The 72,089-nt window shown below is 40.9% G+C and overlaps 1 pseudogene; it reads right to left on the reverse strand.

Moving 5' to 3' along the window:
• Positions 1 to 15,943: 15,943 nt before the first annotated feature.
• On the reverse strand, positions 15,944 to 50,607 carry LOC109114171 (uncharacterized; annotated as a pseudogene).
• Positions 50,608 to 72,089: the final 21,482 nt, after the last annotated feature.

A 72,089-nucleotide genomic window follows, 5' to 3' on the forward strand; every position in this document is an offset into this window, starting at 1 on the left:
ACATTCAGATCTGGACTCTCTGAATGGATAGGGTTAAGACCCTATCCTATCTGCTAATCCATCTCAGAATTCGTCCCATATTTAACTAATTAAATAGCCTAGTTCGAAATGGGCTTTAGGCCCATTAAGCTTATGTGCTCACTTAACCTTCCTAACTGCTGCCCAGTTGGGCTTCCTTGTATGGCGTGGGACCCAAGCATTGATCTATACATCAGCCACATGGGTTCGGCATAGCCTTTGTTACAAGGCCTGGCCAAATACACTGTTATGGACAGTGCTCCCCCTGAAACCCATCAAATGGGCTCTATGGGCCAACACTTACCCTAAGTGGTCCCTGGGCCAAGCCACCTTGTAACACCCAGGGACTGTGGGTAGATGCAAGATTAGCCCATCAAGAATTATCCTCAATGGTCTTACACTTAACCTCTCAGCCAATAATGATCATACACTGCCCGACAAAAGAGGACCTCTCCCTCGGCTGCAAGGAACAGTGTTGCACTCTTTACTTATATGGATCCCGGGAATTAAAACCTTTTTGCAAACCTTTTAGAAACCATAATATATATACTTTTATATCTTATATAAAAAATACTTTGCAAAACAAATCTCAACGATTGAAATCGGCTGCCGGCAGTCTTGGTTTCCATCAGTGAGTGCATCCCCGATCATTACCTTTGTCCGACAAAGGGGTTGATCCTGTCACTATGATCATCACCCACTCAGATGAATTCTCAGACTGTCCCAACATACCCCTGTTTTGACCCCCACTAAGGATCTCACTGATTGGTACATCAAAGACAGCCCAATCTGACACCTAGTGCAGTATCATAATTGAGTCTAGGGGTCGGGTGTAACTTTCCAGTTTTGCCCATCAATCTCCAAGGTCCAGGGCAATACTGGAAATTTGGTCCAGTTCAATGATTCAATTAATCCTACACTGTATGTGCCTAGGGTCTCACCCTGGCAACTAAGACAGGCCACCCCAACCGACTTGGTGGCACAACAGTGTCAGCCTTATCAGGATAGGTCTCCCTAGACCGACCCACTGGCTATGAACATTCTAAACTGAAACGAGTCTGATTAAGTGTCCAGTTTAAGGGTATTACACAGAAACATACTAAGGGAACATGAATCAAAGATGCACTTTTATTCATTTACAATAAACTCATAAAGTACATCATTCTGATTGAAGCTAAGGGCATACAAAACTGTCCAACATGTATTAGATCAAGCGTGCCTGTACATCTTTCAAGCTTACCGTTAAATGGCCGTTTTGTCATCTTACCCTGAAGGCAAGGCTCACTGGTGGGAAGATCTTCTACAGTTAGAAAATCCAAAGGACCATCCTTTACCAACCTTGTGATACAATCAATACTGATATGGCCAAGTCGATAATGCCACAGGCATGTGGGATTAAATGTATCACGGATTCTTTTCTTGAGGATATCAGCCGATGTAGTTTCAGCTATGTTAGTTTCTTGAGAAGGATGGAGAACATAGAGACCATTCTCAAGTTCTCCGTATGCGATGAATTTGTTGTTTCTTTTAATAGTAATCGTATTACTAAAGAAAACAGAATTTTCATTCACACACAGTTTTGAAACAGAAATTAGATTTCTTCTCAAATTTTGTACATAGAGACAATCTTTCAATACAATTGATCCTTCTCTAAAAATTAATTCTATGGTTCCTATAGCCGTAGCTGCAACACTTGCAGAAGTCCCTAAGTAAAGTGTTACCTCTCCTTCACTCAGCCTTCTGCTTATCTTGTAGAAGTCCCTAAGTGTTACCTTCCCTTCACTCAGCCTTCTGCTTATCTTGAACCCCTGCAGTGAGTTACACGCATGGGTTAAAGGCCCAGAGTCAATACACCAGGATGCAGAAGTTACCAACAAATTGGTTTCTATGACATAGGATTCAAAATTACCTTGCTTGGATTCCATGTATTGAGAACAGTTCCTCTTCCAGTGGCCGATCTGCTTGCAAAAATGATAGGCTCCAATTTCTTGTCTTTCTTCTACTTCTTGGGTTTGGTGGCCTTCTTCTGGGGCTTTCTCTTTGCCCTCCTCTTCTTGCCCTTCTTGCTAGATTCAACAAGCATAGCTAGGGGTTCATCATTCTTTATCAGTTCTTCGGCCCTCTGCAACATATTGCTAAGTTTCTAAACTGGCATTCAGCTTATTCATGTTGTAATTCATGATGAACGGATTAAAGGAAGGGGGCAAAGAATTCAGGATGGCATCTATCTGGGTTACGTGGTCCAGCCCCGATCCAAGAGCCTCAAGCTCATTGATGTAGCTCATCATCCGAAGACAATGGTCATGAACTTGCTGCCCCTTGGACATCTGTGCGGTCATGAACTGCTTCAAGACTTTTTGCCGAGTAGAATGATTATGCTCTTCGTACATTATCTTTAGACTGTCCAATATGTCCTTGGCAAGTTCGATCTGATCAATCTGCCTCTGTATCGGATTGTCTAGGGAGACAATGATATAGCACCGGGACAAGGAGTTTTTCTCTTCCCAATCCAAATAGTCCCTCCTACGGGCCTCAGAAGCCCTATCACCCAGACGCTCTGGGGTAGGGTTTTCAGCCACCTTGTCCAACTTCTCAGAAGTCAAGACCAGCATAAGGTAATGGTACCAGTCAACATAGTTTGGACCCTTAAGCTTGTTGTCATCAAGAAGCTTTACAAATTGTCCGTTTGCCATTTTCTGATAAAAGAGCAAACATCAGTCCACAACCTAATTTGATTCATGTTATCTACATAGATATGGCTTTTAATCTATGTTCCATTCCATACATCACATGCAAGGATAGAATTGATCCAATCAATTAATTTCTATAAAGCTCATTAATTAAAGCCCATTTTAATCCATAATACTACTAATTAATATTATCTAGGTATATGGGCTGAATAACAATTAGCAGTTCGGCCCATATATCTTTCCTACAGATAGTGGGCTTTTGCAGTTTTAACACCTTAAAACTGGGCTTTACAGGTGTGGGCCGAATTAAATCTCTTAATTAACCATCAATCCCTTGACCCAAAAGTGGGAAATTAGGGCTGACATCAGCCTCCATCGAACCACAAATTTGGTCCAACCAGTTTGAACCAATCTGGTTCGAATGGGTCTAGGGTTTGATTTTAATTAAAGAAATAATTCAAGAAAACGATCTGAAATTAAATTTACTGATTAAAGAACAATCAAGAATTAGTCATAGGACAGTTCGCACACCTCCATCTTGCAAAACAAAAGTCAGAACCTAGCTTGCAGTTTCACAAACTGCAAATCGCAGATAGCGATTTTGATATCTGCGAAATCTCCTTCTGCGCCGCCATCTTCGATCAAGAAAATAAAATAAATAGAAAACCAAATTTCTATTAATATTACATCCCGAATCCTATACATTCAGTCTAGAAAATAAAAATAATTATTTACAGACCAGAATGTAAAAACAAAAACTACAAATCGCAGGTTCACTGTGCCAATCAAGATTTCGATCTCCAGTTGTACGAACAACCCATAAATCAAGAAAACAACAAAGAACAGTTCTAAATATAATCCAGATTTATAAAAATTAATTTCAGATCATTCACCCTTTAACTGGGAACCGATTTCCCAGAAAAAAACCCTAATCTGCGCAAATCGAGTAGAACGCCTTCTCCCCATTTGCGCAGGTTCAGATCTGATTTAATTTGGTTCAAGATTTGAACTCTGGCTCTGATACGACTGAAGGGATGAGAGATCCATCATATGGATGACCGAACCCTGTAGGAAGGTTAGGCAAATTTTCAAAAATTTCTATCTCTCCCATGTGGGAATCGCATTCCCTGTTTTAGAAAAACTGCATTTTTCAAGGATCAATCTTGAACCAAGAACCAAACCAGATCTGAACCAAAATGGTAGGAGAGGAATATACCTGATACGAAGATGCAATATCTCCCAATGAAGGTGTTCACGCCCAAAGAAATACTCCAAAGACTGCTCCCACTGAAAATGACACAGTGTAGGGTGGAGCAGAATCAGCAGTGTTCTTCCCAACAACCGAACCCGTCACAAGAATTCGATGGAGGCAGTGAGCACAACTTCAAATCAGTCTTTCTCCAAAGACTGATATCAAGAACCGATCTTGATCACTCCTATAAAATTGGAGAACGAACTGGCAGTATGGCGGCGGTAGGAGGAGAACGCAAGGAGAAGGTGCAATCACACTGTATTCGACTTCTCTCTGTGCTCTGAGATCTTGTATCTCTAGAAGGCTGGAGTATTTGGGATGATCTGAATGGTTTGCCCCCTTCCTCCTTTTATAGGCTTAAAGAGAGCTCCTAATCTCATTAGGAGTTTCCTAGTCCAAATCTGTATTTGGATTAGGAGTTCTCTTTAAGAGATACTAGAAATCTGGTCTGGTTCAGGGTTTCAAGTAAACCTACACTGCATGTACCTCGGGTCTCACCCTGGCAGCTGAGACAGGCTACCCCAACACTTGGCGGCACATCAGTGTCAGCCTTAGCAGGATAAATCTCCCTAGATTTATCCAATGGCTGTGAACATTCTAAATTAACACGAGTCTCATAAATGTCCAGTTTAAGGGTATTACACAGAAACACACCACTATAACATGAATCAAATATTTACTTTATTCATTTACAATAAATGTCATAATGTACATCAATCTGATTGGAGCTAAGGGCATACACTGTCTAATAATGATAGGGTGTGATGCCATACAAAGAGAGCCAAGCTAGCCATCATTAAAAGGAAGTGAGCCTGAAAGCTTAATGGGCCAAAAGCTCATTACGAACTAAGTTAATTGGATTAATTAAATAGGGGTGAATATGGATATGGATGATAGCTATAAACATATAACCCTAGCAAGTGCACTAGTTATCAAGTAGTATAAAAATATCGTTCCCACGGGGATTTAACAAAATAAGTATTAGACCCACAGTCTTCCCTAATTATTTGGACAATCGAAATTCAGATTTGAGAAAGAACTACCGGAAATAAAAACTAGAAAAAGAAAATAAAAGCAAGGGTGATTACTAACCGAATATGCAATGGATGAAATCGCTAGGACTTTTAGGTCCACCTAACCAATGTAATGAATATTAATGGATTCGATTTACCAAGATTGTTTTCCATTCCCATAAGCTGAGGTCTTTCCAATTTTATTTAATATTCTCTCTCGAAATAAAAGCAAGCTGAGGTCTTCTTGCCGCCACCTTCTTCTTGAGATTTCTTGAATTCTTGATCTCCTTTCCTCTCTTTCTTGACTTCTTTTCTCCTCTCTTGACTGATTTCTCAATGCAATTCGTGATCCCCTCTAGAGATTGAGTGATGCCTCCAGCTAGTCCACCCCCCCCCCCCCCCCCCTTTATATAGCTTAAAGGGGAGGGGGTGGTCTCCTACTTCCTCTTGAAGTTTATCTTACAAGAATAGAAAGTCCTATTCTAATCCTACTCTTTTCTCTTTATCTAATGAACTCAATCCCTTTATCTTTCTAAGATTACATCAAGAATATAGATCTGGAAGGACTCCTCTCAGTTTCTTGTTCTTGGATTCGTATTAAACCTTCTCTGCGAATTGGGCTCCAGCCAGGCTTTTCTGCAAGTTGGGCTTCAGCTGCGGATTGAAACTTCCTACGAATTTGCCCCGACTTTGGGCCCGGATTTGACTTCGATGCAGGCCGAATCAATGAAAGCCCAAAACACGAAAGTTGTAGCCTTTTCTCTTATCTTTCCTATGGGTCTTCAATCAGCCCAATCAGAGTTCAGATACGCGAGTTAGGCTCAGATTACTGAACGGTGCCGAAACTATGAAAAATCATCCAATTTTTCTTTGCTCTTGATGTCTTCTTTCATGCCCTGAACCGAAATACAAGAAATATGAGTCTAATTAAGTACTAATTCAGTATAAAAGATAGAATATTAGGGGATAAATATGATAGATTTTATTCTCATCAAATCCCCCCACACTTAAATTCTTGCTCGTCTTCAGGCAAGACAAAACACAAGCAAGAAAAAACTAACTTTCCTACCGATTTTTAAACTCAACTCTCCTTCCTCTTTCTCCACAAATATTCTAGGTTAACTATTGCAAACCATTAAATCAATGCAACCAAGTTATACTCAACTCATCTATCAGCCAATCCAATTCTTACTACTACAAACCAGGTAGTAAATTAGGGAAAACCTCTCTCTCTCTCTCTTTTTTTTTTTTTTGGGAAGTGAGTGCATTTTATGCTCCGTCTCACTTTTGGATCACTCGGCTAGTAGGTGCATTTTATGCTCTGTCCTACTGTTGAATTTGCTGGATAGTAGGTGCATTTTATGCTCCATCCTACTATTGAATTGCTTGGTTGGTAGGTGCATTTTATGCTCCATCCTACCTTTGAATTACTTGGTTGGTAGGTGCATTTTATGTTCCATCCTACCAATTGTAGCAATGGTAAAACAACTATCCCATTTACTTAAACCTGAATTTAGGACTACCTTAACTGGAAATGACTTTAGATAAGTCACGTACCCCTTGATCGTACCTCATTATTAGGTTCACAAGAGTTTTCCTAGAACATTGTTTCAATTGATTTCAAAAGAGTTGGGGTTTTGGTTTTTTTTTTTTTGTATGAATCATAAAAAAAATGACTTAAATCAAAAAATTCTAACCTAAATCCTAAATCCTAAATCCCCTCCCCCACACTTAAAACTTACATTGTCCCCAATGTGAGGTTAAATGCAAAGAAAGGGCAGCAAAACTAAACTAGAAATGTAAAAAAGAAAAAGGAAAAAAATAAACTTCCCTATCACAAATCAGATCCTCTAACTCTCGTGGTTTCAACTTTCGGTGTGCTCCCCTTCCATCCATCATGGGTGGGTTTAAATATGGAACAGGGGCCTGCAAAACAGAGGGTAACGGTCTCTTATTAGAAATCGTCAACATATTATAATGAGCATTACCTTATCCTTCTTGACTGTCCTCCAAATAGTTTAAAATCTTCTTAACTTCATCATCCAAGTTATCTTTCAAAACAATTTCAGGGTAAGGGAGAGGAAGTTGTTAGACAGTCTTGTATGCCCTTAGCTTCAATCCGATTTGATGTACTTTTGACATTTAGTGTAAATAAATGAAGTGCATGTTTGATTCATGTTGTTTGGTATAATTTTGTGTAAGACCCTAAAACTGGACACTTATAGAGATTCGTGTTAGTTTTAAATGTTCACAGCCATTGGATAAGTCTGGGGAGATTTATCCTGCCAAGGCTGATACTGGTATGCCACCAAGTGTTGGGATGGCCTGTCTCGGCCACCAGGGTAAGACCCAAGGCACATGTAGTGTGGGATTACTTGAATCCTTGAACCGGACCAGATTTCCAGTATTGCCCTGGACCTTGGAGACAGATGGGCAAAACTCGAAAGTTACACCTGCCCCCTAGACTCGATTATGACATTTCACAAGGTGTCGAATCGGGCTGTCTTTGATATGTCAATCAGTGAGATCCTTAGCGGGGGTCAAAACCTGGGCATGTTGGGGCAGTCTGAGAATTCATCTGAGTGAGTGAACATAGTGACAGGATCAACCCATTTGTCGGACAATGGTAATGATCGGGAATGTACTCTCTCTGATGGAAACCAAACTGCTGGCAGTTGATTTCAATCATTGGAATTTTGTTTTGCAAAATTAATATATATATGTATTTGTACGGTTTCAAAATGTTTGCAAATGGTTATAATTCCCGTGATCCATGTGAGTAGAGAGTGCGGCACTGTTCCTTGCAACCGAGGGAGAGGTCCTCTCTTGTCAGGCTGTGCTAGATCATTAAGATGGCTTGTCCCAGGGACCACTTAATGTAAGTGTTGGGCCCATAGGGTCCATGTGATGGGCTCAGGGGTTCACTGAGTTTTTCAGTGAATTTGACTGGACCTTGTAATAAAAGCTTGGCCGAACCCATGTGGCTGGTGTGTAGATCAATACTTGGGTCCCACGCCATACAAAGAAGCCCAACTAGGCAGCAGATTGGAAACTAGTTAAACACTGAACATTTAATGGGCCAAAAGCCCATTTCGAGCTGGGCTGATATGATCACCCATCTATGGGGCGAATCTAAGATTAATGTTAGTAAAAGGATTGGGCCTTTAACCTTATCCACTCCAGGAGACCAAATTCTAATTAGATTTGAATCTGGTAACCTCCTGATAAAATCAGGAGTAAGCTAACTTAATCTGCAGATAGGATTAAGATAATCCCCTATTCAAATACTGATTTGGATTTGGATAAGTCCTAATTAGGAAGTTTTCTTAATCAAGAAGAAAGGAGGACAACCCAAGAGGAAACATCAGATTTCGAACCAAGTTTTTTGGCAAGAAAACTCCCTGCGAATTGAGATTAGATCTCATACAGACTCCAGAGAGAAGAGAAGCAGTTCAGCCATCTTCATCCTAGGAGTTCTCCTCCAGTCGCCGCCATTCCCTCTTGCAAGATTTGATCTTTGCAGCAATAGGAAGTCAAGAAAATCAGTTCTTGACATCAGTCTTGCAGGAAAGATTGAAAAAGATTTAGTGTTCAGAGTTTCCAGAGGGTTATTGCGAAGGATCCAGTGTGTAGGACGCACCCTTCCGGTTCCGTTCCACCCACAGCTGTGTCATCTTCAGCAGGATCGGTTCTTGGTGTCTTCTTTGGGCGTGAACACCAAGGAGATACTGTTTCTCCGGATCATGTATAATCCTCCCTTTTTCCTTCTGGTTCAGATCTGGTTTGATTATGGTTCAAGTAGAATCCTTGAATATTGTATTCTAAATTTAGGGAATGCGATTCCCAGTTGGGAGAAGGTAGGAAAATATTTGAAATTCGGCCACCCATTCCGCAACCTTTATGGCGTCCATTAGGTGGATCCTACCATTCTTTTAGTGGTATCAGAGCCACAGGTTCGAATCTTGAACCAAAAGAAAATCAGATCTGAACTTGCGCAGATGGACAGAAGATGTTCTGCCAAGATTTGCGCATATTGTTTTCTTTATTTCAAGAAACTGTTTCTTGTTAAGGACGATTGATCTGAAATTAATTTTTGTTAAATCCAAAATTTATTTAGAACTGTTCTTCATTTATTTTGATTTAATGGACTCTTCGAACCTGGACCCTTCGATCTCTCGAGTATAGCTCTCTAGATGGAAATGCATTAAGTCCAAGAAAAACCATTAAATTCAGATGAATCATATATATATATATATATATATATATATATATATATATATATATCTATATACCATTCAATTCACACTATGAATTATTCAGTCGATTATGTGAATTCCTCTCTCGATTCATTCACATAACACAAATCAATTAATAGGTGGCTAAGCTCTTAATTGCATTAAGCACAATAATTCATAGACTATATGGAAATCACAATCTTGAATAAATCATAAAGATAAAAATATATTCATTAACATGGTTAGGCTTTCCTCAACCCTAGCAAGAAACAAATCAGTTCATGATAAGAGAATTAAAGCAAACAAAGGGAAAGAAAGAACTCTTGAATTCGCCCACGGTGCTGAGATCTCCTCTTCTTGTCCGCCACCTTCTTCTTGAGATTTCTTGAATTCTTGATCTCCTTTCCTCTCTTTCTTGACTTCTTTTCTCCTCTCTTAACTGATTTCTCAATGCAATTCGTGATCCCCTCCAGAGATTGAGTGATGCCTCCAACTAGTCCATCCCCCCCTTTATATAGCTTAAAGGGGAGGGGGTGGTCTCCTACTTCCTCTTGAAGTTTATCTTACAAGAATAGAAAGTCCTATTCTAATCCTACTCTTATCTCTTTATCTAATGAACTCAATCCCTTTATCTTTCTAAGATTACATCATGAATTTAGATCTTGAAGGACTCCTCTCAATTTCTTGTTCTTGGATTCATATTAAACCTCCTCTGTGAATTGAACTTCAGCCAGGCTTTTCTGCAAGTTGGGCTTCAGCTACGGATTGAAACTTCCTGCGAGCTTGCCCCGACTTCGGGCCTGGATTTGACTTCGATGCAGGCCGAATCAGCGAAAGCTCGAAACACGAAATCTCTGCAATCACAGAAGGAGGGGGCGGCAGCCTTTGGAAGCATCACACAATCACATTCTCTTCAGAGTTGAAATCACAGAAGAAAGATTTCTGCAATCCCTGCAAAGATCTTTCTTGCCGCTTCCTTCCTGCAGCCGCTAGACATCCAGTTCCATCTCCAGTTGTGGGAGAAGTCAAGATTCGATCTTGACATCAGTTCTTTGAGAAAGAATTGATAGGAAGCTGTGCTCACATGCCATCCTACTGTTTCTTGCGAAGGACAGAATTCTTGGAGAAGAATACTGCTGATTCTGCTCCATCCTGCACTGCGCCATCTTCAGTGGGAGCAGTCTTTGGATCCTTCCTTGGGCGTGAACACCTTCGTTGGGAGATACTTTTTCTCTGTATCAAGTATAATCTTCTCCTACTTCTTTTGATTCAGATCTGGTTCAGTTTATGGTTCAAGATTGATCCTTGAAAATATGATTCTCTAAATAGGGAATGCGAATCCCAGTTGAAAGGGAGAGAAAAATTTTTGAAATTCGCCCCTTTATTCTGCATGATTTGGGCATCTATACGATGGATCTCTCATCCCTTCAGGCCATCCATATGATGGATCTTCCTTCCCTTCGTGTGCAAGTGTGGGCTAACAAGATTGGCTGAAACGAAATCTTTTTAGATGAAAAGGTAAATGAGGGTATGTTTGGCTGAAATTTCCCAAGGTGGGGTTTTCAGACATTCTGAGTTGATTGGTGGGGTTAGAATGGCCCAACTAGATCTGGATTATTCAAATCTGGAAAGTGTTCGATTCGGTAAATCTGGGACCTTGAAACAAAATCTTTTTATGATCAAGGGGCAAACAAGGTCTATTTTTGATGAAATTTCATAGGTGACTTGGAATTTGGTATTTTAAGATCTGTTTGGGTAGTTTAAGGTGATTGGAAAGGTTAGATTAGGTTAATTAGCCCTGGATCGAGCGGACTTGGAATTTGGTTAATCTGAAGCCTTGAAACAAATTCTTTTTTTGAAGAAGGGGCAAACGGAGGTATTTTGGGCTAAGATTTCATAGATGGGTATTTAGGGTGTCTGGGATCTGATGATGAGGTCTGATCTATCTTTGGAGGGTCAAGGTCATAAGAATTTTGTCAATAAGATGTTTTAGAATGGAATCTTAGTTTGATGAAAAGGCAAATGGGGGAATTTGGGGTTCAAACTTTATGGGTGGGTGTTTTGATGTATTTGGAGTTCAATGGTGTGGTTTGATCATTTTGAATGTATCAAGATTAAGGGAATCTGGGCTCCGAGTGTTTAGGGTAACGAAAAAGGTCAAAACCGAATCTGTTTTTGATGAGTGGGTAAACGAGGGAATCTAGGGATGAAATCTCATGGGTAGGTGTTTTAGAAGGTCCTGGGTCTGATGGTTATGTCTGATCTAATGGTTAAGGTGTAAGTGGGGGTTGATCGGGGCCATTGGATAGGTATTTGGCAGGTTTAACAATGGATCTGAGGGCTCTATGGTGAAATTCTAGATTTTTGGATTTTTGGGTGTTTCAGAGAGGTATGGGTCTGATCAGGTATTTAAGGTAAATTGGAGGTTCAAGCGGTGGACCAAGCAAAAATCAGGTGCTGACACTCGGAAACCTCGAGGACAATGGAAGACATCGATAAATAGAAAAGACAACAAACACCACAAACACTTAGTATTTTGAGTAGCGATAGCATAACCAAGTAAAGCTACAACAATCCAAAGGGACTTCGTATGCGATAGCACACCCCATATCACTAGACAATTCAAATAAATGATCCGTGATATTATCATGAGAATATCGGTATGTTGCTTAAATCACATCAATGTTAGCATGTTCCAAAATCTTGCATAATAAATGGGGACTTTCCTTCGTACCATATTTTCCCTACTCGATGCTTTATGACGGGTTTGTCGAAGCCCTCAAAATTAGTACTAGTCTCACAATAAAATATTTGTAGTAAAAGTGGTACTAGGTCAAATCCCACAGGGAGCAAATCAGTAATCTCTTAGCCGAATGGATAAAGTAATTGTGTGGGAAAATTTAATAACTAAAATTAAAAGAATAACAAACCAAATAAACAAGAGAAAATTAGTCTTACCAAATTCTGGTTCAAGGGTTCGGGTTGAATCGATTGGCCATCGATCCTAGGTACATTTCAGCATTCTTGCAATTCAAGCATTTAACCTTAGATTTATTAGGATAGCCATAATAAACCTTGTGTTTTCCTAATTCAGTTGACCAAACCCAGCATTCGATCAACACTTATCACCACTCAACTGGGTACGATAGCGTTCCATGTTAAACAATGATAGCATTAAGATTTGTGAAAACAGTTAAACCAAAATAACAATAATTGAGATAGCTGCAATTACTGAATTTTGTTCCATCGATTCCTTTAGGTTGAACCATGTTAAAACATTGGTCAAAGGCTGTCACGAACAATTGACCAAAAAAGATATCAACCTAATTGCTACTTGTACCATTATTCGTGACAATTACGGATCACCGAAATCATGGTTAGCAATAGGAAAATCAACATTAATTCAGTTTGTCAAACTAATTAACATCAACATCCAATAAAAATATGCACAAGAATCAATGAATACTTGAATTAAAAAGCAAGAAAGTAAATTAACTACAGAACCTCACAATGACACAATCGAACCTCCCCCATTGAACCAAAAAAAGAAGCTTAGTTGCTCATGATCTACGCAATCTCCATGCTTTTCTTCTCCATAGCCGAACTACCTTCTTGAGCTTCTTGGTCTTCTTGATGATCTCTTGGATCTGAGAGTGAGTGATGCTAGAGCTGGTTCACCCCCCTCTTTATATAGCCAAAGGAGAGGGCTATTTTCCAACTCCTTCTAGGAGATCATCTTATCTTTAGGGAGTCTTGATCTTCTTTGAACTAATCATATCCTATCTCTTATCTAATCCCCAACCTTCTTATCCTAATAGGATTACATTCAAAGTTTAGATCTAATAAGACTCTCTCCCTCTTGGGAGGTTACATTCGAATTAGGACTCTAGACTCTTGTATCCGAGTTGGGCTTCTCTGCTACTTGGACTGCTTCCAGGTTCTTCTACGAGTTGGGCTTCAACTGTTAAATGGGCCTGGCTGTGAACTTGCTCCAACTTTGGGCACGGTTTCGTACTCGCTTTGGACTAGATCAGTCAAACCCCAAAACATAAAAGTTATGGGCCTTTCTTTCTTGTTTCTAATGCTTCTTGAATTGCCCAATTCGGAGTCCAGAATTGTGAGTTAGGCCCAGATCACTGACTATCGCCAAAACTGTGCAAAATCATCCGAATTGGCCTATTTCTTTCCAATTGCCTTCTTTATTGCCCTGAATTGAAATACAAGAGTAATGAGTCCATTTAAGTGCTAAATAAATGTAAAAGAGTGAATATTAGGGGATAAAAATAGGGTTATTTTTTGTCTCATCAAATCCCCCCACACTTAAACTTTGCCCATCCTCGGGCAAGGAAAAAAACTCAAGTAACCCAAAAGAAACCAACTACTGATTTTCAATCTTTCTTTTTCTCTACATGAGGCCTGGTTCATTGCATGCTTTAGTCTAGACTTGGTAACCTTTCCCTTTTCATCTCTTTCTCCCCTTTTCTTGTCTTAGAGTGATCGCAAATCACCATTCCTCATTGTCCCAAGTTAAATCGATAGTCAAGGAGACAAGCCTTCTAGGGCTGAAACTCCTTGGACTGCACGGGTGCTCATTGCTTTTAACAAACCAATTCAGCCAGATGCAATTACTTTTCTTTGAATCAAAACAAGGTGTGCTTATTGCCATAAGCTTGCTATGTATCACATCTCCACCACTTAGTGTGAATTCCTAGGATCTGAAGGTGAGAATGGGGTTGGAGTTCTAGGGTGAGTGCATTTTATGCTCCATCTCACCCTTGCCTTCTTTTCAAGATGTGAGTGCATTTTATGCTCCATCTCACACTTGCTTTCATTTCTAGATGTGAGTGCATTTTATGCTCCATCTCACACTTGTTTTTGTTTCTAGATGTGAGTGTATTTTATGCTCCATCTCACATTAGTCACGATTTTATTTTCAAACTCCTTTTTTTTTTTGCACAAGAATCATAGGTTTTCACTGCCTGATCCATGAATTCATTGATCGTGGTCTCTATATGCCTAACACAACAAGTTCTAGAATAATCAACCCATGTTTGACAGATAAATATGTGAAAATCAATCAAACCCTTATGCATCTAGCCTATTGATCGATTAAAATCATGAGGTACCATATGCAGCCAAGAAAGATTTAGTTAGTCATGCTTGCATCCTTTCAAATCTATTCAGCCTAAGCGCATGATTCCTGATAAGTTGAAATCATTCAAGGATAAGTTTCCAAGAGCAGAAATTTCAAGAAGGTAAGGTATCCCAAATTTCCATCAAATTTCCCTAATCCCCCCACACTTAAGTTATACATTATCCCCAATGTATGTGATTATGCATAAAGTAGAAGGATTTGGGGGTACTTCCCTGTTTGTCTTGTTGGGTTCCTGTTAAACATAAAAATAAAAACCAAACAAAATAACAAAATTAACTAAACATAATGGGTTGCCTCCCAGAAGCGCAATTGTTTAACGTCGTTATGCTCGACGTCCTCTTTTTGCTCCTTTAATCCAATGAATACTGAGGAATGTCCAACGAGATGTCTACCGTAAAGGGGACATTTGCACCCTCGTGGAACAACTTCAATCGATGTCCATTCACCTCGAAGATCTTACCTGTGTCGAGACTTTTGATCTTTACTGCACCATAGGGAAAAACATTAGTCACAGTAAACGGACCCATCCACCTGGAACGCAACTTACCTGGCAGGAGTTGAAGTCGAGAATTATACAATAAGACCTTTTGTCCAATTTTAAATTGTTTTCTTAAGAGTGCATTGTCATGGAACGATTTGGTCTTTTCTTTGTAGATTTTTGAATTCTCGTATGCCTCTAAACTCAATTCTTCCAGCTCTTGCAACTGGAGCTTCCTTTCCTTCCATGCTTCTTCAATATTCATGTTGCATTGCTTGATTGCCCAATAGGCCCTATGTTCAATTTCCACTGGCAAGTGGCAAAATTTGCCAAAAATTAACCTGTAAGGGGACATACTTATTGGGGTCTTGTAAGCTGTTCGATATGCCCAGAGAGCATCATCTAGACATAGGTTCCAATCCTTCCTTCCTGGATTCACCATCTTTTCCAAGATGGACTTTACCTCTCTATTGGAAATTTCAGCTTGCCCGTTAGTCTGGGGGTGATAAGCAGTGGCAATTCGATGATGCACCCCATATCTTCTCAACAAGGCTTCAACTATTCTATTGCAAAAATGGGTCCCTTGATCGCTTATGATGGCTCGAGGAATGCCAAACCTACTGAAGATGTTAGACTTTATAAACCCTACAACACATTTAGAATCATCAGTTTTGGTGGCTTTGGCTTCCACCCATTTTGAGACATAATCGACTGCCAAAAGTATGTAAGAAAAACCACAAGAGGGGGGAAAGGGTCCCATGAAATCAATGCCCCAAACATCAAATATTTCACATATAAGAATGGGGCTTTGGGGCACCTCATTCCTGCGAGATAGTGTACCTGTTTGTTGTCATCTTTCACAGTTTTTACAAAACAAGTAGGCATCTCTAAATAGGGTGGCCCAATACAGCCCACTATCCAAGACTTTTCGAGCAGTCCTCTTTGGCCCAAAATGGCCCCCACAAGCATAATTATGACAAAACCTTAGAATCGACATCTACTCCTCCTCAGGGACACATCTTCTAATCATTTGGTCAGAACAAAATTTCCATAGGTAGGGTTCGTCCCATACATAATATTTCACCTCATACCTGATTTTATTCTATATGGGTCTACTAAGGTCATTAGGCAAAATTCCCGTGACCAAGTAATTCACAATGTCAGCATACCATGGAGTCATACCTCTCATGTGGAACAACTGCTCATCAGGAAACAACTCACAAATGGGAGAGGAGTCCTCGTCTTTCACCAACCTACTTAGGTGATCAGCCACCGAATATTCAGCTCCCCTTCGATCCTTGATTTCTAGATCAAACTCTTGGAGAAAGAGTATCCACCTTACCAGCCTCGGTTTCGACTCCTTCTTTGCTAGTAGGTATCTCAAAGCTGCATGGTCAGAAAAAACAATCACTTTAGAGCCAAGCACATATGACCTAAATTTGTCTAAAGCAAACACAATAGTTAATAGCTCTTTTTCAGTGGTTGTGTAATTGCTCTGTGCAGCATTCAACGTTTTGGAAGCATAGTTAATGACATGGCTCTTCCCATTTATTCGCTGCCCTAGAACAGCCCCTACTGCATAATTGCTTGCATCCGTCATGATCTCAAAAGGCAAGTTCTATTCGGGTGGTTGAATGATGGGTGCAATGGTTAATAAAGTTTTAAGCTTGTTAAATGCTTCCTTGCACTCATCATCAAAATCGAAAGGCACATCTTTTTGCAGCAAACTGGACAATGACAGGGCAATTTTTGAAAAATCTTTGATGAACCTGCGATAAAAGCCTGCATGTCCAAGAAAAGAACGAACCTCCCTAACATTTGTAGGGTAAGGTAAACTCACAATTAAATCAATTTTTGCCTTGTCGACTTCTATTCCTCTGGCTAAAACTACATGTCCCAACACAATACCCTCCTTCACCATAAAATGACATTTTTCATAGTTTAAGACAAGATTTGTTTCCACACACCTATTCAGAATTTTACTTAAACTATTCAAGCAGTCATCAAACGAATCACCATAAACAGTAAAATCATCCATGAACACTTCAATGCATTTTTCAATAAAATCAGAAAATATGCTCATCATGCATCTTTGAAAAGTGCCCGGAGTGTTACACAAACCAAAGGGCATTCGTTTGTAGGTGAAGGTGCCGAATGGACAAGTGAATGTCGTTTTCTCTTGGTCCTCCTGCGCAATAACAATCTAATAATACCCGGAGAATCCATCGAGAAAATAGAAGAAAGCCTTACCTGCCAGCCTCTGTAGCATCTGATCAATGAAGGGTAGGGGAAAATGGTCATTTTGAGTGGCCAAGTTGAGTTTTCGAAAATCTATTACCATTTGCCAGCCACCTTGTACCCTCATGGGAATTAGTTCATTATTTTTATTTTTTACTACAGTCATCCCAGTTTTCTTAGGCACAACATGAATAGGACTTACCCATTTGCTGTCTGAAATTGGATAAATTATCCCTTCATATAACAGTTTAAGCACCTCTTTCATTACTACCTCTTTCATTACCGGGTTGAGTTTCCTTTGTGGTTCTCTAACCGGTTTGGCATCATCTTCCAAGAGGATCCTATGCATGCAAATCGAGGGGCTGACCCCTTTTATGTCAGCTAGGGTCCAGCCAATCGCCTCCTTATGGTCCTTTAGGACTTTGATGAGCCTCTCCTCTTGCTCCTCAGTCAACCCTTTTGCAATGATCACAGGCAGTGTCTCTTTTTCGCCCAAGTAGGCATATTTTAAGTGATCAGGTAGGGTCTTTAGTTCCAGCTCCGGAGCCTGCAAAATAGAGGGCAGTAGCCTTGTGTGAGAAACCATCGATTGAACATCAGAAGTACTTACCTCCTGTTCAGGTTCCGGAGTATCATAGGATGCATCGATCTCCTCCTCCCTGTCCAATTGTGCCTTATATTTCAACTCATTGTCCATGTCCTCCTCTCCAAAGACTTCCTACACAATCGAATCGATAGTATCAATAGAGCAGATCGAATGACACTCACTAGGATATTTCATTGCATCAAAAATATTAAATTTTACAATCTCTTCGTCAAACTCGACGGAGAGGGTACCCTCGTCCACATCTATTTTGGTCTTGGCCGTTTTCATGAATGGCCGACCTAATAGAAGTGGGGCTGAACTCGTGGCTGTGTCTTCTTCCATCTTCAGGATGTAAAAATCAGCTGGAAAGATCAAATCGTTAACATGCACTAATACATCCTCAACAATCCCTTCTGGGTATGCATTAGAACGATCAGCCAATTGAATAACAACTCTAGTCTCTTTTAAAGGACCTAGTCTCAATGCACAGTAAATCGAGTATGGCATGACATTAATAGATGCACCTAAGTTCTACATGGCACGCTCGATTCGTTTATTGCCAATCACACAGGGTAGGGTAAACATACCTGGAGCAGCACGCTTTTCTGGCAAAGTCCTCTTGATCACGGCTGAAACGTTCTCTCCCACTCTTACCTTTTCATCAATTCGCAGCCTCCTCTTGTTAGTGCATAACTCTTTCAAAAGTTTTGCATAATTAGGGATTTATTTTATTGCATCTAGCAAGGGAATGTTGATCTCCACCTTCCTGAAGGTTTCTAACACTTCTTGTTCATATTCCTCTTTCTTTGAACTTGCCAACCTGCTAGGAAAAGGTGGTACAACATTAGTAATCTTAGGGAGAGGGGGGTCCGATTTTACCTCAATGGGGCTGTTGTTTGACCCTTGTCCTTCCTCTTCTTTGGCTGCCTTCGATGGTGAACTTGGTTGGGACTGCAACTCTCTTCTGCTTCTCAACACCACCGCACTTGCATTCTCTTTCGGATTAACTATCGTTTGTGAGGGTAGTTTCCCGGAGTTCTGCGCCTCCAACATGCTGATGGAAGTGGCAAGTTGGCTAATTTGGTTCCCCAAATTCTGAATGTTAGCTCTCGTTTCCTGCTGAAATTGCTGAGTATTAGTAGCGAGAGCCTTAACTATATCATCCAAAGACATACCTGAATTCGGGGGTTGGCCTTGCGCTGTGATGGGTGTTGAAAACTGGGGCTGTCGATTGAAAAATTGGGGCTGATATTTCTGTTGTCCTCCTTGGGTCCCGTAGCTTAAGTTTGGATGATCTCTCCACCCTAGATTGTAATGATTGGAGTAAGGATCATACTTTCGTTGGGGCTGGCCCGGGAATCCTCCCACGGCATTGACTTGCTGCATCGGGCCATCTTGTAATGATGGACATATGTCCATAGGATGTCCAAGGATCGAACAGATACCATACACCCTGGCAGTTTGTAACTGTCCTGCTGCGAGCTGCTTAACCAAAGCAGTTAAATCAGAAATCTGGTTTTCTAAATTTGCATGGCTTACCTCGTTAACTCTTCTAATGGTACCTTCTGTCCTTGTACCGAATTGCTGAGAATTTTCGGCCATATTGGAGATTAATTCCCTGGCCGCTTCAGGTGTCTTGTTCACTAGAGCTCCTCCACTGGCTGCATCGACCATACTTCTATCCATGGGCTGAAGCCCTTCATAGAAGTATTGGATTAACAATTGTTCAGGAATTTGGTGGTGGGGACAACTAGCAACAAGTTGCTTAAACTTTTCCCAATATTCATATAATGTCTCACCACCAAACTGCCGAACTCCACATATTTCTTTTCTTATATTCGCAGCCTGGGACGCAGGAAAATATTTATCTAAAAATATCCTATTCATTTCATCCCATGTGCGTATAGAACCGGGAGGGAGAATATACAACCAATCCTTTGCTTTATCTCTTAAAGTAAATGGAAAGGCTATGAGTTTTACCTGGTCCTCGGTCATACTGTGGGGTTTCATGCTTGAACAGACGACATGAAATTCCTTTAGATGTTTGTGAGGGTCCTCACCTGGGAAACCATGAAACAGAGGTAATAATTGAATCAAACCAGATTTGAGTTCAAAGGCTACCTCAAGAGTGGGGTACGTGATGCATAAGGGCTGTTGGTTCATAATTGGTGCAGCCAACTCCCTTAATGTCCTCTCTCTGTCAGCCATTCTTTCTACTTCTTCGAAGATGGGAAAATCACAAGTGGGTAGATCGATATCTGAATTCACCCTTTTAAGTGAACGATCATTCCTTTGCTTCGCCTCCTTTCTTAAACGATGGGTGGTCCTCTCAATTTTGGGGTTGTACTGAAGTTCACCTTGTTGAGAAGCACGAGTCATAAACAAGATGATTAACAAAAGAAGGTAATAGCTAAGAAATTAACGTTGCTCTCCGGCAACGGCACCAAAATTTTGACGGGTTTGTCGAAGCCCTGAAAATTAGTATTAGTCCCACAATAAAATATTTGTAGTAAAAGTGGTACTAGGTCGAATCCCACAAGGAGCAAATCAATAATCTCTTAGCCGAATGGGTAATGTAATTGAGTGAGAGAAAAGAAAAGAAAATAAATAGCAACTTAGACAAGAGAAAATCAGTCTTACCGAATTCTGGTTCAAGGGTTCGGGTTGAATCGATTGGCCATCGATCCTTGGTACATTTCAGCATTCTTGCAATTCAAGCATTTAACCTTAGATTTATTAGGATAGCCATAATAAACCTTGTGTTTTCCTAATTCAGTTGACCAAACCCTGCATTCAATCAACACTTATCACCACTAAACTGGGCACGATAGCGTCCAAATAAAATAGTGATAGCATTAAGATTTGTGAAAACAGTTAAACCAAAATAACAATAATTGAGATAGTTGCAATTACTGAATCTTGTTCCATCGATTCCTTTAAATTGAACCATGTTAAAACATTGGTCAAAAGCTGTCACAAACAATTGACTCAAAAAGAAATCAACCTAATTGCTACTTGCACCATTATTCGTGACAATTACGGATCACTGAAATCATGGATAGCAGTAGGAAGATCAACATTAATTCAGTTTGTCAAACTAATTAACATCAACATCCAATAAAAATATGCACAAGAATCAATGAATACTTGAATTAGAAAGCAAGAAAATAAAGTAACTACAGAACCTCACAATTACACAATCGAACCTCCCCCCTTGAACCAGAAAAAAGAAGCTTAGCTGCTCATGATCTGCGAAATCTCCATGCTTTTCTTCTCCATAGCCGAACTGCCTTTTTGAGCTTCTTAGTTTTCTTGATGATCTATTGGATCTGAGAGTGAGTGATGCTAGAGCTGGTAAGCCCCCCTCTTTATATAGCCAAAGGAGAGGGCTATTTTCCAACTCCTTCTAGGAGATCATCTTATCTTTAGGGAGTCTTGATCTTCTTTGAACTAATCCTATCCTATCTCTTATCTAATCCCCAACCTTCTTATCCTTATAGGATTACATTCAAAGTTTAGATCTAATAAGACTCTCTCCCTCTTGGGAGATTACATTCGAATTAGGACTCTAGACTCGTGTATCCGAGTTGGGCTTCTCTGCTACTTGGGCTGCTTCCAGGTTCTTCTACGAGTTGGGCTTCAGCTGTTAAATGGGCCTGGCTGCGAACTTGCTCCGACTTTGGGCTCGGTTTCGTACTCGATGCGGACCGGATCAGTCAAAACCCAAAACATAAAAGTTGTGGGCCTTTCTTTCTTCTTTCTAATGCTTCTTGAATTTCCCAATCGGAGTCCGGAATTGTGAGTTAGGCCCAGATCACTGACTGTCGCCAAAACTGTGCAAAATCATCCGAATTGGGCTGTTTCCTTCCAATTGCCTTCTTTATTGCCCTGCATCGAAATACAAGAGTAATGAGTCCATTTAAGTTCTAAATAAATGTAAAAGAGTGAATATTAGGGGATAAAAGTAGGGTTCTTTTTGGTCTCATCAACGTGGGATTAACTATATTATGGATTCTTTTCATGGGGATATCAGCCGATGTAGTTTCAGCTATGTTCATTTCTAGAGAAGGATGTAGAACATAGAGACCATTCTCCAGTTCCTCGTATGCAATGAATCTATTGTTTCTTTTAATAGTAATCGTATTACTAAAGAAGACAGAATAACCATCAGCACACAGTTTTGAGGCAGAAATCAAATTTCTTCTTAAATTCTGTACAAAAAGACAATCTTTGAGTACAATTATTCCTTCTCTAAAAATTAACTCTACGGATCCTATGGCCACAGCTACAACACTTGCAGAAGTCCCCAAGTAAAGCGTTACTTCTCCTTCACTCAGCCTTCTACTTACCTTGAACCCCTACAGTGAGTTATACGCATGAGTTGAAGCCCCGGAGTCAAAACACCAGGACGCAGAACCAACCAACAAATTGGTTTCTATGACACAAGATTCGAGATTACCTTTCTTGGATTCCAGGTATTGAGGATAGCTCCTCTTCCAGTGGCCGGTCTGCTTGCAATAGTGACAGGCATCTGATGCCTTGTCCTTCCTCTGCTTCTTGGGTTTGGTGGTCTTCTTCTAGGGCTTTCTCTTTGCCCTCCTCTTCTTGCCCGATTTGCTTGCTTCAACAAGCATGGCAATGGGCTCATCCTTCTTAATCAATTCTTTGGCCCTCTGCAACATATTGCTGAGTTCCTGCAAGCTGACATTCAACTTGTTCATGTTGTAATTCATGATGAATGGATTGAAGGACGGAGGCAAAGAGTTGAGACTAGCATCGATCTGGGTTACCAGATCCAGCCCGGATCCAAGAGCCTCCAGTTCGTTGATATAACCCATCATCCGAATTGGCCTTTGGACATCTGTGTGGTCATGAACTGTTTGAAGACCTTCTGTCGAGTAGAACATTTCTGCTCTTCGTATAGTGTCTTGAGACTGTCAAATATGTCTTTGGCAAGTTCGATCTGATCGAACTGCCTCTGTATTGGATTATCCAATGAGGCAATAATATAGCAGCGGGCAAGGGAGTTTTTCTCCTCCCATTCTTGGTATTCTCTCCTTCGGACCTCAGAAGCCCTATCTCTCGGACGATCTGGGGCAGGCTTCTTGGCCACCTTATTCCAGTTTCTCAGAGGTCATGACCAGCATAAGGTTTCGGTACCATTCGACATAGTTTCGGCCCTTAAGCTTGTTGTCGTCAAGAAGCTTTGCAAATTGTCCATTTTTCATTTCCTAATAAAAGAGTAACATCAGTCCACAATCTAATTTGATTCAAGTTCATTACATAGATATGGCTATTAACCTATGTTCCATTCCCATTTGAGTGGGTGATCATAGTGACAGGATCAGCCCCTTTGTCGGACAAAGGTAATGATTGGGGATGCACTCTCTCTGATGGAAAGCAAAACTGCTGGCAGTTGATTTCAATCATTGAAATTTGTTTTGCAAAATATATTTATATACGGATATACATATTATATTATGATTTCAAAATGTTTGCAAAAGGTTTTAATTCCCGGGATCCATGTGAGTAGAGAGTGCAACACTGTTCCTTGCAGCCGAGGGAGAGGTCCTCTCTTGTCGGGCTGTGTTTGATCATTATGGGCTGAGAGGTTAAGTGTAAGATCATTGAGGGTAATACCTGATGGGCTAATCTTGCATCTGCCCGCATTCCTTGGGTTTTTATAAGGTGGCTTGGCCCAGGGACCACTTAGTGTAAGTGTTGGGCCCATTAAGAGCCCATGGTGTTGGGCTTAGGGGTTCACTATTTCTTACAGTGAATTCAGCCAGGCCTTGTAATAGAGGCTATGCTGAACCCATGTGGCTGTTGTGTAGATCAATGTTTGGGTCCCACGCCATACGAGGATACCCAACTGGGCAGTAGTTTGGAGGTTGAATGATCACATGGACTTAATGGGCTTAAAGCCCAATTCGAACTGGTTTAATTTGATTAACTAAAGAGGGGCGGTTCTGGGATTTAGATCAGCAGATAAGATAATGAATTAACCCTATCCACTCAGAGAGTCCAGATCCAAATAGAGATTTGGATCAGGAAGCTCCTAATGAGTTTAGGAGGGTTGATCTTGATCTGCATATAAGATAAGGGATTATCCTTATCTCTTAAAGAGTGTCCAGATCCAAATAAGGATTTGGATTAAGAAACTCCTAATAAGATTAGGAGGACCTCTCTTTAAGGCTATAAAAGGAGGAAGGGGGCGAACCCCAATTCACTCAATTCTGATTTCAGATACAAGAGAGAGAAGACAACTCCAGTAAAATTGACGCCATCTTCTGCTCTTGCCTCCTTCTATTGTTGTTGTCATTGCCAATTCATTCTCCACCTGTAGGAGCGATCAAAAAGCGTTCTTCATATCAATTTTTGGTGAAAAACTGATCTGAAGTCATGCTCACTCACCCGCCATCAAATTCTTGCTGAAGAGTTTGGTTCTTGCTAAAGAACCACCAGCTGATTCTGCTCCACCCTATGCTGTGTCATCTTCATTGGGAGCAGTCTTTGGCATTTTCCTTGGGTGTGAACACCTTCGTTGGGAGTTACTGCTACTCCGTATCGGGTTTATCCCTCTCCTACCTTTTGATTTCAGATCTGGTCCGGTTTAGGTTCAAGATTGATCATTGAAAATGCAGATTTTCTAACACAGGGAATGTGATTCCCACATGGGAGAGAGAGAAATTTTTTGAAATTTTGCCCTATCTACCTGCAGGGTTCAGCTATCCATATGATGGATCTCTCATCCCTTCTGCGAGTATCTCTCTGACGAATTCAGGGACTACTTAAAGGTCAATGGGATATCACATTTAGCTGCTCCTGCCACTCCACAATTAAATGGTGTTTCAGAGAGGAGGAATAGGACCTTATTGGATATGGTCTGGTCACTTCTCGTACACTCAGAGTTACCCACATCCTTTTGGGGTTATGCATTGGTGACTGCGATATACGTGTTGAACCGGGTTCCAACCAAATCAGTTCTGAAGACTCCCTATGAGCTTTGGACCAGAAAGAAACCAAGTGTAAGACACTTGAAGATTTGGGGTTATCCGGCACATGTTAAAAGAACGAGTGCGGACAAATTGGAATCCAAGACCAGTCATTGCCTATTCGTAGGCTACCCCCAAAGGCTCTGTGGGTTATCTATTCTATGACCCAGGAGAACAAAAGGTGTTCTTTAGTCGAAATGCCCATTTCTTGGAGGATGATTACATCTTGAACAATCATTGTTAGGAAGTTGTTCTTGATGAGGAGAGCTCAGTGGTAGTGGGAGGTGTCCCACAATTTCCAGGTAATGACCAAACTAGAAGATCTACCCGGGTTTTCAGGCCTCCAGTTCATTTCGGTTATGACCAAGATAGTTTACTTGGTGGAACCTACGACCAGTGAGGAGGATCCCATGCATTATACGGAAGCTATGTTGGACATAGATTCCTTGAAGTGGGTAGATGCCATAAAATTTGAGATGGACTCAATGGAGACCAATGGAGTCTAGACTCTAGTAGATCTGCCCCCTGGGGTAAAAGCAATTGGTTGCAAATGGATCTATAAGAGGAAGAAGGGCCCCAATGGTAAAGTTGAGACCTACAAAGCTCATCTTGTGGCGAAAGGGTATACTCAGAAAAAGAGCATCGATTATAAGGAAACCTTTTCGCCGGTCGCCATGCTTAAATCCATTAGGATCCTGTTAGCTATAGCAGCATACCATGACTATGAAATTTAGCAAATGGATGTCAAAACTGCATTCCTGAATGGAGATCTTAGTGAAGATATCTACATGCAGCAACCATAAGGTTTTATAGCTGCATGTTAGGAACACATGGTATGTAAATTGAATAGATCCATATATTGACTTAAGCAAGCTTCTAGGAGTTGGAACATCCGGTTTGACTCTATCGTAAAAAAGTCTGACTTTGAGCAGAACCCGGATGAGCCCTGCGCTTATAGGAAATCCAGTGGTGATAAGATTATGTTTCTGGTTCAGTATGTAGATGACATTCTACTCATTGGAAATGATGTAGGAATGTTGACTACGGTGAAAGTATGGCTTTCACAGCAATTCTCCATGAAAGATCTTGGAGAAGCCTCCTATATACTACGTCTTTGACTCTATAGAGATAGATCGAAGAGGATAATAGGATTATCCCAATATGCTTATGTGGACAAGATAGTCAAAAGATACAGCATGGAGAACTCTAAGAAAGGAAAAGTTCCTTTCAGGCATGGAGTCACTCTCTCCAAGGGCAAGTCTTCCAAGACTCCCGAGGAGATTGAGGGCATGAAGGACATTTCCTATGCCTCAGCCGTAGGGAGCATCATGTATGTCATGCTATGCACTCGTCCTGACATCGCTCAGGCAGTGAGTGTAGTAAGGAGATTTCAGGCCAACCCAGGGCAGGAGCATTGGACTGATATGAAAAACATACTTAAGTACCTTCGAATGACAAAAGAGTTTTGCCTAGTATTCGATGGTAGTTCACTACAGATCCAGGGGTATTTTGATGTCGACTTCCAGTCAGATCCAGATGATAGAAAGTCTACATCTGGGTATGTCTTCATGATAGGATCATGTGTTGTTTGCTGGAAAAGCAACAAACAAGGGTCCTGAGTAGTAAGAATAACAGTCCACAACCCAAGCCGAACACATTGTCGTGAGTGAGGCTACCTAATGAATGAAGGCGTTCATTCCTGAATTTGGAATTCAGCACATCACACATTCAAGTGTTGTTTGACAACACTGGATCTTCGGGAGATTGATGTTAACAGGTAGCATCAGCGGAGAACGTGGTAGACCCATTGACTAAGCCACTGACACAGAAAGTGTTTGAGAAACACGTGGAAAGTATGGGACTGCGGCTTATACCAGATTGGACCTAAGTGCAAGTGGGAGCTGTTGGACCACTTATGGAAATATTATGTATGGCTCCAATCAGAATGATGTACATTATGACATTTATTGTAAATGAATAAAGTACATATTTGATTCATGTTATTGTGGTGTGTTTCTGTGCAATACCCTTAAAATGGACACATATGAGACTCGTGTTAGTTTAGAATGTTCACAGCCGTTGGATAGATCTAGGGAGATTTATCCTGCCAAGGCTGATATTGATGTGCTGCCAAGTTGGTTGGGGTGGCATGTCTCAGCTGCTAGGGTGAGACCTGAGGTGCATGTAGTGTGGGTTTTCTTGAAACCCTGAACCGGACCAGAATTCCAATATTGCCCTGGACCATGGAGATTGATGGGCAAAACTGGAATGTTACACCTGACCCCTAGACTCGATTATGATACTACACTAGGTGTCGGATTGGGCTGTGTTTGATATATCAATCAGTGAGATCCTTAGAAGGGGTCAAAACCTAGGTATGTTGTGACAGTCCGAGAATTCATCTGAGTGGGTGATCATAGTGACAGGATCAGCCCCTTTGTCGGACAAAGTGAATGGTCGGGGATGCACTCTTTCTGATGGAAACCAAAGCTTCTGGCAACCGATTTCAACCGTTGAAATTTGTTTTGCAAAATATATTTATATAGAGATATACATATATATATATATATTATGGTTTCAAAATGTTTGCAAAATATTTTAATTCCCAAGATCCATGTGAGTAGAGAGTGCAACACTGTTCCTTGCAGCCGAGGGAGAGGTCCTCTCTTGTCTGGTAGTGATTGATCATTATGGGTTGAGAGGTTATGTGTAAGACCATTGAGGGTAATACCTGATGGGCTAATCTTGCATCCGCCCACAGTCCTTGGGTTTTTATAAGGTGGCTTGACCCAAGGACCACTTAGTGTAAGTGTTGGGCCCATTAAGAGGCCATGGGGATGGGCTCAGGGGTTCACTGTCTCTTACAGTGAATTCGGCCAGGCCTTGTAACAAAGGCTAGGCTGAACCCATGTGACTGATGTGTAGATCAATGTTTGGATCCCACGCCATACAAGGATACTCAACTTGGTAGCAGTTTGGAGGCTGAACGAGCACATGGACTAAATGGGCCTAAAGCCCAATTCGAACTGGTTTAATTTGATTAATTAAAGAGGGGTGGTTCTGGGATTTAGATCAGTAGAAAGGATAGTGAGCTATCCCTATCCACTCAGAGAGTTCAGATGCAAATAAAGATTTGGATTAGGAAACTCCAAATAAGATTAGGAGGGCTAATCTTTATCTACAGATAAAATAAGGGATTATCCTTATCTCTTAAAGAGAGTCCAGATCCAAATACAATATTTGGATTAGGAAACTCCTAATGGGATTAGGAGGACCTCTCATTAAGGCTATAAAAGGAGGAGGAGGGCGAACCCTAGTTCACTCAATTCTGATTGCAGATACAAGAGAGAAGACAGCCCCAGTGAGACTCACGCCATCTTCTGCTCTTGCCTTCTCCTCCTGCTGCCGCCATTGCTAGTTTGTTCTCCACCTGCAGGAGTGATCAAGAAGTGTTCATGATATCAATTTTTTGTGAAAAACTGATCTGAAGTCATGCTCACTCACCCTCCATCAAATTCTTGCTGAAGAGTGAGGTTCTTGCTGAAGAACCACCTGCTGATTCTGCTCCACCCTACGCTGTGTCATCTTCAGTGGGAGCAGTCTTTGGCATTTTCCTTGGGCGTGAACACCTTCGTTGGGAGTTACTGTAACTCCATATCAGGTATATCCCTCTCCTACATTTTGGTTTCAGATATGGTCAGGTTTAGGTTCAAGATTGATCCTTGAAAATGTAAATTTTCTAAAACAAGGAATGTGATTCCCACCTGGGAGAGAGAGAAATTTTTGAAAATTTTCCCTGCCTGACAGGGTTGACGCATTTTCGAAGCCCTCAAAATTAATGCTAGTCCCACAATAAAATTTTTGTAGTAATAATGGTACTAGGTCGAATCCCATAGGGAGCTAGGGAATAATTTCTTAATCGAATGCGCAATATAATAGAGTGGGAAAATTAAATAATTAAAACAAGGAATGTGATTCCCACCTTGAAATTCTTGCCTGTATTGAGACTTTTGATCTCTACTGCACCATAAGGAAACACGTTAGTAACAACAAATGGACCCATCCACCTGGAACGCAACTTACCTGGCATGAGTTGGAGTCGAGAATTGTATAATTAAACCTTTTGTCCAATTATAAATTGTTTTCTCAAAAGCAAATTATCATGGAAAAATTTGGTCTTCTCCTTGTAGATTCTCGAATTCTCATATGCTTCTAACCGCAACTTCTCCAATTCTTGCAATTGGAGCTTTCTTGCCTCGCTAGTTTCTTCCATGTTCATATTGCAGCGTTTGATTGCCCAATAGGCCCTATGCTCAATTTCGACTGGCAAGTGACAAGATTTTCGAAAAATCAACCTGTAAAGAGACATCCCTATTGGTGTTTTATATGTTGTTCGATATGCCCAGAGTGCATCATCTAGACATAGGCTCCAGTTCTTTCTTCCTGGATTCACCGTCTTCTCAAAAATGGATTTGACCTCTCTATTGGAAATTTCAGCTTGGCCATTTGTCTGGGGGTGATAAGCAGTGGCGATTTGGTGATGCACCCCATACATTTTCAGTAAGACTTCAACGGTTCTATTGTAGAAGTGGGTCTCTTGATCACTTATGATAGCTCGAGGAATGCCAAATCTACTGAAGATGTTAGATTTGATAAACCCTACAACACACTTAGAATCATCAGTCCTAGTGGCCTTTGCTTCCACCCATTTTGAGACATAATCAACTGCCAAAAGTATGTAAACAAAACCACAAGAGGGAGGGAAGGGTCCTATAAAATCAATACCCCAAATATCAAAGATTTCGCAGATAAGAATGGGGGTTTGGGGCATCTCATTCCTACGAGATAATGCTCTATTTATTGGCATCTTTCACAAGTTTTGAAAAACAGGTATGCATCTCTAAATAGGGTTGCCCAATACAGCCCACTACCTAAAACCTTTCGAGCAGTTCTATTTGGTCCAAAATGACCACCACAAGCATAATTATGACAAAAATTTAAAATCGATATATGCTCATTCTCAGGGACAAACCTCCTAATCACTTGATCAGAGCAGAATTTCCATAGATAGGGTTCGTCCCAAACGTAATATTTTGCCTCATACCTGATTTTATTCTTCATGGACGTGCTAAGGTAATTAGGCAAAATTCCAGTAGCCAAGTAGTTCACAATATCAACATACTAAGGGACCATACCTTTTATGTGAAACAGTTGCTCATCAAGAAACAACTCAGAGATGGGTGAGGAGTCCTCATCTTTTACCAACCTACATAGATGATCCGCCATCGAGTTTTCAGCTCCCCTTCGATCCTTAATCTCCAAATCAAACTCTTAGAGCAAGAGTATCCACCTTATCAACCTCGGTTTTGACTCCTTTTTCGCTAGTAGGTATTTCAAAGCTGCATGATCAGAAAATATAATCACTTTAGAGCCAAGCAAATATGATCAAAATTTATCTAAAGAAAACACAATTGCTAATAGCTCATTTTCGGTGGTTGCATAGTTGCATTGTGCAGCATTCAACGTTCTTGAAACATACTAGATGATGTGGCTCCTCCCATCAATTTGTTGACCTAAAACAGCCCCTACCAAATAGTTGCTTGCATCGCTCATGATCTCAAAGGGCAAGTTCCTGTTAGGTGGGTGAATAATGGGTGCAATTGTTAATAAATTCTTGAGCTTGTCAAATGCTTCCTTGCACTCATCCTCAAAGTCGAAAGGCACATCCTTCTGCAGCAATTTGGACAATGGCAGGTTGATTTTTGAAAAGTCTTTGATAAACCTGTGATAGAAACCTGCATGTCCAAGAAAGACACGTACCTCCCTAACATTTGTAGGGTAAGGTAAGCTCACAATTAAATCAACTTTGGCCTTATTGACCTCTATTCCTCTAGCCGAGATAACCTATCCCAACACAATGCCTTCCGTTACCATAAAGTGGCATTTTTCATAATTCAAAACAAGATTAGTCTCAACACATCGATTCAAAATTTTACTCAAATTATTTAAACAATCATCAAACGAATCACCATAAACAGTAAAATTGTCCATGAACACTTCAATGCACTTCTCAATAAAATCAGAAAATATACTAATCATGCATCTTTGAAAAGTGTCTGGAGCATTGCACAGACCAAAAAGCATCCATCTGTAAGCAAAAGTACCGAATGGGCAAGTGAAAGTTGTTTTCTCTTGGTCCTCCTGAGCAATAACAATCTGATAATAACCTGAAAACCCATCAAGAAAACAAAAGAAGGCCTTACCTGCTAATCTTTCTAACATCTGATCTATGAAGGGTAAGGGAAAGTGGTCCTTTCGAGTGGCCAAATTAAGTTTTCGAAAATCATTTACCATACACTAGCAACTTTGTACCATCATTGGGACTAGTTCATTATTTTGATTTCTTACCACAGTTATCCCAGTTTTCTTGGGTACAACAACATGTATAGGACTTACCCATTTACTGTCCGAAATTGGATAGATTATCCCTTCATCCAGCAACTTAAGTATTTCTTTCATCACCATCTTTCATTACCAGGTTGAGCTTTCTTTGTGATTCTCTAACAGGTTTGGCGCCGTCATCCAAACGAATCCTGTGCATGCAAATTGAGGGGCTGACCCCTTTTATGTCAGCTAAGGTCCAACTAATTGCCGCCTTATGTTCTTTCAGAACTTTGATGAGCCATTCCTCTTGTTCTTCAGTCAACCCTTTCGCAATGATCACGGGCAATGTTTCTTTGTTGCCCAAGTATGCATACTTAAGGTGAGCTAGTAAGGTCTTTAATTCCAACTTCGGAGCCTGCGAAACAGAAGGCAACAATTTCTTGTTAGAAAATGACAATGTGGTGGGTGCCGAACCCAACCAAAGATAAATAGTCTTGCTCTGGGTTAATAATTTGTAGATAGTGATGAGCAAGGTCGTTCTCCACAGGGATTGGGTGGATTTATTTCCAACTAGATGGATTAAGGGGGGTTGTAAAGCTAAGGAAAATAAGAAAATAGCAGAAAATAACAGAAAACAAAGATTAAATCGATGGGAGATGGCTTCCGGTTGAAGAGACAAGTTCAGCTTTGATTCGTAGCATTGATCCTTGATGCAAAGATAGATTCATATGCTTATGAATAAATTGGTTATAGTTATTAACAAGCTCTAACGGCCAGCCTCTACTCTTATTATTCAACAACCAAAACAAGCTCTTTGATTGCTTCCCTTATTAATAGGCAGTCCTAAACAAGTTCTTAGAATTTGACCTATTAATAGCATTAAGAGGGGAGAGACCCAATTCTGGTCAGCGATCTCACAAGCTCGGATCGTTTAAACCAGATCATATATTTTTCTAACATAGATCGAAAACATTTTTGCAATCAATTTATGTTAGTTGCCACCATGATCGAACCTACAATTCATAATACGAAACAGGAGGTTCAATCGCCCATGGATTATTTCCATTGAATGAGCAAGGGGCCCTTCTTGCTTAATCAACAAAAATAATTCTCACAGTTAATTCGCAGAAAATATATGAATACACATAAACAATGAACTGAAATAAAAATCAATTAGATCTCACAATGCTACGAATCAAAGCTGAACTTGTCCCTTCAACCGGAAGCCATCTCCCATTGATTTAATCTTTGTTTTCTGTTATTTTCTGCTATTTTCTTATTTTCCTTAGCTTTACAACCCCCCTTAATCCATCTACTTGGAAATAAATCCACCCAATCCCTGTGGAGAACGACCTTGCTCATCACTATCAAGAAATTATTAACCCAGAGCAAGAATATTTATCTTCGGCACCCACCAAAGATAAATATTCTTGCTTTGGGTTAATAATTTGCAGATAGTGATGAGCAAGGTCGTTCTCCACAGGGATTGGGTGGATTTATTTCCAAGTAGATGGATGAACGGGGGTTGTAAAGCTAAGGAAAATAAGAAAATAACAGAAAATAACAGAAACCAAAGATTAAATCGATGGGAGATGGCTTCCAGTTGAAGGGACAAGTTCAGCTTTGATTCGTAGCATTGTTCCTTGATGCAAAGATAGGATAGATTCATATGTTTATGAATAAATTGGTTATAGTTGTTAACAAGCTCTAATATCCAGCCTCTACTCTTATTATTCGACAACCAAAACAAGCTCTTTAATTGCTTCCCTTATTAATAGGCAATCCTAAACAAACTCTTAGGATTTAACCTATTAATAGCATTAAGAGGGGAGCGACCCAATTCTGGTTAGTGATCTCACAAGCTCGGACCGTTTAAACCAGATCATACATTTTCCTAACATAGATCGAAAACTTTTTTGCAATCAATTTATGTTACTTGCCACCATGATCGAACCTACCAATCATATACGAAACTGGAGGTTCAATCAGCCATGGAGCCCTTCTTGCTTTATCAAAGAAAATAATCCTCACAGTTAATTCACAGAAAACATACGAATACCCATAAACAATGAACTGAAATAAAAATCAATTAGATCTCACAATGCGTACAGAATCAAGGCTTCCCTAACCCTTCAACCAGAAATAAAAACTTATAGACACTTCATGATGAAAACGCAGCTTCTAGATGAGAAAGGGGGGCGAATTCTTGCTTCTTCCTCCTTGGTTGCTGATTTCCCTCTCTGAAGACTGAAGCTCTCTTGGAGGAAATTGATGCCTTGGGTGCTGGTCAGCCCCCCTTTATATAGGTTTGGGGAGAGGGTTGCTCTCCAACCCCCTTAAGGAGATTATCCTCAAACTGGAAAGTCTTAATCTAATTTGAACTTATCATATCTAACTCTTATCTCTTATCTTTCTAGGATTACAATTTGAGAATTTAAATCTGATAATACTCTTTTATTGAGATTACATTCAACTTCTATTCTAATGGGACTCTTGGATTTTGAATTCGAGCTGGGCTTCTTTAACAATTCGGGCTTGCTTCAAGACTCTTCTACGAAATGGGCTTCAGCTTATGAAATGGGCTTTGCTACGAAATTACTCTGACATTGGACCCGAATTCGTCTTCGATGCATACCGATTCTCCGAAAACCCAAAACATGAAAGTTGTGGGTCTTTTCCTTATCTTTCCAGTGCTTCTTGAATTGTCCAAATCAGAGTCTAGAATTGAGAGTTATGCCCATATCACCGATCGGTGCCGAAACTGTGCAAAATCATCTGATTTGCCTTGTTTTCTTCCAATCGCCTTCTTGCTTGCCCTGAATCGAAATACAAGAGTAATGAGTCCAATTAGGTACCAATTAAGTGTAAAATACTGAATATTAAGGGATAAAGATATGACAAATTTTATTCTCATCAAATCCCCCCACACTTAAAACTTTGCCCATCCTCTGGCAAGTCAAAATTCAAGTAAAAAAAAGAACAAGAATAAACTAGCTATCCTACAATTTTTTTTTTTTTTAAACTCAACTCTCCTTCATCTTTCTCTACAAATATTCTAGGTTAGTTGTTGCGAACCTTTAAATGAGCACAACCAAGTTATGCACAACTCATTCATCAGTCAATCCAATTTTTGCCACTACAAACCAGGTAGTAAATTAGGGAAAACATCTTTCTCTTCTCTCTCTTTTTGTTTTCTTTGTTTTTCTTCTGAAGGAGTGAGTGCATTTTATGCTCCATCTCACTCTTGGATTACTTGGTTAGTAGGTGCATTTTATACTCCATCCTACTGTTTGAATTGCTAGCTAGTAGATGCATTTTATGCTCCGTCCTACTATCAGATGACTTGGCTGGTAGGTGTTTATGCTCCATCCTACCATCGGATTACTTAACCAGTAGGTGCATTTTATGCTCCATCCTACCATCGGATTACTTAACCAGTAGGTGCATTTTATGCTCCATCCTACCAATTGTAGCAATGTTTGCCCCATTTACTTAAACCTAAATTTAGGACTAGCTTCAAAGGGGATGACTTTAGATAGGTTGTGTACTTCTTACTTTCACCCCATTACTAGGTCCACAAAAATTTTCCCAGAATATTGTTTCAATTGATTTCAAAAGAGTTGAGTTTTTTTTTTTTTTTTGGACGGAAATAAATACTACTTATCAGATCCTATATTCCCCCCCTCCACACTTAATCTATGCATTGTTGAAATGTAAAGAAAAGGGGAAATAACTAAACTATAGATGCAAAGACAAGAAGAAAAAGAAAAAACAAACTTCCCTATCATAGACCGGATCCTCTAACTTTTGTAGTTGCAACTTCCGGTGTCTTCCCCTTTCATCCATCATGGGTGGGTTCAAATCTGGAATAGGAGCCTGCAAAACAGAGGGTAAAAGTTTCCTGTCAGAAATCGGTAATATAATATAAGGAGCATTACCTGACTGTTGTAGCTCTGGAGAACCATTCAATGTTGCAACGGTTTCCTGCAATTTAGCACTCAAGGTTGACTCCTTTTTCTCAGGATGCTTAGTAATGGAAATTCCAAATCCCTCCTTCCCACCAAGTTCAAGAACTTCCTCCTTCTCTTGCTCCTCATTTTTGGATTTTTCAAAGTAGCTAGGAAAGGGTGGAGTTGTCACTATGGCTTGGGGTTGTTCACTGCTTGCATCTTGAGTTTGGGGTGGAGGTGCTTCCTTTTCTATTTCTTCTTCAATTGTATATTTAGGCACTTCCTTGCTAGGCCTATTCAGCTCCCTTCCGCTTCTTAAAGTGATTGCACTAGCATTTTGCTTAGGGTCGACCATGGTCTGGGAGGGTAGCCTTCCTGATACTTGAGATTCCATTCGACTCATAGCAATTGCCAATTGGTTGACTTGATTCTCCAAGTTTCGGATGCTTGTCCTTGTCTCCTATTGAAATTGTTGAGTGTCAGTTGCAAGTGCTTTAACAATTTCATCTAGAGACATACCTGGGTTAGACGATGAATATTGCGGAGCCGGTGGTCTAGACTGATATTGTTGGTGGAAGCCAAAGGGCTTGGCTCCGTAGCTAAGGTTAGGATGACCCTCCATCCTGCATTGTAGGTATTTGAGTAGGGATCGTATCTCTTCTGTGGGAAGCCTCCAACAGCATTGGCTTGTTCATAGGGTTCATCTTGAAGTGTAGGGCACATGTCGGTTGGATGTCCCATAGATGAACAAATCCCGCAAGCCTTCACCGTTTGCATGTTATCTCATTATCATGGTTTACTGGAGGGTTAAGCCTATAGCCGAACTGTTGAGAGTTGGCCGCCATGTTTTCAATCTCGGGATCATATTGGAGCTCACCTATATGAGAAGAACGAGGCATAAACCAAGAAAAAGGAAATAAATCTACTTAGGACACCAATCCCCGGCAATGGTGCCAAAATTTTGTGGATGCCGAACCCAACCAAAGAAAAATATTCTTGCTCTGGGTTAATATTTTGCAGATAGTGATGAGCAAGTTCGTTCTCCACAGGGATTGGGTGGATTTATTTCCAAGAAGATGGATGAACGGGGGTTGTAAAGCTAAGGAAAATAAGAAAATGACAGAAACCAAAGATTAAATCGATGAGAGATGGCTTCCAGTTGAAGGGACAAGTTCAGCTTTAATTCGTAGCATTGTTCCTAGATGCAAAGATAGGATAGATTCATATGTTTATGAATAAATTGGTTATAGTTGTTAACAAGCTCTAATATCCAGCCTCTACTCTTATTATTCGACAACCAAAACAAGCTCTTTGATTGCTTCCCTTATTAATAGGCAATCCTAAACAAACTCTTAGGATTTAACCTATTAATAGCATTAAGAGGGGAGAGACCCAATTCTGGTCAGCGATCTCACAAGCTCGGACCGTTTAAACCAGATCATACATTTTCCTAACATAAATCGAAAACATTTTTGCAATCAATTTATGTTACTTGCCACCATGATCGAACCTACCAATCATATACGAAACTGGAGGTTCAATCGACCATGGATTATTTCCATTAAATGAGCAAGGGGCCCTTTTTGCTTTATCAAAGAAAATAATCCTCACAGTTAATTCACAGAAAACATACGAATACCCATAAACAATGAACTGAAATAAAAATCAATTAGATCTCACAATGCGTACAGAATCAAGGCTTCCCTAACCCTTCAACCAGAAATAAAAACCTACAGACACTTCATGATGAACGCAGCTTCTAGATGAGAAAGGGGGGCGAACTCTTGCTTCTTCCTCCTTGGTTGCTGATTTCCCTCTCTGAAGACTGAAGCTCTCTTGGAGGAAATTGATGCCTTGGGTGCTGGTCTGCCCCCTTTTATATAGTTTTGGGGAGAGGGCTGCTCTCCAACCCCCTTAAGGAGATTATATCCTCAAACTAGAAAGTCCTAATCTAATTTGAACTTATCTTATCTAACTCTTATCTCTTATCTTTCTAGGATTACAATTTGAGAATTTAAATCTGATAATACTCTTTTATTGAGATTACATTCAACTTCTATTCTAATGGGACTCTTGGATTTTGAATTCGAACTGGGCTTTTTAACAATTCGGGCTTGCTTCAAGACTCTTCTGCGAAATGGGCTTCAGCTTATGAAATGGGCTTTGCTGCGAAATTACTCTGACTTTGGTCCCGAATTCGTCTTCGATTCGGACCGATTCTGCCAAAACCCAAAACATAAAAGTTGTGGGTTTTTTCCTTATCTTTCCAGTGCTTCTTGAATGGTCCAAATCGGAGTCTGGAATTGAGAGTTATGCCCAGATCACTGATCGGTGCCGAAACTGTGCAAAATCATCTGATTAGCCTTGTTTTCTTCCAATCGCCTTCTTTCTTGCCCTGAATCGAAATACTAGAGTAATGAGTCCAATTAGGTACCAATTAAGTGTAAAATACTGAATATTGAGGGATAAAGATATGACAAATTTTATTCTCATCACAATGAAATATCAGATTTGATTACCTTTTGTTCTGGTATCGATTATGGAGTTTTGCAGGATGTATCACACTCCTCCTCCCTGTCCAATTGTGCACTTAATTCAGGTTCTTCATTCATGTCCTCTTCTCCAAAAATTTCCTGCACAATTGAATCAATAGTGTCAATAGGGCAGATCGAATGGCATTCATTTGGATATTTCATAGTTTCAAAGATATTAAATTTAACAATCTCTCCGTCAAACTCGACGGAGAGGGTACCCTCGTCCATGAATGGCCTGCCTAAAAGAAGTGGGGCTGAACTTGTGACCGTGTCCTCCTCCATCTTCAGGATGTAAAAGTCGGCTGGAAAGATTAGATCATTAACCTGCACCAATACATTCTCAACAATCCCTTCTGGGTAGGCATGACTACCCTAGCTGAATGACTACCCTAGTTTCCTTTAAGGGACCTAATCTCAAAGCACAATAAATTGAGTATGGCATGACATTCATGGATGCACCTAAATCTAGCATGGCACCGCTCGATTCTTTTATTGCCAATCACACAAGGTAAGGTAAACATACCTGGATCAGCATGTTTTTTCGGCAAGGTCCTCTTAATGACAGCTGAAACGTTTTCTCCAACCCTTACCTTCTCATCGATTCGCAGCTTCCTCTTGTTAGTGCACAATTCTTTCAGAAATTTTGCATATTTTGGAATCTGTTTGATGGCATCTAACAAGAGAATGTTTATTTCCACCTTCCTGAAGGTCTCTAATACTTCTTGCTCATATTCTTCCTTTTTGGATTTTTCCAACCTACTAGGGAAAGGTGGTAAATGGCATTAGTAATCTTAGGGAGAGGGGGGTCGGGTATTACCTTAATGGGGCTCTCGTTTGAATCTTGTTTCTCCTCTTCCTTATCTCCCTTATCTGCCTTCCTTGGTGAGGTAGGTTGTAACTGCAATTCTTTCCCACTTCTCAGTACCACTGCACTTGCATTTTCCTTGGGATTAACTACCGTCTGTGATGGTAGCTTTCTAGAGTTTTGCGCCTCCAACTAGCTAATGGAAGTAGCAAGCTGACTGATTTGGTTCCCTAAGTTTTGGATGCTGGCTCTTGTTTCCTGTTGAAATTGTTGAGTGTTAATAGCTAGAGCCTTAACGATTTCATCTAATGATATACCTGAACTTAAGGGTTGACTTTGTGCTGAGATAGGTACTGAAATTGGGGGCTTTCGGTTGAAAGCTTGGGGCTGATATCTCTGTTGTCCTCCTTGATTTCTGTAGCTCAGATTGGGATGATCCCTCCACCCCGGATTGTAGTTATTGGAATAGGGATCATACTTGCGTTGGGGTTGGCCCGGAAATCCTCCTACGACACTAACTTGCTGCATCGAACCATCCTGTAGTGATGGACACATATCCGAAGGATGCCCAAGAATCGAACAGACACCACATACCCTTGTTGTTTGCAATTGCCCTGCAACCAGATGTCCAACCAAGGCAGTTATATCAGAAATTTGATTTTCTAAATTAGAATGACTTACCTCATTAACACGCCCGATTGTACCATTTGTTCTTGCTCCGAATTGTTGTGAATTTTCGGCCATGTTGGAAATCAATTCCCTAGCCACTTTGGGTGTTTTATTGACCAAGGCTCCTCCACTAGCTGCGTCTACCATACTTCTATCCATAGGTTGGAGTCCTTCATAGAAGTAATGGATCAAGTGCTGTTTGGGTATTTGGTAGTGGGGACAGCTAGCACAAAGCTGTTTAAATCTTTCCCAATATTCGTATAGTGTCTCACCACCAAACTGCCAAACTCCACAGATTTCCCTTCCTAATATTTGCAGCTCGGGATGCAGGAAAATATTTATCTAAAAACATTCTATTCATCTCATCCCATGTACGTATCAAACCGGGAGGAAGAATGTATAACCAATCATTTGCTTTATCTCGTAAAGTAAAAGGAAAAGCTATAAGTTTTACTTGATCCTCAGTCATTCCCTGTGGTTTCATGCTTGAACAGACAACATGGAATTCTTTGAGGTGTTTATGAGGGTCCTCACCTGGAAAGCCATGAAAAATAGGAAGCAGTTGAATCAAACCAGATTTTAGTTCAAAGGCTACCTCAAGAGTGGGATATATTATGCACAGGGGCTGTTGGTTCATGATTGGTGCAGCCAAACTCCCTTAGCTTTCTCTCTCTATCAGCCATCCTTTCTTCCTCTTCGAAGATGGGTTGATCACAAGTTGGTAGGTCGAATTCAGAATTCACCCTTGGAGGTGAATGGTCCTTCCTTTGTTTCGCCTCCTTCCTTAAACGACGAGTAGTCTTCTCAATTTCAGGGTTCTACTCTAGTTCACCTCTTTGAGAAGCACGAGTCCTAAAACAAAGAAGGTTAACACAAATAGAAGGTAACAAGCAAAGAAATTAAAGTAGCTCTCCGGCAACGGTGCCAAAATTTTGACCGGTTGTCGAAGCCCTCAAAATTAATGCTAGTCCCACAATAAAATTTTTGTAGTAATAGTGGTACTAGGTCAAATCCCGTAGGGAGCTAGGCAATAATTTCTTAGCCGAATGCACAATATAATAGAGTGGGAAAATTAAATAATTAAAAATTCTAAAAGAACAAGAGAGCAATAGCAATATCAAATAAGAGAAATCAGTCTTACCGAATTCTGATTCAAGGGTTCAGATTATTCAATTGGTCATCGATCATAGGTAGCCTTTGGTAGTCTTTAATTCAAGCATTTAACCTTATATTTATTAGGATAGCCATAATAAACCTTGTGTTTTCCTAAATCAGCTGACCAAACCAAACATTCGATCAACACTTATCACTAATCGAATGGGTATGATAGCGTTCCATATGAACTAGTGATAGCATTAAGCTTTGTGAAAACAGTTAAACCAAAATAACAATAATTGAGATAGCTGCAATTATCGAATCTTGTCCCATTGATTCCCCTTAGGTTAAAACATGTCAATACATTGGTCAAAGGCTGTCATGAACAAGTGACCCAGAAAGATATTAACCTAATTGCTACTTGTACGACTATTCGTGACAATTACGGATCACCGAACCATGGATAGCAGTAGGAAAATCAACATTAATTAATTTGTCAGACTAATTAACATTAACATCCATTGAGAATATGCACAAGAACCAACGAATACTTGAATTAAAAAGCAAGAACTTGAGTTAAATACAGAACCTCATGATGACACAATCGAACCTCCCCCTTGTACTAGAAAAGAAAAGGCTTAGCTGCTCATGATTTTCGAACCCTCCAAGCTTTGCTTTTCAGTATGCCGAACTGATCTTCTTGGTAGCTTGAGTTGCTTGATGCTTGATTGATGAGTTGTTGGATTGATTGAGTGATGCCTAAAGCTGGTCCACCCCCCCCCCCCTCCTTTATATAGCTTTAGGAGGAGGGCTCTCTCCAACTCCTTCTAGGAGATTAACCTCAAGTCTTGATATGTTTTGAACTAATCCTATCATATCTCTTATCTAGTGATCTAATCCAATCTTCTTATCTTTATAGAATTACATTCAAAATTTAAATCTAATCCTATCATATCTCCAATTAAGTGTTAAATTAATGAAAAAGAGTGAATATTTGGGGATAAAAATAGGGTACTTTTTAGTCTCATCAAGGGTTCGGCTATCCATATGATGGATCTCTCATCCCTTCAGGTAGTGAGCACAGCTTCAGAATTGTTTCTTCTAGTAAGAGACAATATCAAGATCAAATCTTGATCAGTTCCGAGAATGGGAGATTGACAAGGTAGGGAGGCAAGAGCAGGGAGAAAAAGAACTGAAGGCTGAAAAAGTCAAACTGAATTGTCTTCTTAGTTGTGTATCTTTTCTAGGTCCGCCCTGCTCTCTATTTATAGGCTTAAAGAGACAACCTCCTTATCTGATTAGAGGTCTCCTGATCCAAATCTTTATTTGGATCTGGACTCTTTAATTGAAAAGGATATTCCCTTATCTTATTTGTAGATAAAGATCAGCTATTCCTAATCAAATTAGGAGTTCCTTGATCAAAATCTCTATTTGGATCAGGACTCTTTAAGTGAAAAGGATAATCCTTTATCTTATCTATAGATAAAGATCAGCTATTCCTAATCAAATTAGTAGTTCCTTGATCAAAATCTCAATTTGGATATGGACTCTTTAAGTGGATAAGAGTTAACCACTTGTCCTTATTTGGGGATCCATACCCCAATTCACCCCTATTTAATTAATCCAATTAACCCAATTTGAAATGGGCTTTAGGCCCATTTAGCATCTAAGCTCACTTCCTTTTAATGCTGGCTAGCTTGGCTCTCTTTGTATAGCATGGGACCTTATCATTGATCTACACATCAGCCACATGGGTTCAGCCTAGCCTCTGTTACAAGGCCTGGCCAAATTCACTACTGAATACATTGAACCGCTGAGTCCATCACTATGGCCTCTTAATGGGCCCAACATTTACACTAAATGGTCATTGGGTCCATCCATCTTATGAAGGCCTAAGGACTATGGGCAGATGCATGATTAGCCCATCAGGTATAACCCTTAATGGTCTTACACTTTATCTCTCAGCCCTTAATGATCAAACACTGCCCGATAAGAGAGTATATCTCCCTCGGTTGCAAGGTACAGTGTTGCACTCTCTACTCACATGGATCCCGGGAATTAAAACCTTCTACAAAAAATTAGAAACCATAATATATATATAAATATATCTCTATACAAATATATTTTGCAACACCAAATTTCAAACACATTTGAAATTCACTATCGGCAGTTTAGGTTTTCATCAGAGAGAGTGCATTTTCCTGATCATTCACTTTGTCCGACAAAGGGGCTGATTCTGTCATTATGATCACCCACTCAGGCGAATTCTCTGACTGTCCCAAAATACCCAGGTTTTGACGCCCTCTAAGGATCTCACAGATTGGCACATCAATGACAGCCCAATCTGACACCTAGTGCAGTATCATGTGTAACATTCCAGTTTTGCCCATCTGTCTCCAAGGTCTAGGGAAATATTGGAATTTGGTCCAATTCAATGTTTCAAGAAAAACCAACTCTGCATGTGCCTCATGTCTCACCCTAGAGAAGGGACGAGAGATCCACCATATGCATGGCCGAACCCAAAAATTTGGGCGAAATTTCAAAAATTTTTCTCTCTCCCATCTAGGAATCGCATTACCTATTTTTGAAAACTGCATTTTCAATGATCAATCTTGAACCCAAAACAAGACCAGATCTGAAACCAAAAGGGAGGAGAAGGAAATACCAGATATGAAGTAGTAATAACTCCCAATGAAAGTGTTCATGCCCAAGGAGAAGACCAAAATCCGCTTCCCCTGAATATGACACAATGTGTGAAGAAACAGGTTTAGTAGGATTGCTCTTCAGTAAGAACCAGGATTCTTCAACAAGAATCGAACAGGGGCCGGTGAGCACATCTTCAAATTGTTTCCTCAACCATGAAAATAATATCAAGAACCTTTCTTGATCAATCCCTTAAGAGGAGATCGAACTGGATAGGGATGGCAAGAAAAGGAGAGAATTCTACAGGTTGTTGTGTGTTAAAACTGAGGAATTCGCCCCCTATTTATAGTCTTCTTTGGATCAGCCTCCTAATCTAATTACGAGAGAGTTTCTTGATCCAAATATGATATTTGGATCGGGACTCTAAAATTGCTATGACTTATCTTATCCTTTCAACTAATCCAAATCAGATTAGAAACCATATCTGACCTCCTTTTAAATAACTAATTTAAGCCTATTTTGAATTGGGCTTTAGGCCCATTAAACTTATGTGCTCACTTACCCCTTAACCTACTACCCTATTGGCTTCTTTGTATGGTGTGGGACCCAAACATTAATCTATACATCTGTCACATGGGTTTAGCCCAGCGTTTGTTACAAGGCCTGGCTTAATTCACTGTAGGAGATAGTGAACCCCTGAGTCCGTCACCATGGGCTCTTAATGGGCCCAACATTTACACTAAATAGTCCTTGGGTCCAACCACCTTATGAAAACCCAAGGACTGTGGGCAGATGCAAGATTAGCCCAACAGGTATTACCCTCAATGGTCTTACACTTAACCTCTCAGCCCATAATGATCAAACACTGCCGGACAAGAGAGGACATCTCCCTCAGTTGCATGGAACAGTGTTGCATGTTGGACAGTTTTGTATGCCCTTAATTTCAATCAGAATGATGTACTTTATGAGTTTATTGTAAATGAATAAAAGTGCATATTTGATTCATGTTCCCTTGGTATGTTTTTGTGTAATACCCTTGAACTTGACACTTAATGAAACTCGTGTTAGTTTAGAATGTTCACAGCCAGTGGGTCGGTCTTGGGAGACCTATCCTGATAAGGCTGACACTGTTGTGCCGCCAAGTCGGTTGGGGTGGCCTGTCTCAGCTGCTAGGGTGAGACCCTAGGCACATACAGTGTAGGATTAATTGAATCTTTGAACTGGACCAGATTTTCAGTATTGCCTTGGACCTTGGAGATTGATGGGCAAAACTGGAAAGTTACACCCGACCCCCATACTTGATTATGATACTACACTAGGTATTGGATTGGGCAGTCTTTGATGTACCAATCAGTGAGATCCTTAGCGGGGGTCAAAACCTAGGTATGTTGGGACAGTTTGAGAATTCATCTGAGTGGGTGATCATAGTGACAGGATCAGCCCCTTTGTCGGACAAAGGTAATGATCGGGGATGCACTCTCACTGATGGAAACCAAGACTGCTGGCAGCCGATTTCAATCGTTGAGATTTGTTTTGCAAAGTATATTTTATATGAGATATAAAAGTATATATATTATGGTTTCTAAAAGGTTTGCAAAAAGGTTTTAATTCTCGGGATCCATATAAGTAAAGAGTGCGACACTGTTCCTTGCAGCCGAGGGAGAGGTCCTCTCTTGTCGGGCAGTGTATGATCAGTATGGGCTGAGAGGTTAAGTGTAAGACCATTGAGGATAATACCTGATGGGCTAATCTTGCATCTGCCCACAGTCCCTAGGTGTTACAAGGTGGCTTGGCCCAGGGACCACTTAGGGTAAGTGATGGGCCCATAGAGCCCATTTGATGGGTTTTAGGGGGTGCACTGTCCATAATAGTGTATACGGCCAGGCCTTGTAACAAAGGCTGGGCCGAACCCATGTGGCTGATGTGTAGATCAATGCTTGGGTCCCACGCCATACAAGGAAGCCCAACTGGGTAGCAGTTAGGAAGGTTAAGTGAGCACATAAGCTTAATGGGCCTAAAGCCCATTTCAAACTGGGCTATTTAATTAGTTAAATATGGGGCGAATTCTGAGATGGATTAGCAGATAGGATAGGGTCTTAACCCTATCCACTCAGAGAGTCCAAAGCTGAATGTGATTCAGATCTAGGAACCTCCTAATGAGATTAGGAGAAAGCTAATCTAATCTGCAGATAAGATAAGGATTTATCCTTATCACCTAAGGGGATGTTTGATCCAAATTAGATTTGGATCAGCAAGTCCTAATTGGATTAGGAGCTGATCCTTTAGGGTTACAAGAAAAGAAAGGGGCGGCCGCCTTTTGTAGAGATTATTCACATCCTCTTTAGTGCTGAAAACACAGAAGAAAGAATTAAGCAACCCTGCAGAATTCTTTCTTGCCACCTCCTTGTTCTTGCCGCCCTATTTGCCAGTTTGATCTCCAGTTGTGGGAGAAGTCAAGATTCGATCTTGACATCAGTTCTTTGAGAAAGAATTGATAGGAAGCTGTGCTCACGTGCCATCTTACTGTTTCTTGCGAATGACAGAATTCTTGGAGAAGAATACTGCTGATTCTGCTCCATCCTGCACTACGCCATCTTCAGTGGGAGCAGTCTTTGGATCCATCCTTGGGTGTGAACACCTTCGTTGGGGGTTACTGTTTCTCCATATCAGGTATAATCCTCTCCTACTCCTTTTGGTTCAGATCTGGTTCAGAGCTATGGTTCAAGAATGATCATTGAAAATATGATTTTCTAAATAGGGAATGTGATTCCCAGTTGAAAGGGAGAGAAATTTTTTTTGAAATTCGCCCCTTTATTCCGCAATATTTGGGCATCCATACGATGGATCTCTCATCCCTTCACTACATTCTCTACTCACATCGATCTCATGAAATAAAACCTTTTTCAAACATTTTGAAACGACAATATTGACAGGCTGTCGAAGCCCTCAAAATTAATGCTAGTCCCACAATAAAATTTTTGTAGTAATAATGGTACTAGGTCGAATCCCACAGGGAGCTAGGGAATAATTTCTTAGCCGAATGCGCAATATAATAGAGTGGGAAAATTAAATAATTAAAAATTCTAAAAGAACAAGAAAGCAATAGCAATATCAAACAAGAGAAATCAGTCTTACCGAATTCTGATTCAAGGGTTCGGGTTTGTCAATTGGCCATCGAACTTCGGCAGTCTTGCAATTCAAGCATTTAACCTTATATTTATTAGAATAGCCATAATAAACCTTGTGTTTTCCTAAATCAGCTGACCAAACCCAGCATTCGATAAACACTTATCACTAATCGACTGGGTATGATAGCGTTCCATATCAATTAGTGATAGCATTTAGCTTTGTGAAAACAGTTAAACCAAAATAACAATAATTGAGATAGCTGCAATTATCGAATATTGTTCTGTTGATTCCCTTTAGGTTAAAACATGTCAATGCATTGGTCAAAGGCTATCACGAACAATTGTCCCAGAAAGATATTAACCTAATTGGTACTTGTACCACTATTCATGACAATTATGGATCACCAAACCATGGATAGCAGTAGGAAAATCAACATTAATTATTTTGTCAGACTAATTAACATTAACATCCATTGAGAATATGCACAAGAGCCAATGAATACTTGAATTAAAAAGCGAGAAACTTGAGTTAAATACAGAACCTCACGATGACACAATCAAACCTCCCCCCATTGAACCAGAAAAGAAAAGGTTTAGCTGCTCATGATTTTTCGAACCCTCCAGGTTTGGCTTCTCAGTAGGCCGAACTGATCTTCTTGGTAGCTTGAGTTGTTTGATGCTTGATTATTGGACTGATTGAGTGATGTCTAAAGCTGGTCCACCCCCCCCCCCCCCCCCCTTTATATAGCTTTAGGAGGAGGGCTCTCTCCTACTTCTTCTAGGCGATTAACTTCAAGTCTTGATCTGTTTTGAACTAATCCTGTCCTATCTCTTATCTAGTGATCTAATCCAATCTTCTTCTCTTTATAGGATTACATTCAAAATTTAAATCTAATAAGAATCTCTTCCTGGAGGTTACATTCCCAATTGGAACTCTAGGCTCTTGAATTCGAGTTGGGCTACTTTAATATCTTGGGCTGCTACAAGGTTCTTCTACGAATTGGGCTTCAACTGTGAAATGGGCTTTGCTGCGAACTTGCTCTAACTTAGGGCCCAGTTTCGTCTTCGATTCGGACCGAATCTGTCAACACCCAAAACATAAAAGTTGTGGGCCTTTCTTTCACCTTTCTGATGCCTCTTGAATTATCCAAATCGGAGTCCAGAATTGAGAATTATGCCCAGATTACTGTATGGTGCTGAAACTGTGCAAAATCATCCGAATCGCCTTATTTTCTTCCAATTGCCTTTTGCTTGCCTTGAATCGATGTACAAGACTAATGAGTCCAATTGAGTGCAAAATTAATGGAAAAGAGTGAGTATTTGGGGATAAAAATAGGGTACTTTTTAGTCTCATCAAATCCCCCCACACTTAAACTTTGCCCGTCCTCGGGCAAGGCAAATCTCAAGCAAAACAAAAGAAACTACCTACTGATTTTTTTAATCTCTCTTTCTCTCAACATAAGGCCTGATCCATTGCATGCTTTGGTCCAGACTTGGTAATCTTCCCATTTTCATTTCTTTCTCCCTTTTAACTTTTCCAAGAGTGATCTCAAATCACCATTCCTCATGGTCCCAACTTAAATCGACAGTAAAGGAAACAAGCCTTCCACCGGCTGAACATTCTTGGACTGAACAAGCACCCATCATTTTAACAAACCAACGCAGCCAAATTCAATTACCTTTCTTTGTTTCTTAGGACAAAACAAGGTATGTTATTACCATAAGCTTGCTATGTATCACATCTCCACCACTTAGCATGAGTTCCAAAGATCTGAGGGTGAGAATAGGATTGGGGTTTTAGGGTGAGTGCATTTTATGCTCCATCTCACCCTTGCTTTTGTTTCTGGATGTGAGTGCATTTTATTCTCCATCTCACATTAGTCACGAAATTTTATTTTATTTTATTTTTTATTTTTTGCACAAGAATCACAAGGGTATCACCATTCTGATCCATGAACTCATTAACGTGGTCTCAACATGTCTAACATAGCAAGTTCTAGAATAATCAAACTGTGTTTGACAGAAATTTAGGTGAAAATTAAGCACACACTTGTGCGGGTTAAATTTGTATGCATCTTGCCTATTGATCGATTAAAATAATGAGGTATCTTATGCAGCCAAAAATTCTGTTAGTCATGCTTGCATCCTATCCTATCTATTCAGCCTAAGCACATAATTCCTGATAGTCTGAAATCATTCAAGGATTAGTTTCCAGAGAGCAGAAATTTCGAAAGGAAAGGTTAAGAAGTGATGATCGAAGCATGCTAGGGTTACTCCAAATTCCATAAGATTTCCCTAATACCCCCACACTTAAGGCATACATTGTCCCCAATGTATGTGGTTATGCATATAGTAGAAGGATTTGAGGGAACTTTCCTGCATGCCTTGTTGGGTTCCTTCAGATATAGAATCAGCTGCAAAACACAGAAATCAAAACAAAATAACAAAATTAACTAAACACAATGGGTTGCCTCCCACAAGAGCAATTGTTTAACATCGTTATGCTCAACATCCTCCTTTGCTTCCTTAACTCGATGAATAATGAGGAAGGTCCAACGAGATGTCTACCGTAGATGAGACATTTGCATCCTCATGGAACAACTTCAATCGATGCCCATTCACCTTGAAAACCTTGCCTGTATTGAGACTTTTGATCTCTACTGCACCATAAGTAAATACATTAGTAACAACAAATGGACCCATCCACCTAGAATGCAACTTACCTGGCATGAGTTGGAGTCGAGAATTGTACAATAAAACCTTTTGTCCAATTATAAATTGTTTTCTTAAAAGTAAATTATCATGGAACAATTTGGTCTTCTCTTTGTAGATTTTCGAATTCTCATATGCTTCTAACCGCAACTCTTCCAGCTCTTGCAATTGTAGCTTCCTTGCCTTGCCAGCTTCTTCCATGTTCATATTGCAGCGTTTGATTGCCCAATAGGCTCTATGTTCAATTTTGACCGGTAAGTGGCAAGATTTGCCAAAAATCAACTTGTAAGGGGACATCCCTATCGGTGTTTTGTATGCTGTTCGATATGCCCAGAGTGCGTCATCTAGACGTAGGCTCCGATCCTTTCTTCCAGGATTCACCGTCTTCTCTAAAATGGACTTCACCTCTCTATTGGAAATTTCAGCTTGTCCGTTTGTCTAGGGGTGATAAGTAGTGGCGATTCGGTGATGCACCCCAAACATCCTCAGAAAGACTTTGACAGCTCTATTGCAAAAGTGGGTCCCTTGATCACTTATGATGGCTCGAGGAATGCCAAACCTACTGAAAATGTTAGATTTGATAAACCCTACAACACACTTAGAATCATTAGTCCTGGTGGCCTTTGCTTCCACCCATTTTGAGACATAGTCAACTGCCAAAAGTATATAAACAAAACCACAAGAGGGAGGAAAGGGTTCCATGAAATCAATACCCCAAACATCAAAGATTTCGCAGACAAGAATAGGGGTTTGGGGCATTTCATTCCTGCGAGATAATGCACTTGTTTGTTGATATCTTTCACAATTTTTACAAAACAAGTATGCATCTCTAAATAGGGTTGCCCAATATAACCCACTATCTAAAACCTTTAGAGCAGTTCTCTTGGGCACAAAATGACCACCACAAGCATAATTATGACAAAAGCTTAAAATTGACATATGCTCATTCTCAGGGACACACCTCCTAATTACTTGATCAGAGCAGAATTTCCATAGATAGGGTTCATCCCATACATAATATTTTGCCTCATATTAATTTTATTCTTCATGGACTTGCTAAGATAATTAGGCAAAACTCCGGTAACCAAGTAGTTCACAATATCAGCATACCAAGGGAACATACCTTTTATGTGAAACAGTTGCTCATCAGGAAACAACTCAGAGATGGGTGAGGAGTCCTCATCTTTTACCAACCTACTTAGATGATCCGCCACCGAGTTTTCAGCTCCCTTTCGATCATTAATCTCCAAATCAAACTCTTGGAGCAAGAGTATCCACCTTATTAGCCTCAGTTTTGACTCCTTTTTCACTAGCAGGTATTTCAAAGCCGCATGATCAGAAAATACAATTACTTTAGAGCTAAGCAAATATGATCAAAATTTATCTAAAGCAAACACAATTGGTAATAGCTCCTTTTTAGTGGTTGTGTAGTTGCACTATGCAACATTCAATGCTTTTGAAGCATAGTAGATGATGTGGCTCCTCCCATCAACTCATTGACCTAAAACAGCCCCTACCGCATAGTTGCTTGCATCGCTCATGATCTCAAAGGGCAAGTTCCAATCAGGTGGTTGAATAATGGGTGCAGTTGTTAATAGTTTCTTGAGCTTGTCAAATGCTTCCTTGCACTCATCTCCAAAATCGAAAGGCACATCCTTCTGAAGCAAATTGGACAATGGTAGGGCAATTTTTGAAAAGTCTCTGATAAACCTACGATAGAAACCTGCATGTCCAAGAAAGGAACGAACTTCCCTAAAATTTGTAGGGTAAGGTAAGCTCACAATTAAATCAATCTTGGCCTTGTCAACCTCTATTCCTCTAGCCGAAATAACGTGTCCCAACACAATGCCTTCCTTTACCATAAATTGGCATTTTTCATAATTCAAAACAAGATTTGTCTCTACACATCGATTCAGAATTTTACTTAAATTACTTAAGCAGTCATCAAACGAATCACCATAAACAGTAAAATTGTCCATGAAAACTTTAATGCACTTCTCAATAAAATCAGAAAATATACTTATCATGCATCTTTGAAAAGTGCCCGGAGCGTTACACAGACCAAAAGGCATCCATCTGTAAGCAAAGGTACCGAATTGGCAAGTGAAAGTTGTTTTCTCTTGGTCCTCCTAGGCAATAACTATCTGATAATATCCTGAGAATCCATCGAGAAAACAAAAGAAGGCCTTACCTGCTAATCTTTCTAACATCTGATCGATGAAGGGTAAGGGAAAGTGGTCCTTTCGAGTGGCCAAATTAAGTTTTCGAAAATCAATTACCATACGCCAGCCACTTTGTACCCTCATTGGGATTAGTTCATTATTTTAATTTTTTACCATGGTTATCCTAGTTTTCTTGAGTACAATATGTATAGGACTTACCCATTTACTATCCGAAATTGAGTACATTATCCCTTCATCTAACAACTTAAGTATTTATTTCATCACCACTTCTTTCATTACTAGGTTAAGCTTTCTTTGCGATTCTCTAACTAGTTTGGCGCCACCTTCCAAAAGAATCCTGTGCATGCAAATTGAGGGGCTGACCACTTTTATTTCAGCTAAGGTCCAACCAATCGCCTCCTTATGTTCTTTCAAAACTTTGATGAGCCGTTCCTCTTGTTCTTCAATCAACCCTTTCGCAATGATCACGGGCAATGTTTCTTTCATTACCAGGTTGAGTTCTCTTTGTGGTTCTCTAACTGGTTTGGCAGCATCATCCAAAAGGATCCTATGCACGCAATGAAAGGAGTGAGAGATCCATCGTATGGACGCCCAAATCTTGCAGAATAAGGTGGGCGAATTTCAAAAATTTATCTCCCCTCAACTGGGAATCGCATTCCCTATTTTAGAAAAATAATATTTTTCAAAGATCAATCTTGAACCATGAATCGAACCAAATCTGAAAAAAAAATAGTAGGAGAGGATTATACCTGATACAGAGAAATAATTTCTCCCAACGAAGGTGTTCACACCCAAGGAAGGATCCAAAAACTGCTCCCACTGAAGACGGCATAGTGTAGGATGGAGCAGAATCAGCAGTGTTCTCTCCAAGAACCTAATCCTTCACAAGAAATAGCAGGATGGCACGTGAGCACAGCTTCCTATTAGTCCCTTCACAAGAAACTGATGTCAAGATCGAATCTTCATTTCTCCCACTGAACTGGAGGTCGAATTGGCAGGTGAGGCGGTAGCAGGAAAGAGGCGGCAAGAGAGAATTTTCGCAGATGTACTGAATTCTCTCTTCTGTGATTTCAGCTTTGAAGACAAGTGAAGGACTTGTGTTGTGTGTCTAAAGGCTGCCGCCCCCTCTTCCTTTTATAGCCTTAAAGGGATCAGCTCCTAATCCCATTAGGAGTTGCTGATCCAAATCATATTTGGATCAAACTTCCCTTTAAGTCATAAGGGTAAACCCATATTTTATCTGCAGATTGGATTACCCTTCTCCTAGTCTCATTAGGAGGTTTCCAAATCTGAATCACTTTCAGATCTAGACTCTCTGAGTGGATAGGGTTAAGACCCAATCCTATCTGCTAATCCAATCTCAGAATTTGCCCCTTATTTAACAGATTAAATTAGCCCAGTTCAAAATGGGCTTTAGGCCCATTAAGGTTATGTGCTCAATTAGCCTTCCTAACTGCTGCCCAGTTGGACTTCCTTGTATGGCGTTGGATCCAAGCATTGATCTACACATCAGCCACATGGGTTCGGCCCAATCTTTGTTACAAGGCCTAGCTGAATAAACTGTTATGGACAGTGCACCCCCTGAAACCCATCAAATGAGCTCTATGGGCCCAACACTTACCCTAAGTGGTCCCTGGGCCAAGCCACCTTGTAACACCCAGAGACTGTGGGTAGATGCAAGATTAGCCCATCAGATATTACCCTCAATGGTCTTACACTTAACCTCTCAGCCCATAATGATCAAACACTGCCCGACAAGAGAGGACCTCTCCCTCGGTTGCAAGGAACAGTGTTGCACTCTCTTCTTATATGGATCCTGGGAATTAAAACCTTTTGCAAACATTTTGGAAACCATAATATCTATACTTTTATATCTCATATAAAACATATTTTGCAAAACAAATCTCAACGATTGAAATCGGCTGCCGGCAGTCTTGGTTTCCATCAGAGAGAGTGCATCCCCGATCATTACCTTTGTGCGACAAAGGGGTTGATCCTGTCACTATGATCACCCACTCAGATGAATTCTCAGACTGTCCCAACATACCTAGGTTTTGACTCCCGCTAAGGATCTCATTGATTGGTACATCAAAGATAGCCTAATCCGACACTTAGTGTAGTATCATAATCGAGTCTAAGGGTCGGGTGTAACTTTCTAGTTTTGCCCATTAATCTCCAAGGTCCAGGGCAATACTGGAAATCTGGTCTGGTTCAAAGATTCAAATAATCCTACACTGCATGTGCATTGGGTCTCATCCTGGCGGCTGAGACAGGCCACCCCAACCCACTTGGTGGCACATCAGTGTCAGCCTTATCAGGATAGGTCTCCCCAGACCAACCCACTGGCTGTGAACATTCTAAACTAACACGAGTCTCATTAATTGTCCAGTTTAAGGGTATTACACAGAAACACACCACAAGAACATGAATCAAATATGTACTTTATTCATTTATAATAAACTCATAATGTACATCATTCTGATTGAAGCTAAGGGCATACAAAAACTATCTAACCGGTCCTTAGTCATACCCTGTGGTTTCATGCTTGAACAGACAACATGGAATTCCTTAAGATGTTTATGTGGGTCCTCACATGGAAAGCCATGAAAAATAGGAAGTAATTGAATCAAACCAGAGTTTAGTTCGAAGGCTACCTCAAGAGTGGGATATGACGCCCCTCCCACATCGGTCTATGATGCCCCTATCATCTTATGAAACATTCCAATTGATCCAGTAGCAAATGGATAGCCCAATTTTATGGTGTGTTTCCTCATTACAAAAGGACCCATCTTCATGCTAATGATGGAAGGCCTTTAGAGAGTTCATCATATGAATCTCCCTTTCACATTCGCTCATATTGCAAGAGGGAACAAAGTTATTACACCCTAGTTTAATTTAGGTCAAACCAAAGTGGCTCCCACTAACTTTCATAAAGCCAGATTTAGGTGGGCCCTAAACGGCTAGGATTCCGCACGGATCCTCTTTAGGGAGGTGTGGGGCCCACCACTGAGGGAGATCATCATCCAATGATCTTTAGGGACACCATGGCAATGATGTGCATTCAGCCATGGTGTGCGCAAGAGCCACTATCGTATCAGCATGGGCCAAGTACTTATGGCCCATGAACGTTGTACATCACACATCCATACATCACATGCAAGGATAGAATTGATCCAATCAACTAATATTTGTAAATCCCATTATTAAAGCCCATTTTAATCTATAACATTACTGATTAATATTATCTAGGTATATGGGCTGAATAGGCTTAAGCAGTTCGGCCCATATAGCTTTTTTGCAATTAGTGGGCTTTAGTAGTTTAAATCTCATAATTAACCATCAATCCCTTGACCCAAAAGTGAGAAATTAGGGCTGACATCAGCCTCCATCTAACCAAGATTCCGTCCAACCAGTTCGGACCAATCTGGTTCGAATGGGTCTAGGGTTTGATTTTTACTTAAAGAATTAATTCAAGAAAATGATCTAAAATTAAATTTACTGATTAAAGAATAAACAAGAATCAGTAACAGGGCTGTTCACACATCTCAAACCTGCAAAACAATCGTTAGATCATTGGTTGCAGTTTCATAAACTGTAAATCATAGATTGCGATTTCTATTAATATTACATCATATCGAATTCCTATACATTCAGTCTAGAAATTAAAAAAAAATAATTACAAACCAAAATTAATAGAATTGCAAAATCGCAGATATCCTGTGCCAATAAAGAATTCGATCTCCTTTGTAGGAACAACCCATAAATCAAGAAAATTATAAAGAACAATTCTAAATAAAATTCAGATTTATAAAGAATTAATTTCAGATCATTCGCCCTGTAACTGGGAACCGATTTCCCAAAAAAACCCTAATTTGCGCAAATCGGGTAGAACGCCTTCTGCCCATTTGAACCATGGCTCTGATACCACTAAAGGGATAAGAGATCCATCATATGGATGCCCGAGCCCTACAAGTAGGTTAGGTGAAATTTCAAAAATTTCTCTCTCTCCCATTTGAGAATCACATTCCTTGTTTTAGAAAATCTGCATTTTCAAGGATCAATCTTGAACCAAGAACCGGACCAGATCTGAAACCAAAAAGTAGGAGAGATATACCTGATATAGAGTAGCAGTAACTCCCAATGAAGGTGTTCACGCCCAAAGAAATCTCCAAAGATTGCTCCCATTGAAGATGACACAGTGTAGGGTGGAGCAGAATCAACAGTGTTCTTCCCAAGAACCGAACCCTTCAGCAAGAATTCGATGGAGGCTGTGAGCACAACTTCATATCAGCCTTTCTCCAAAGACTGATATCAAGAACTTTTCTTGATCGCTCCTACAAGAATGGAGATCGAACTGGCAATTGGTGGCAATTGGAGGAGAACGCAGGGAGAAGATGGCGCAGTCACACTGTTGCTGTCTTCTCTCTATGTGATCTAAGATCTGATGACTGGGGTTTTGAGATGTGTTGAATGGTTCGCCCCCTCCTCCTTTTATAGACTTAAAGAGATCAGCTCCTAATCCTATTTGGAGTTTCCTGATTCAAATCCTTATTTGAATCTGGACTCTCTTTAAGTGATAAGGAAAGATCTTTATCTTATCTACAGATTAGATCAGCTCTTCTAATCTCATTAAGAGGTTTCCAGATCCAAATCTCTATTTGGATCTAGACTCTCTGAGTGGATAGGGATAACTCCCTATCCTATCTACTGATCCAAATCCTAGATCCACCCTTTTTTAACTAATCATATTAGACTAGTTCGAAATGGGCTTTAGGCCCAATAAGTTCATGTGCTCAGTAACCCTCCAAACTGCTGCCCAGTTGGGCTTCTTTGTATGGCGTGGGACCCAAACATTGATCTACCCAATTGGGCTTCTTTATTATAAGGCCTGACCGAATACACTGTTATGGACAATGAACCCCAGAGCCCATTACCATGGGCCCTTAATGGGCCCAACACTTACACCAAGTGGTCCCTAGGCCAAGCCACCGTATAAAAACCCAAGGACTGTGGACAGATGCAAGATTAGCCCATCAGGTATTACCCTTAATGGTCTTACACTTAACCTCTCAACCCATAATGATCAAATACTGCCCGACAAGAGAGGACCTCTCCCTCGGCTGCAAGGAACAGTGTTGCACTCTCGACTCATATGGATCCTGGGAATTAAAACCTTTTGCAAACATTTTGAAACCATAATATATATATATATATATATATATATATGTATATATATATATATGTATATATATATATATGTATATATATATATATATATATGTATATCCGTATATAAATATATTTTGCAAAACAAATTTCAATGATTGAAATCGGCTGCCGGCAGTCTTGGTTTCCATCAGAGAGAGTGCATCCCCGATCATTACCTTTGTCCAACAAAGGGGCCGATCCTGTCACTATGATCACCCACTCAGATGAATTCTCAAACTGTCCCAACATACCCAGGTTTTGACTCCCTCTAAGGATCTCCCTGATTGGCAAGACAGCCCAATCCGACACTTAGTGTAGTATCACAAGCAAGTCTAGGTGTCAGGTGTAACTTTCCAATTTTGCCCATCAATCTCCACGGTCCAGAGCAATACTGAAAATCTGGTCTAGTTCAGGGTTTCAAGTAAACCTACACTGCATGTACCTCGGGTCTCACCCTAGTAGCTGAGACAAGCTACCCCAACTAACTTGGCGGCGCATCAATGTTAGCCTTGGCAGGATAAATCTCCCCAGACATATCCAACGACTATGAACATTCTAAACTAACACGAGTCTCATATGTGTCCAGTTTAAGGGTATTACACAGAAACACACCACAATAACTTGAATCAAATATGTACTTTATTCATTTACATTAAATGTCATAAGGTACATCATTTCGATTGGAGCTAAGGGCCTACACTGTCTAACAGTCCAGGGCAATACTGGAATTTGGTTCAATTTAGGGTGTCAAGGAAACCCACACTGCGTGTACCTCAGGTATCACCCTGGTAGCTGAGACATGCTACCCCAACCAACTAGGCAGTACATCAGTGTCAGCCTTGGTAGGATAAATCTCCCTAGATCTATCCAACAGTTATGAAGATTCTAAACTAACATGAGTCTCATAAGTGTCTAGTTAAGGGTATTACACAGAAACACAACACAATGACATGAATCAATTATGTACTTTATTCATTTACAAAAAATGTCATAATGTACATGGAACTGATTGATGTTAAGGGCATTCACTATCTAACAACTTCCACCTTCACTTAGGTCCAATTGGGAACATGCCGAAGTACCATACTTTCCATGTGTTTTCTCAAACACTTTGCGTGTCTGTGGCTTAGTCAATGGCTCTGGCACACTCTCTGCTGGCACTACTTTCTAAATCAAGACATCCCCTCTACCAACTATGCCCCGTAATATATGGTACTTCCTCTCATTGTGCTTCGGCTTTGACTAGGCCCTTAGCTCCTTAGCCTGAGCTATAGCTCCATTGTTGTTACACAATAGTGGAATGGGTGATGTGTTGGACGGAACTACTCCTAATTCCTAAGTGAACTTCTTCATCTAGACGGCTTCTTTAGCAGCTTCACTTGCGGCAATGTATTTGGCTTTGGTTATGGAATCTGCGATGGAACCTTATTTACTGCTTTTCCAGCTAACTGCATAGGTCCCCATTGTAAAGATGTTCCCAGATGTAGACTTTCTATCATCTAGATCTGACTAGAAGTCGGCATCAGTATACCCTTGGATCTGTAGTGAACTACTATCGATTACTAGACAAAACTCTTTTGTCCTTCGGAGGTATTTCAGTATGTTTATCATAGTTGTCCATTGTTCTTTTCCTAGGTTAGACTGGTATCTACTTACTACACTCACTGCTTGAGCAATGTCAAGACGAGTGCATAGCATTGCATACATGATGCTCCCTATGGCTGAGGCATAGGGAATCTCCTTCATGCCCTCAATTTCCTCAGGAGTCTTGGGAGACATACCCTTGGAGAGAGTGACTCCATGCCTGAAAGGAACATTTCCTTTCTTGGAGTTCTCCATACTTTATCTCTTAACAATTTGTCAATGTAAGTAAACTTGGATAATCCTATCATCCTCTTCGATCTAGCTCTATAGAGCCGAAGTTCCAAGATATAGTTCGCTTCTCCAAGATCTTTCATGGGGAATTTCTGTGAAAGCCACACTTACACCGTAGTTAACATTCCTACATCATTCCCATTGAGTAGAATGTCATATACATACAGAACCAAGAACGTAACCTTATCCCCACTGGTCTTCCTGTAAACATGGGGTTCATCCAGATTTTGCTCAAAGTCAAACTGTTTGACAATAGTCAAATCGGATGTTCTAACTCCTAAAAGCCTGCTTCAGTCCATATATCGATCAGTTAAGTTTGCATACCATGTGTTCCTAACCTGCTGAATGAAACCTTGCAGTTACTGCATATAGATATCTTTAGTAAGATCTCTATTCAGTAATGCAACTTTGACATCCATTTGCCAAATCTCATAGTTATGGTATGCTGCTACAGCTAGCAAGATCCTAATAGACTTTAGCATAGCCATTGGCGAAAAGGTCTTCTCATGGTCGATTCCCTCTTTCTGAGTGTACCCTTTCGCTACAAGACAAGCTTTATAAGTCTGAATGTCACCATCTGGGCCCTTCTTCCTCTTGTAAATCCACTTACAACCAATTGTTTTCACCCTTGAGTCCATCTTCTCATGGTCTACAAGAGTCTAAACCTTGTTGGTCTCCATCGAGTCCATATCGGCTTTCATGGCATCCACCCACTTCAAGGAATCTATGTCCAACATAGCTTCTGCATAAGTCGTGGGATCTTCCTCACTTGTCTTGGCTTCCACCATGTAACTCTCTTGGTCATAACCATAACAAACTGGAGGCCTGGATACCTGGGAAGACTTTCTAGGTTGAGTATTTGGAGCTTATGGGACATCTCCCACTACTCCTGGACTCTCCTCATCAAGAACAACTTCTTGCTGAAGATTCTCTAGGATGTAATCTTGTTCTCTGAAATAGGCATTTTGACTACAAAACACCTTTTGTTCTTTCGGATCAGAGAATAGATAACCTATAGAGCCTTTGGGGTAACCTACAAATAAGTAGCAACTAGTTTTAGATTCCAATTTGTTAGCACTACTTCTTTTAACATGTGCCGGACAACCCCAAATCTTCAAGTGTTTCACACTTGTTTTTTTACCGGTCCAAAGCTCATAGGTAGTTTTCGGAACGGATTAGGTTGGAATCCGGTTTAGCACATAAATCATAGTCTCCAATGCGTATCCCCAAAATGATGTACGTAATTCCAAGTGGAAGAGAAGTGATTGGACCATATCCAATAAGGTATGGTTCCTCCTCTCGGACACACCATTTAATTGTGGTGTAGCGAGATGATGAGACCATAACAGGGAATCGCATTCCCAATTTAGAAAATCATATTTTCAATGATCATTCTTGAACCATAGCTCTGAACCAGATCTGAACCAAAAGGAGTAGGAGAGGATTATACCGGATACGGAGAAACAGTAACCCCCAACGAAGGTGTTCACACCCAAGGATGGATCCAAAGACTGCTCCCACTAAAGATGGCGTAGTGTAGGATGGAGCAGAATTAGCAGTATTCTTCTCCAAGAATTCTATCCTTCGCAAGAAATAGTAGGATGGCATGTGAGCACAACTTCCTATCAATTCTTTCTCAAAGAACTGATGTCAAGATCGAATCTTGACTTCTCCCACAACTGGAGATCGAACTGGCAAACAGGGCAACAAGAACAAGGAGGCGGCAAGAAAGAATTCTGCAGGGTTGCTTAATTCTTTCATCTGTATTTTCAGCACTAAAGAGGATGTGAATAATCTCTACAAAAGGCTGCCGCCCCTTTCTTTTCTTGTAACCCTAAAGGATCAGCTCCTGATCCAATTAGGACTTGCTCATCCAAATCTAATTTGGATCAGACATCCCCTTAGGTGATAAGGATAAACCCTTATGTTATCTGCATATTAGATTAGCTTTCTCCTAATCTCATTAGGAGGTTTCTAGATCTGAATCACATTCAGATCTGGACTCTCTGAGTGGATAGGGTTAAAACCCTATCCTATCTGCTAATCCGTCTCAGAATTCGCCCCATATTTAACTAATTAAATAGCCCAGTTTGAAATGGGCTTTAGGCCCATTAAGCTTATGTGCTCACTTAACCTTCCTAACAATTGCCCAGTTGGGCTTCCTTGTAACAAGGCCTGGCCGAATACACATCAGCCACATGTGTTCATCCCATCCTTTGTAACAAGCCCTGGCCGAATACACTGTTATAGATAGTGCACCCCCTGAAACCCATCAAATGGGCTTTATGGACCCAACAATTACCCTAAGTGGTCCCTAGGCCAAGCCACCTTGTAACACCCAAGGACTGTGGGCAGATGCAAGATTAGCCCATCATGCATTATCCTCAATGGTCTTACACTTAACCTCTCAGCCCATAATGATCATACACTGCCCGACAAGAGACGACCTCTCCCTCGGCTGCAAGGAACAGTGTTGCATTCTCTGCTTATAAAGATCTTGGGAATTAAAACCTTTTGCAAACCTTTTAGAAACCATAATATATATACTTTTATATCTCATATAAAATATACTTTGCAAAACAAATCTCAACGATTGAAATCGGCTGCTGGCAGTCTTGGTTTCCATCAGTGAGAGTGCATCCCCGATCATTACCTTTGTCCGACAAAGGGGCTGATCCTGTCACTATGATCACCCACTCAGATAAATTCTCAGAGTGTCCCAACATACCCAGGTTTTGACCCCCGCTAAGGATCTCACTGATTGGTACATCAAAGACAGCCTAATCCGACACCCAGTGCAGTATCATAATCGAGTCTAGGGGTCGGGTGTAACATTCCAGTTTTGCCCATTAATCTCCAAGGTCCAGGGCAATACTGGAAATCTGGTCCAGTTCAAAGATTCAATTTATCCTACACTGTATGTGCCTAGGGTTTCACCCTGGCAGTTGAGACAGGCCACCACAACCGACTCGGTGGCACCACAGTGTCAGCCTTATCAGGATAGGTCCCCCCAGACCGACCCACTGGCGGTGAACATTCTAAACTAACACGAGTCTCATTAAGTGTCCAGTTTAAAGGTATTACACAGAAACATACCAAGGGAACATGAATCAAATATGCACTTTTATTCATTTACAATAAACTGGTTGTTCAGTGCTCCTGCCCTAGGTTGGCCTAAAATCTACTTACTACACTCACTGCCTGCGCAATGTCAGGACGAGTGTACAGCATAGCATACATGATGCTCCCTATGACAGAGGCGTAGGGAACGTCTTTCATGCCATCAATCTCCTCAGAAGTCTTGGGAGACATCTTCTTGGAGAGAGTGATTTCGTGCCTGAAAGCAACATTTCCTTTCTTGAAGTCCATGTTGTATCTTTTGACTATTTTGTCAATGTAAGCAGATTGGGATAATCTTATTATCCGCTTCGATCAATCTCTATAGAGTCGAAGACCTAGTATATAGAAGGCTACTCCAAGATCTTTCATGGCGAATTGCTGTGAAAAGCCATACTTTCACCGTAGTTAACATTCCTACATCATTCCCAATGAGTAGAATGTCATCTACATACAAAACCAAGAAGGTAACCTTATCTCCACAGTACTTCCTATAGACACATGGTTCATCTGGATTCTGCTTGAAGTCCAACGATTTGACGGCAGAGTCAAAACAGATGTTCCAACTTCAAGAAGCTTGCTTAAGTATTAAGTTTACATACCATGGTTTCTTGACCTGCAGCGATGAAGCCTTGCGGCTGCTGCATATAGATATTTTCAGTAAGATTTCCATTCAGGAATGCAGTTTTGACATCCATCTGCCAAATCTCATAATCATGGTATGCTTCTATAGCTAGCAGGATCCTAATGGATTTAAGCATGGCCACAGGCGAAAAGGTTTCCTCATAATCGATGCCCTCTTTCTGAGTGTACCCTTTCGCCACTAGACGAGCTTTGAAGGTCTCAACCCTACCATCGGGGCCCTTCTTCCTCTTGTAAATCCATTTGCAACCGGTTGCTTTTACCCCGGAGGGTGGATCTACTAGAGTTCAGACTTCATTGGTCTCCATTGAGTCAATCTCTGCTCTCATGGCCTCCACCCACTTCTGGGAATCTAAGTCCAACATAGCTTCCGCGTAAGTCACGGGATTCTCCTCACTAGTCAAGGTTTCCACCAGGTAACTATCCTGGTCATAACCATAACGGACTGGTGGCCTGGATACCCGAGTGGATCTTCTAGGTTGGTCACTACCTGGAACTTGTGGGACATCTCCCACTACTCCTGACCTCTCCTCATCAAGAACAACTTCCTGACGATGGGTGTTCAGGATGTAATCGGTTTCCAAGAATTGTGCATTACGACAACAGAACAATTTCTGCTCACTTGGGTCATAGAATAGCTGACCTACAGAGCCTTTTGGGTAGCCTACAAATAGGCAACGACTGGTCTTGGATTCCAACTTGTCTGCTCTCGTTCTTTTAACGTGTGCTGAACAACCCCAGATCTTCAAGTGTCTGACACTTGGTTTCCTTCCGGTCCAAAGTTCATATGGAGTATTCGGAACCGATTTGGTTGGAACCCGATTCAGCACATAAATCGTAGTCTCTAATGCGTAACCCCAAAAGGATGTAGGTAACTTTGAGTGTATGAGAAGCGACCGGACCATATCCAATAAGGTCCTATTCCTCCTCTCTGAAACACCGTTAAGTTGTGGTGTAGCAGGAGGAGCTAATTGTGATACTATCCCATTTTCCATTAAGTAGTCCATGAATTCATTAGAGATATACTCGCCACATCGATCTGATCGAAGGGCTTTAATTTCTCTTCCTAACTATTTCTCGACCTCTTGTTTGAACTCTTTGAACTTTTCAAAAGATTCATACTTGTGTCTCATTAGGTACACGTAACCATATCGTGAAAAATCATCTATAAAGGTGATGAAATACACGTGTTGATTCCGTGTCCTAATACTCAGGGGACCACATACATCAGTTTGTATAAGGTCAAGTGTGCCTGTACATCTTTCAGGCTTACCGTTAAATGGCTGTTTCGTCATCTTGCCTTGTAGGCAAGGCTCACAAGTGGGAAGATCTTCTACAGTTAGAAAATCCAAAGGACCATCCTTTACCAACCTTGTGATTCGGTCAACACCGATGTGGCCAAGTCAATAATGCCACAGACACGTGGGATTAACTGTATCACGGGCTCTCTTCTTGGGGATTTCAACCGACGTAGTTTCGGTTATATTAGTTTCTAGAGAAGGATGTAGAACATAGAGACCGTTCTCCAGTTCCCCGTATGCGATGAATCTGTTATTTCTTTTAATAGTAATCGTATTACTAAAGAAGGCAGAATAACCATTTGCACACAGTTTTGAGACAGAAATCAAATTTCTTCTTAAATTTTGTACATAAAGACAATCTTTCAGTACAATAGTTCGTTCTCTAAAAAGTAACTCCACGGTTCCTATGGCTGCGGCTGCAATAGTTGCAGTAGTCCCCAAGTAGAGCGTGAGTTCTCCTCCACTCAGCCTTCTGCTTACCTTGAACCCCTGCAGTGAGTTACACGCATGAGTTGAAGCCCCGGAGTCAATACACCAGGACACAGAAGCCACTAATAGATTGGTTTCTATAACACAAGTTTTGAAATTACCTTTCTTGGATTCCAGGTAGGCAGGACAGTTCCTTTTCCAGTGGCCGATCTTCTTGCAGAAGTGACAGACATCCGATGCTTTGTCTTTCTTCTTCTTGTTGCCCTTAGTAGCTTTTTTCTGAGGCTTCTTTGCCTGTCTTGCTAGCTTCAACAAGCATAGCTACAGGCTCATCCTTTTTAATCAGTTTTTTAGCTCTTTGCAACATATTGCTGAGCTCTTGCAAGCTGAAATTCAGCTTGTTCATGTTATAGTTCATGATGAACGGATTAAAGGAAGGAGGCAAAGAATTAAGGATAGCATCTATCTGGGTTGCAAGGTCCAGCCCGGATCCAAGAGCCTCCAGTTCGTTGATGTATCCCATCATCCAAAGACAATGGTCCTGAACTTGTTGGCCCTTGGACATTTGTGCGGTCATGAACTGTTTCAAGACCTTTTGTCGAGTAGAACGATTCTGCTCTTCATACATCATCCTGAGACTGTCCAATATGTCCTTGGAAAGTTCGATCTGATCGAACTGCCTCTGTATTGAGTTGTCCAAGGAGGCAATGATGTAACATCGGGCAAGGGAGTTTTTCTCCTCCCATTCCTGATAGTCTCTCCTTCGGGCCTCAGAAACCCTATCACCCGGATGCTCCGGGGCAGGATTCTTTGCCACTTTATCTAACTTTTTAGAAGTTTGGACCAGCATAAGGTTCTTGTACCAATCGGCATAGTTTGGGCCCTTCAACTTGTTGTCATCAAGCAATTTTGCAAATGATCCGTTTGCAATTTTCTGATAAAAGAGCAAACTTCAGTCCACAACCATATTTGAATCATGTTCATTTCATAGATATGGATTTTAATCTATGTTCCATTTCCATTTATTAATCTCTGAGATTTCCCTCCTTCCTCAGTGACGGAGACTACGGGTTGTCTCTGGAAATGTGGGAAATCACATAGGGTGCATGGAGCCAAGTGGACTCATTACTCTTGTATTTCGATTCAGGGCAATAAAGAAGGCAATTGGAAAAAAAACAGGACAAATCGGGTGATTTTGCACAGTTTCGGTGACAGTCGGTAATCGGGGCCTAACTCTCAATTCTGGACTTCGAATTGGACAATTCAAGAAGAATTAGAAAGATGAAAGGAAGGCCCACAACTTTTATGTTTTGGGTCTTGACAGATTCGGCCTGCATCGAGTAGGAAAACAAGCCCGAAGTCGGAGCAAGTTCGCAGCCAGGCCCATTTCACAACTTAAGCCCAACTCGCAAAAGTACCTTGAAGCTGCCCAAGTTTTAAAGCAGCCCAACTCGAATTCAAGAGTCAAGAGTCTAAATCTCGAATGTAATCTCCAAGGAGAGTGTCTTATCTGATCTAAAGTCTTGAATGTAATCCCAGAGAGATAAGAAGATTGAGATTAGATCATTAGATAAGAGATATGATAGGACTAGTTCAAAGAAGATCAAGACTCCCAAAGATAAGATGATCTCCTAGAAGGAGTTGGAAAAAAACCCTCTCATTTGGCTATATAAAGAGGGGGGTGAACCAGCTCTAGCATCACTCACTCTCAGATCCAAGAGATCATCAAGAAGACCAAGAAGCTCAAGAAGGCAGTTCGGCTATGGAGAAGCAAAGCATGGAGATTGCGTGAAACATGAGCAACTAAGCTTCTTTTTCTGGTTCAAGGGGGGAGGTTCGATTGTGTCATTGTGAGGTTCTGTGTAGTTAATTTATTTTCTTGCTTTTTAATTCAAGTATTCATTGATTATTGAGCATATTTTTTATTGGATGTTAATGAAAGAATGGTAGGATCCATCTAATGGAGGCCATAAAGGTTGCGGAATGGGTGGGGCGAATTTCAAAAATTTCCTACCTTCTCCCAACTGGGAATCATATTCCCTAGATTTAGAATACAATATTCAAGGATCCTACTTGAACCATAATCAAACCAGATTTGTACCAAAAAATAAATGGGAAGAATATACCTGATCCGGAGAAGCAGTATCTCCCAAAGTTGGTGTTCACGCCCAAAGAATGCACCAAGATCCGTTCCTGCTGAAGATGACACAGCTGTGGATGGAACAGAACCAGCAGAGTCGAGAGAAAGTACCATTTACTGTGGGAGATTGTTGGTAGAGGGGACGTCCTGATTCAGAAGGTAGCATCAGCGGATAATGTGGCAGACCCATTGACTAAGCCACTGACACAGAAGGTGTTTGAGAAACACGTGGAAAGTATGGGACTCCGGCTTGTACCAGATTGGACCTAAGTGCAAGTGGGAGCTGTTAGACAGTCTTGTATGCCCTTAGCTTCAATCCGATTTAATGTACTTTTGTTATTTAGTGGAAATAAATAAAGTGCATGTTTGATTCATGTTGTTTGGTATAATTCTATGTAAGACCCTAAAACTGGACACTTACAGAGACTCGTGTTAGTTTTAAATATTCACAGCCGTTGGATAAGTCTGGGGAGATTTATCCTGCCAAGGCTGATATTGGTGTGCCACCAAGTGTTGGGATGGCCTGTCTCAGCCACCAGGGTAAGACCCGAGGCACATGCAGTATGAGATTATTTGAACCCTTGAATCAGACCAGATTTCCAGTATTGCCCTAGACCTTGGAGACAGATGGGCAAAATTGGAAAGTTACACCTGGCCCCTAGACTCGGTTATGACATTTCACTAGGTGTCGGATTGGGCTGTCTTTGATATTCCAATCAGTGAGATCCTTAGATGGGGATCAAAACCTGGGTATGTTGGGACAGTCTGAGAATTCATCTGAGTGGGTGATCATAGTGACAGGATCAGCCCGTTTGTCAGACAAAGGGTAATGATCGGGAATGCACTCTCCCTGATGGAAACCAAACTGCCGGCAGTTGATTTCAATCGTTGGAATTTTGTTTTGCAAAATTAATATATTTATATATATATGTACGGTTTCAAATTGTTTGCAAATGGTTTTAATTCCCGGGATCCATGTGAGTGGAAAGTGCGGCACTGTTCTTTGCAGCCGAGGGAGAGGTCCTCTCTTGTCGGGCAGTGCTTGATCATTATGGGCTGAGAGGTTAAGTTTAAGACCATTTAGGATAGTACCTGATGGGCTAATCTTGCACCTGCCCACAGTCCCTGGGTTTTTATAAGATGGCTTGGCCCAGGGACCACTTGATGTAAGTGTTGGGCCCATAGGGTCCATATAATGGGCTCAAGGGTTTACTGAGTCTTTCAGTGAATTCGGCTGGGCCTTGTATTAAAGGCTGGGCCAAACCCATGTGGCTGGTGTGTAGATTAATGCTTGGGTACCACGCCATACAAAGAAGCCCAACTGGGCAGCAGATTGGAAACTAGTTAAACACTGAACATCTAATGGGCCAAAAGCCCATTTCGAGCTGGGCTGATATGATGACCCATCTATGGGGCGAATCTGAGATTAATGTTAGTAAAAGGATTGGGCCTTTAACCTTATCCACTCTAGGAGATCAAATTCAGATTAAATTTGAATATGGTAACCTCCTGATAAGATCAGGAGTAAATTAACTTAATCTGCACATAGGATTAAGATAATCCCCTATCCAAATACAGATTTGGATTCGGATAACTCCTAATTAGGAGGTTTCTTAATCAAGAAGAAAGGAGGAGAAAAACAACACAAAAATACATCAGAATTCGAACTAGGGTTTTGGTGAAAAGAAATCTCCCTGCGAATTGAGATTAGATCTCATTCATACTCCAGAGAGAGAGAAAAAGCAGTTCAGCCTTTTTCACCCTTGGAGTTCTCCTCCTGCCGCCGCCATCTACCTTTGCAAGATTCGATCTTTGCAGAAATAGGAAGTCAAGAAATCTGTTCTTGACATCAGTCTTGCAAGAAAGACTGAGAAAGACTCAGTGTTTAGTGCTTCCAGAGGGTTCTTGCGAAGGATCGAGTGAGCCCGAGGCTCTTTAGCCTGGGCGATCGCTCCATTGTTGTCACACAACAACGGGATGGGTGATGTGCTGGATGGAATCGCTCCCAATTTGTGTATGAATTTCTTCATCCACACGGCTTCCTTGGCAGCTTCACTTGTGGCAATGTTCTCGGCTTCGGTTGTGGAGTCTACAGTGGACCCCTGTTTCCTGCTTTTCCAGCAAACAGCACACGATCCTATCGTGAAAACATACCCAGATGTAGACTTTCTATCATCTGGATCCGACTGGAAATCGGCATCGGTATACCCTAGAACTTGTAGTGAACTACCATTGATTACCAGACAAAACTCTTTTGTCCTTCGAATGTATTTGAGTATGTTCTTCACAGCAGTCCAATGCTCCTGCCCTGGGTTTGCCTGGAATCTGCTTACCACACTCACCGCTTGAGCAATGTCCGGGCGAGTGCACAGCATGGCATACATGACGCTCCCTACGGCTGAGGCATAGGGAATGTCTCTCATGCTCTCAATCTCCTCAGAAGTCTTGGGAGACATCTTCTTAGAAAGAGTGACTCCGTGCCTGAAAGGAATGTTTCCTTTCTTGGAGTTCTCTATGCTGTATCTTTTGACAATTTTGTCAATATAAGCAGCCTGGGATAATCCAATTATCCGCTTCGATCTATCTCTGTAGAGTCGAAGACCCAGTATGTATGAAGCTACTCCAAGATCTTTCATGGAGAACTGCTGTGATAGCCATACCTTGACCGAAGTCAACATTCCTACATCATTCCTAATGAGAAGGATATCGTCCATGTACAACACCAAAAAGGTAATCTTATCCCCACTGGATTTCCTGTAAACACAGGGCTCATCTGGATTCTGCTCAAAGTCAAACGTTTTGACTACAGAATCAAAACGGATGTTCCAACTCCTAGAAGCCTGCTTAAGTCCATATATGGATCTATTAAGCTTACATGCCATGTGTTCCTGACCAGCAGCAATGAAGCCTTGCGGCTGCTGCATGAAGATATCTTCACAAAGATCTTCAGGAATGCGGTTTTGACTTCCATTTGCCAAATCTCGTAGTCATGATACGCTGCTACAGCTAGCAGGATCCTAATGGATTTAAGCATGGCCACGGGCGAAAAGGTTTCCTCATAATCGATGCCTTCTTTCTGAATATACCCTTTCGCCACCAAACGAGCTTTGTAGGTCTCAATCCTGCCATCGGGGCCCTTCTTCCTCTTGTAGATCCATTTGCAACCAATTGCTTTTACCCCAGAGGGCAGATCCACTAGAGTCTAGACTCCATTTGTCTCCATTGAGTCCATCTCAGCTCTCATGGCCTCCACCCACTTCTGTGAGTCTATGTCTAACATAGCTTCCGCGTAAGTCACGGGATTCTCTTCACTAGTCAAGGCTTCCACCAGGTAACTATCCTGGTCATAACCATATCGGACTGGTGGTCTGGATACCCGGGTGGTTCTTCTAGGTTGGTCATTACCTGGAACTTGTGGGACATCTCCCACTGCTCCTGAGCTCTCCTCATCAAGAACTATTTCCTGACGATGGGTGTCCAGGATGTAACCGGATTCTAAGAATTGGGCGTTTCGACTGTAGAACACTTTCTGCTCACTTGGGTCATAGAATAGATAACCCACCAAATCCTTTGGATAGCCTATAAACAGGCAAGGGCTGATTTTAGATTCCAACTTGTCCGCACTTGTTCTTTTAACGTGTGCAGGACAACCCCAAATCTTCAAGTGTCTTACACTTGGCTTCCTTCCGGTCCAAAGTTCATATGGAGTTTTCGGAACTGATTTGGTTGGAACCTGATTCAGCACGTAGATAGCAGTCTCTAATGCGTATCCCCAAAAGGATGTGGGTAATTGTGAGCGTACGAGAAGCGACCGGACCATGCCCAACAAGGTCCTATTCCACCTCTCTGAAACACCATTGAGTTGAGGTGTAGCAGGAGGAGCTAGTTGTGACACTATCCCATTGTCCCTGAAACAAATTGGTTCAAGATTTGAACCTGGCTTTGATACCACTGAAGGGATGAGAGATCCATCGCATTCCCTATTTAAAGGGGCGAATTTCAAAAATTTCAAACTGAACCATAAACTGGGAATCGCATTCCCTATTTAGAAAATCATATTTTCAAGGATCAATCTTGAACCATAAACTGAACCAGATCTGAACCAAAAGAAGTAAGAGAGGATTATACCTGATACGGAGAAAAAGTGTCTCCCAATGGAGGTGTTCACACCCAAGGAAGGATCCAAAGACTGCTCCCACTGAAGATGGCGCAGTGCAGGATTGAGTAGAATCAATAGTATTATTCTCCAAGAACTCTGTCCTTCGCAAGAAACAACAAGATGGCACGTGAGCCCAGCTTCCTATCAATTCTTTCTCAAAGAATTGATGTCAATATCGAATCTTGACTTCTCCCACAACTGGAGATCGAACAGGATGTCTGGCGGCTGTAGGAAGGAGGCGGCAAGAAAGACCTTTTGCAAGGATTGCAGAAATCTTTCTTCACTGATTTCAGCTCTATAGAGAATGTGATTATCTTCTTCCTCTAAAGGCTGCCGCCCCCTCATTTTTTTGTAAACCCAAAGGATCCGCTCCTAATCCAATTAAGAGCTACTTATCCAAATCATATTTGGATCAGACCTCTCTTTAGGTGATAAGGATAAACCCTTATCTTATCTTTAAATTAGATCAGCCTTCTCCTAATCTCATTGAAAGGTTTCTAGATCTGAATCCTATTCAGATCTGGACTCTTTGAGTGGATAGGCCCATTAAGCTTATGTTCTCACTTAACCTTCCTAACTGCTGCCCAGTTGGGCTTCCTTGTATGGCGTGGGACCCCAGCATTGATCTACACATCAGCCACATGGGTTCGGCCCAGCCTTTGTTACAAGGCCTGGCCGAATACACTGTTATGGACAGTGCACCCCCTGAAACCCATCAAATGGGCTCTATGGGCCCTTACCCTAAGTGGTCCCTGGGCCAAGCCACCTTGTAACACCTAGGGACTGTGGGCAGATGCAAGATTAGCCCATCAGGTATTATCCTCAATGGTCTTACACTTAACCTCTCAGCCCATAATGATCATACATTGCCCGACAAGAGAGGACCTCTCCTCGGCTGCAAGGAACAGTGTTCCACTCTGTACTTATATGGATCCCGGGAATTAAACCTTTTGCAAACATTTTAGAAACCATAATATATATATACTTTTATATCTCATATAAAATATACTTTGCAAAACAAATCTCAACGATTGAAATCGGCTGCCGGCAGTCTTGGTTTCCATCAGTGAGAGTGCATCCCCGATCATTACCTTTGTTCGACAAAGGGGCTGATCTTGTCACTATGATCACCCACTGAGATGAATTTTCAGATTGTCCCAACATACCCAGGTTTTGAACCCCGCTAAGGATCTCACTGATTGGTACATCAAAAACAGCCCAATCCGACACCTAATGCAGTATCATAATCGAGTCTAGGGGTCGGGTGTAATTTTCCAGTTTTGCCCATCAATCTCCAAGGTCCAAGGCAATACTGGAAATCTGATCCAGTTCAAAGATTCAATTAATCCTACACTGTATGTGCCTAGGGTCTCACCCTGGCAGCTGAGACAGGCCACCCCAACCGACTTGGTGGCACAACAGTGTTAGCCTTATCAGAACAGGTCTCCCCAGACCGATCCACTAGCTGTGAACATTCTAAACTAACACGAGTCTCATTAAGTGTCCAGTTTAAGGGTATTTCACAGAAACATACCAAGGGAACATGAATCAAATATGCAATTTTAATCATTTACAATAAACTCATAAAGTACATCATTCTGATTGAAGCTAGGGGCATACAAAACTGTCCAACATGAGATTCCCTCCAATCTCAATGACGGAGACAATTAGGTCTCTAGAAATGTGGGAAACCACATAGGATGCATAGAGCCAATTGTTTCATCCAGAAAACCCCACCACCTTTTGTGAAGGATCTCATCCACTTATCTTATGAGTTTTCCCTTTGGCCTCTGTCAGACAAGGTTCATAGCCATTTTAGGTTAAACCTCCCTATCCAGTAAGTGCTCACCCATCATGTTCATAAACGCCAAGGTACCGTGAGAGTCTTCCATTTTATGATAGGCCCCTCCCACATCGGTCTATGATGCCCCTATCATCTCATGAAGCAATCCAACCAACTGCATTAGCAGATGGATAGCCCAATTTTATGGTGCATCTCCACCCACCAATATAGTCAACCTTCATACTAATGATGGAAGGCATTTAGAGAATTCTTCATATGAAATTCCCTATCACATGCACTTATATTTAATGGAGGGAACGAAAACTCCCTAGATCTGATTTAGGTCAAACCAAAGTGGCTCCCACTGACTTTCATAAAGCCAGATTCAAAATGGGCCCAAAACGACTAGGGTTCCGGGGTGTTCCTCTTGGAGAGAAACTGAAGTGGGCCCCACTAAAAAAGGGAGATCATCTAATAATCTTAAGGATACCATGGCAATGATGTGCATTCAGCCATGGTGTTCGAATGAGCCACTATCGAATTAACATGGGCCAAGCACTTATGGCCCATGTACACAGCACATCACATCACATACATCAAATGCATGAAATCCATAATTGATCCAATCAATTAAATAACTGTAAAACCCATAATTAAAATTAAAAAAAAAAA

The sequence above is a fragment of the Nelumbo nucifera genome, chromosome 7 (assembly GCF_055504915.1).
Source record: "Nelumbo nucifera cultivar China Antique chromosome 7, China Antique-T2T, whole genome shotgun sequence".
Lineage (NCBI taxonomy): Eukaryota > Viridiplantae > Streptophyta > Magnoliopsida > Proteales > Nelumbonaceae > Nelumbo > Nelumbo nucifera.